Source organism: Tachysurus vachellii, chromosome 9 (genome assembly GCF_030014155.1).
Source record: "Tachysurus vachellii isolate PV-2020 chromosome 9, HZAU_Pvac_v1, whole genome shotgun sequence".
In the NCBI taxonomy this organism is placed as follows: Eukaryota; Metazoa; Chordata; class Actinopteri; order Siluriformes; family Bagridae; genus Tachysurus; species Tachysurus vachellii.
In genome coordinates, this window is record NC_083468.1 from 11,123,468 (window position 1) to 11,195,556 (window position 72,089).

General features: G+C 37.5%; 1 protein-coding gene across 2 annotated transcripts; it reads right to left on the reverse strand.

Annotated features, from left to right (window-relative positions):
* Window positions 1-19,614: 19,614 nt before the first annotated feature.
* cdon (cell adhesion associated, oncogene regulated) lies at window positions 19,615-56,357 on the reverse strand. Of its 2 annotated transcripts, none has more exons than XM_060877665.1 (19): window positions 55,944-56,357; window positions 41,056-41,201; window positions 40,524-40,802; window positions 35,792-35,938; window positions 35,551-35,694; window positions 35,145-35,435; window positions 34,726-34,995; window positions 30,836-31,125; window positions 30,353-30,527; window positions 29,011-29,133; window positions 28,287-28,490; window positions 27,268-27,449; window positions 25,810-25,915; window positions 24,730-24,852; window positions 22,839-23,030; window positions 22,252-22,547; window positions 21,902-21,981; window positions 21,032-21,282; window positions 19,615-20,273 (listed from the first exon to the last, which is right to left on the reverse strand). In XM_060877665.1, the coding sequence occupies exons 2-19, from the start codon at window positions 41,135-41,137 to the stop codon at window positions 20,125-20,127; spliced, it is 3,384 nt and encodes a 1,127-aa protein (XP_060733648.1). In that variant the 5' UTR covers window positions 41,138-41,201; window positions 55,944-56,357; the 3' UTR covers window positions 19,615-20,124. The 2 variants fall into 2 exon arrangements, with proteins under 2 accessions (XP_060733648.1, XP_060733649.1); XM_060877666.1 differs by lacking the exon at window positions 55,944-56,357 and adding an exon at window positions 42,019-42,366.
* Between the last annotated feature and the right edge of the window lie 15,732 nt (window positions 56,358-72,089).

The window sequence follows — 72,089 nt, forward strand, 5'->3', positions numbered from 1 at the left end:
CAGTATGCTCAAAGTATACAAGGAGAAAGTGTTGTGTGATGTGTGTTAGCATTAGCCAATACTTTGTTGCAAACTTAGTTGACACAAAAGTGTAAAATAACCTAATAATAATAATAATAATAATAATAATAATAATAATAATAATAATAATAATAATAATTTCAAGTCTGATTCACAATTGAATCACTGCATGGTTATTTAGTTGGTCAGTTGGTTTCCACTATATACAGGTTTTAGCTCAGAGTAGATAGTTAGACATGCTGCAAGATTTGTATTCATGCAGAAAATGAAAATCTTTCCTGGAAGCCGAGGATATAGTACATAAGGAAGCCCAGTAATTTGTTTGGTCCCTCAGCATTGACCAACTTAGGGAAGGAGTCTCGAGTTAGGATGTCCCTTGTACTGATGCTGCAGTAATACTATTGCAAGCACAGTTCACTTGGCTGGCAGATTTCCACCCTGATTCAGAATTTAACCTGACCTAAGAGCCATGGCATAACTGTAATAAAAACAAAAGGCCCCATTATTTCATCCTTTATTTGACTTCGTATGGAAAGGAATACTGGAATGTACTCCACTGGTAGAAGTGAACATAGTTTGGGTGGAGTGTGTAGAATTTTCACTACTTGGATTCCTTATATTTGGGTGAGTGAGAGAGAGAGTGAACAAACGACTGCATGTGATTTAGGCATTCGCTACCACAGAGCATGTTAGACTGATTCATTTAATATAAATATTGTAGAAATGATAGGTTGCATAATAAGCACTGCAAATGTGATATTGTATTCAGTTTCAGAATATTCGTGGAATATTGCACAGTGTGGTGCAAACAAGTGTGAATAATTTATGTTTGTGTGATTTGTAAATGAATCAGTGATGTCAGTTGCAAAGCACTGATTTTGAATGCTAATTTTGTTAGAGAAACTGCTAGTAAATATGTTCATTTTTAAAGTCAACATTTAAAACTAGAGCTACTACACTATATCTTGTTAAAAGAAACAAAAAGACCACTAAAAGTAAGCCATTTTGCCCTAAGAACAGTAAAGCAGTTCACCTTCCATTATAGGGATTCAGTAATCACAGTATTTATAGGCAAGAATAGGAATAAAAACATATTGAGGGTGCTACTGCCACATGATTGGCGGACTGAAAAACTGGATTGGATAACTCATAAAGTAAGTGTAAAGGTGTTTGTATTAGAGCTTAATGTGAGTGTAGGTCATTCATCAAAGAAGCCTCTAGAGAATTTTCCCCACATTGCAAGTCTAGCGTATCATATATACGTATATATATATATATATATATATATATATATATATATATATATATATATATATATATATATATATATGTGTGTGTGTGTGTGTGTGTAAGTGCATATATATATATATGCACATACACACTTAATAACTTAATTCATAATGATTAATACATTTACCTGTGTGTCAGAAAATGAGGTCTCATGCTTCTTTTTGGCTTATTTACTTGAAATGACTTCGATTTACTTGACAATGTTTTGATCACAACCTGGGCTTTTCAAGTAGAGACTGATGTTGATGATGAAAATGTACTGAAACAATTTTACAGGTCAATTCAGTCGTTGCGTGTATGTATTAAATATACTGTGAATGTACCGTATCTTCTGAATTAAGTCAGATTTCTGAAAAGTTTTCATTACATTAGGATACTGAGTATTCATGCCCAAAATATCCTAACAATCAAACAGTAGGGAGATTATAGATGTACATCTTAGACTTAGACTTGATTAGACAGTTTGACATATGCTATGATTTTGCCATGATTTTCCTGGGCAATTAATTTCTGTTTGTATACATTTGTTTATGAAATACTAGAAAACTCAGATTGAAAGATATTTGGACCCCGGGGACACTGTTGAGCAAGCTCCACGGTGCATGTGCAAAAGACCTTATATACAATGTCAGACGTACTTATTATGTAAATACTTATGTTTTCTTTCTGTACTAAGGTTGGAATCAGCTCAATATGAATTCTTTGAATTATGCATTATTATTATTATTTACATAACATGTTCATCCACTGCGTAAATTCTTTCTGACTGCAGAATACAAATAAACTATGTGGATGTTAATCTAGGCACTTTCTGTGTGTTCAAGGCCTTCTGGGAAGCTCCTATTTACAAGCAGGTGATTCGTAATTACGTTACCTGCCTTCAAATCACTTTGGTTGAAGAAAGAACATTCTCTTAATTAACTACAAAGATGAAGAACAAAGTCTGTGCTTCAGGTGTGTTTTGTTTTGTGTGTAAACTGTACATTTATATACACTTACTTGCTATCAGCTTCTGAGACCAGTAAATGCGAATAGATTCAGGAGACAGGAGAGCATGACTGTGGTGAGTACATACAGCTCTGTAAACCCTGTCAGGTTCATTTGGCCGATCATGTCGCTATGACATTCATAACCGATTCTTCTTGGTCATGTTGTGATGCTGTTGAAGTTCTGGCCACATGCACAATTAAGTATCCAGATTATTTCCACCTCACCTGGTGGTGTGTCTTTGATTAAGTTCTATTTGTTATATTTCATTTCATTTAATAAAAATGTTTTTGAGCACGTTTGGAGCTTTTCCCGTGTAACACATTTGCTGTACATCAATGGCTTTATATTAAGGTTGACATTTTTAGTCAAAGCAAATACATAAAACAATTTATTTAACTGCTTTATTCAATTTCTTGTCAACGGTACTGGGCGCTATCTACAGTAGATAATAATTGAATATTAGTTATATGCAATTTTACCAAAATAATATTTAATGCATCTAGACACACTGTAGTATTTTTCAGCAATATGATTTTTCTCTTATTTTATGTTTATGGTGTACATGTGAATAATCATTTTACTTTTAAACACTGTTTTTATTTTATTTTATTATCATTATTATTTTTTAAAAAATAGCCTGAGCTATACTCAATATTATTAGTGCTGTGTTCTTCTTTTGTTGCAGTTCTGTTAAGGCCAAATCTCCTTCAGCGAGAGAAAGTACTGCAGCCTGTTCCAAGGTGAGATGTTAGTTAGATAGCATTGTGTGTACCTGTGTTTACTTAAGTAAACCTTATTGTTTTTGAAAGTCATATAATAATACCTCTTGTAATGAAACTGAATTTATTACAAATTCTTTATAAAAAAAAAAAAAAGAATGTCTCTGTGAGCTGGATTATGTTATTGTCCCACTAGATGGCCCTAGCAATGTTTCAAAGCCTAAAGTTCTTCCAGGCTTTTAGAGTGACATGAACAGAAGCCTAAATAAGCTGTGAAAGAAGTTTAAACCAACAAAGCAATAACTCAGTGGCTGCCTTTAGATCATGCCATGAACCATGACTAGTTCATTATTTATGCAGGATTATGGAAGTTATATTAATATACAGTATTGCATACCGTGTAAATAATATTCATATAAAATACTTTACACTAATAATAACTGTTACATTCTATAAAATAAATCGAATTGTAGTGGAAATTTAATCACTGATTGCACTGATCATTCTGAGGACAGTGACTTTTTTGTAGGAATCTATGAATCACTCCAACATCATTTTGAGTTTCAGCTTTTATAAACTTGACCTACACACACATGTGGCATTATGCCCCATTTGAAACAATAACTGTCTCCAGCAGTCTGGATTGCATTACACTGCTCTCTGTCTGTCGCTGGCTTTTTTCCTTCTTTCTCTCTCCCTCTCTCTCCTGTCTTATCTGCTTTCTCTTTCAGATGGTCATATTCTTTTCATTAACCTACAGCATTCCCACAATGCAGTTCTGCCTGGCAAATCTTTCACAGTTAGGGGCATTGGCATGCATGTATGTATGCCTGCATTTGTCTCTTTTTGTGAAGCCAAATGTTTCCTTTTAGTCAAAAGATAAGCAGTTTTGATTTTGTAGATAAAACATCTAGAAATCTAATTTGCACACATCAGCATACATTTCTGGAATGTGCAATTCTTTTGCCTGTGTGTACATGTATGCTTACTAAGTATTAGTTGTTAGTTACCAGTAAAGGCAGACAGAAGAAGGGAGAGATACTGCGAAATGCTGTGCCTTATTCATGTGGGCAAACAGCCATGTTACATTTCTCTCTTCACCATGCGATGACAGCCATCCCCACAAACTATGAGGATGTACTTAGCCTTCAAGACAGGCTGAGGAGAAATACTATATTGTATGTGCATATTCAGTTGTCTGTACACACACACATACACACACATGCACACACATACACACATACACACACGCACACTATTCAAAGTTCCTACCCCCTTCTGCTTGTAGAATGCAGTCCCTGTAATTGATACCAGACTGGCTGTTTGAGTTGCCAAGAGCAAAACTATACAAGCTTACAGACATAGATTCTACCGCTTCCAGATGGGGGAGGCACACAGGAGTTAATTTTTTTAAACAATATTTTTGGTTTGTTTTTCTTTCCGAATAAAGAAGCAAATATCAAACAGCACAGTGCGTAAAGTCTTTTAAGGTGGAGAGAAAGAAGTAGAGCTTTGCTTAGAATGATGTTTACTCGTTTGTTTTTGTCTGTCGTGCTCATAATGGCTAAGAAAAACATTTTCTTTTGATGTCATTTCAATGACATCAATGTCATTTCGAAATTGTTTCTGTGTACACTGTAGTCTGATTCCCATTGAGGGTGAGAGCATTTGGTATGTGCCCTTTCAGTGGCTCTAATGAGCAGATTGATTAGATCCATTCAGTTTAAGAAGCTCTAAATGTCCAATTAAATGCAAACAACTGGGATAGGAACTTATAAGAGCTTAACCTTTGTTCGTATTCTCATGTAGTCAGTGTAGCATTTTTAATACTGTACAGACTGGCAGTCATACAATATGAGTTAAACATTACCTCATCGTGTTCATACGTAAAGACCCACAGACAATCAGCTTACTATCCAATCCTGCTTCACATGTCCATAAAGTGCTTAAGGAACTGCACAGTAACTCTTTTAAGAGACTGTTGGCCAACAGCAGGAAGCAGTCTTTTCCACTCTGCTCCACTCCCTCTGTTCTAACAACCACTAGAGACAGGCTCAAAGCACATAGCCAGGAACAGCAGCCCTATCATCTGCCTGTCTCATGCTGAGCTGGCCTTGATATGTCCAGAGTATGCAGCTGTCTGACCAGGATGGAGAATGGAGAAGGCTGGTGTGAGGATGTCTTTAAAGGTCTTTTCTTCAGATTTTTTTTCAGGTTGCAGCTGGAGTTCTACTTTTGTGTAATTGAGAGAAGCAAGACCGGATAATAAAGACTAATTAGGCATAGTTGAGAACTGGTTTTGAGGCTAACAAAAAACCAATAACTGAATGCTCTCATGGAACGATACAAGATTATGGGACTAATCTTTTCAAGAAATAAGAAAAAATCATAGACACCTTTCATTTGGAATAAGAGTGGACTCATGAAGCTCCTGTGGTTTTCTAAACATGGCTCCTGAGCAGGCCAGTGAGAGTGCAATAATGTGTAAAGAATCTGCCAAAGGTCAAGCGTGCTGTCTGGCCTTTCACCAAAACTTTACTGTTTGTTGTATCCTTCTGGTAGGAGATCCCAGTGTTGAGCCATCAGCTGTAAATTGAGTCATCTCATGGCTGAATGAAACATGTCACGTCCCCAACAGAAGGATATCCATTTCGGATACACTATTTTGGAAATGACCTGGTATGCGTAAGATCTTGTCATATAATGTGTATGAAGAGAGGCCTTTTTGTAGGTTTTTTTTAATATCCCCATTCCTTTAGTTTCTGTTTACATGGCATGGAAAAACAAAGAGTCCTGTCAGAAGCCACCTGCTCATGGAGCATTGTGGATAAGCACTTCCTTGGACTCAAACAGCTGAAGCAGATCTGTTAAGGGAATGGTCCTCAGGCAGTCTTTCCTTTCAAATGGTTGGGACAGGAGGTGAATTAAGATGAACAGGAAGACAGGGCTGAGGCAGCCGTGTCAGATTGTCATAGTTTCTACAAGCCCTCACTACTGCAGCTCCCCAATGGCCGGACAGAGGAGTCTGCACACAGTGCATAAACGCTCCACGCTACATTAGAGGCCAGAGCCTTTCCACATGTTGTTTGCAGAAGGCCTCAGTGGTGCTCACAGCCTTCTCCCCAGCTGCCTTTTTTAGGTCAGTTTGTCTACCCCCTTTTTCAGGCACACAGACACACACACACACACACACACACTCCTTCACAGTGGTTCCTCTGCAACCCTGGCAAACCCTTTCCAAGCTCTGGTATAAACACACTTGCACTCGTATCCTCATAATAATTAAAAAAATTGTAATAGTTCCTTATTATATGACATATAAATAGGGTGTATCCCACCAAAACTACAATTTATAATTTATAATTCTAAATGAACGACACATCTTTCTCTTTAATGATATATAATTAATTTAACTCAGTGTTATGGAACATCATTAAAACTAGTTGGTTCATGTTATTACACATAATGAGTGAGTGAGTCATGCAACTCAAACTAATCAAACCACTTACCACTATTAACAATCTATCTATCTATCTATCTATCTATCTATCTATCTATCTATCTATCTATCTATCTATCTATCTATCTATCTATCTATCTATCCATCTATCTATCTATCTATCCAAAAAAATCTGAGCAAATCTGATGTTATCACCCCTGTTAAAGGTGCATTTGGAAAGATTAGATTTATTTCTTCCCAAAGATTACATTTCTAATGGGTAAGTGGGTTCTACATTACACCCTACATTACACCTTACATATAGAGTGTATTTAAAATGACTGACATGAGCCCCAACAACACAAATAATTTTTTTTGAAGTCAGGTTTCCCAACCACGTAATACAATTTTGCCAGGACTACAGCTTAATCGGTTGGATTTGTTGTATTATATTGAATGCTGCCTTTGTATTCACTAACATCCCTACTACACATGAATCTCAGAGGTCACATTCGTGTTGTGCAGTCTCTCAACCATCATCTAAAGAGAATGGATCTGAGACTGTGCATGCATAGTCATAAGTGAGTATAAGTAAGAAATGCAACATTAAATATACAATCCCATTAAATAGCTGCACATTAAACACATACACATTCAAAAATACTGAGTATCTGTATGTTCACCTTTCACAAAAAGGAGAAAACAGTAATGAAAATTCACCCGTAACGAAACAAAGCGTGTGACAGACTAATTCACTCATTGATACATCACTTTCTTTTTTTAATAATGTCTCTCTTTTTTTAATTTATTATCTGTCTTATCATTGCCAGTGATTACCATGTATTTCACTTCATCCATTTTCTTCTGAACTGACAGTGCATATCACTTAAAATAATAAAAGCATGTTACTACATTATACTGTATGCAATATTGTAGGAATGGAGAATATGTGAGCCAGTACAACCGTCACGTTTGCCTTTCCTCCTATCAGAGCATTGCACATGTGCTGCCAAATCTGCCTTCTAAAGGGCATAACACCTGTAAGTTCTTACCCAGCACGTTGATAAGGCTCAAAGCATTCTCTGATCTTCCAGGCAGCCCCCCCACAGTCAGCTCTTTCCTGCCCTATCTCCCCTTGCTTGTCCAAACTCCTTAATATAACCCACTCCCACAACATTTTGTTTTTCAAACGACTCAGATTTTCCAGTCATCTCCTCCCTACCTCACTCCCTCCCTCCTTGGCCTATGGGTCTGCCAGAGCAGATGTGTCCAGGGCTTTGTGTAAGATTGTAGAGTTCTGCAGGGTTGAGACTGCTTTAACAAGGGATGTGCTTCACTAGTATGGAATTTGCTCAGCCAGCATACCCTGGTGCATCCTCCCACTAAATTACAAATCACCTCTTTTGAACCTGTGATTCTACACACACACTGTGGGATGTAGTGTCTGCTGTTCTTTAGGGGATTCGAAGAGTTCCCTATGGTTCCTTTCCTTAAAATTGTTTTTATTATAACGCTCTCCTTTGCTGCCTCACCGTTCCAGGGCTCTGCATTCCATCCTGAACTGAGGTTGTGTCTGGGCAGAGATACTGTGCATGTTCCTTTTGTGTCCACCTGGGACCTCCCTTCCAGTCCCAGCTCATGCCCAGTGTTCAAAGAACAGGCTCTGGATTCACAGTGATCCTGACCAGAACACAGTAATTGCGGAATATGAGTGAATTCTAAAAGTTCAAAACAAAGAAGTTAAAATTATTTAATAAAACACTAACAGTCGATGTTGTAATGCACAGAGGACCATATTTGATTCCATACTCAGCAAACTCCACAATAATGTACTGGTTCAAACACAGAGTTATCCTTCTTAAATTGTCAGTTTAATTAATGATTTAATATTCAAACTAGGACAGCACTGTGGTGCAGCATGTTCTCCCCTTTCTCATCAATAAGTTTCTCTTGTTAATGTTTACAATCATGTATGTTTAATACACTCAATTAAAGTGGTAGCTGAGTCTGGCCTTTGACTACTGCTTGAAAGGTTTTGAGTTCAATTCCTAGAACCACCAAAGTGACCCTGATGGACCCATCAGCAAGGCCTCAACTGCTCAGTTGCATAAATGAGAGAAATTGTTCTGGATAAGGGCATCTGCCAAATATTGTAAATGCAACTGCATACTAGTCACTGGTGTTCTGTATTATGTAGAATGTACTTAGTTTGGTGATGTTTCATGTAGCTCTTTGCTCTCTTTAGCACCATAGTCCTGGAGGAATGTTGTTTTATTTGACTGTGTAAAACACCAGTTATATAAGGGTGAAATGACAATAAAAGATTTTTGACTTGTTCTTCCTGGGTATGCATGGGTTTCCTTCGTGTTCTCTGGTTTCCTCTCTCCTCCCAAAACCTGCCATTTATTAGTCTCATTATGTAAAATTGTGAAAGGAGTGAAATGTGCATGGAATACAGATACTTGCACTGTGAGCCTGCATGAACCCCTCTTTAGCAGACCTGCACAGGTGGTGCTGTGGAGGATCCTCAGCTGTGAATCCTTAGCTGTCTACTGAGGATGAGCTTGAGATTGGGAGTGTTTTGGGATAATAAAGTGTTATGTAGATCAGGAAGCATGGCAGATAGGATGCAGTGCAAGTGTCTAGTGTAGTGCAGGGGTAGAATTTTATGAACTAGTCATAAGTGAATAAAATAATCAACAAATGAATGAATGAATATAAGAAACAACACAACATAACCACCTGACTGAGGCACAACCATTTCAGATATGCCACATATTGTCTGGCATGATGTAAAATATGAATAAAAGCTCATTCCAGTGTTTCTAGTCCTTTTAGTTTGGCCAGTTAGTTTGTTTTTAGTCTAATCACAGAACATACCCTATTTGGCTTTATCTGTTATATGGTCATGATCTCTGGGTCTCTGTACCACCGGCTTAACTGAAGTGACTGATTACGGAATGAACAATGAACATGGAATGAACACAAACAGATCTATGCATGTTAATACAGACAGTTTTTGCATTTCATATTTATAGCATTTCAAAAGATGTCCCTTAAAAACATTAATTAAAAATTTACATTTAAAGCATTTGATATGGTAGCCTAGTGGCTAAAGTGTTGGACTACTTATTGGAAGGTTGTGAGTTTGAAGTTGCTATTGCTGGGCCCCTAGGAAAGGCCCTCTGTGTATAAAATGAGATTATATGTTGCTCTGGATAAGGGCATCTGCCAAATGCTGGAAATGTAACGGGAAAAAAAAGCTTAGAAAAAATAAAAGACTAATAGCCTTTTAGGAAAAGATGAAAATGGTTCTTGTCTGCTCTAAAGAGTCAATATGAAGTAGATATAACAGGTTTTGATATCAAGTCTATCTTTTATTAATATAAAGTCTGTATCTAACCCTTAAAAAATTCTACAGCTAACTAAACATTAAAAATAGTAAACACATGAACCTACAAAATGTCTGACCAAATGAATGAAAATAAGAAGCACTTCATTATGGTGCCATCATATGGAGGAAGCATTTCACATGTGTGAGCAGATAGACACTAATCAGAAAGCTGTTACTGGGTAAAAACTAAGTAATAATAATAAAAATGACATGACATTATGAGCACCAGAGTGAGAGACATGGATATTAAAATGGAGTGATCTAACCCCACTCCATCACAGAACTCCGAATAATCTTACACTGTCAAATCAGAAATGGCTAGAATAAGAGCTAACAATGGGTTTGACGATAGGTGAACGGGATCTGAAAATCTGGCTGAGGGTAAAGTGACTTTAGCCAGCCCCTTCCATTCTGATATGTTTTATAGCTATTTTAGGAAGGAAATGGCAAAATGATATTTAGTAATTAGATGAGATTAGATTAGATTAATTAGATTAGATTCTTTGTCTGATGTTGAAAAGACATCCAGTTAGTATTGTAAACATATTTATTTGCATAAATAAAACTGATGATTTTCAACATTGTATACATCATTAGTATACTAATACATTTCTAAATTTTAAATGAGTACAATAAGCTTGTATTTATAACAAAATAAATACAATTCTACTCCAGTACCCTAAGATGGGTCTGTCTCACATGTTGGTCAGCTGTAACTCTCGAATGTTCCACTTCATTGTAGTGTTGCATTGCCTCTAAAAGCTCTTGGATGTGCTCCCTGTCCACTGCACCATTCTGTCCTTTCCACAGGGTCAAGCAACTAATTCAACTATATTACTAGATTATTTCAACTATATCTAGAATCATAGAAGAATGATGATTTGACAGTGTATGGATTATTGAAGAGAAAAAAGATAAGTTGCTTTTTAAGTAAATAGAAAATGCATTTATGAATTATACTATATAGGTTAGACTGACTTTAGAAATTGAATAGACATATTTTGAACTATAAAAAATCTAATAATGTTAACCTAATGTCCAAAATCTCTGAGAATGAAAGGAATATTATTAGCATGGTTAGGCTTATTTGCACTGAACTGATTAGGTAAAGTTACATAGCCTAGCATTACAGCCTGATGTTAGCTAAACTATTAGCCATTTTGGCTACTGTTTTACACAATGTAGTATTTTAAAAAATGTTAGCTAGCTTAATACAGTAGCTTTCTTAACTACTGGCTTATTCATTATAACATTTAGCCTAATATTAGCTGACTTTATAGTGCCACTATTTCTGGATGAAATATGATATAACCATTTTTTATTAGTTAATGATTTTCAAGAAACCCTCATTCAAAAAGAACAATACACGATAAGAAAAATTTATTAAACAACTACAACATACAATATACAAATCAGGGGTAATATACAAATATGAGGTAAAAGGATTTTATAGATTTCATCTGTCTCATGATGTTTCAGATCAGACAGTGTACTGTTGCTAACTGAAAAAGTTTTCCAGCTTCTTGTGTTTCACATGTGTTGTGTTGCAAACTAGCATTAAATGTCATTTTTTTAAGAACCATCACATCTCCATAACCAGGGCAATTATGATGTTCTTGTGCAATCTACTTGAACTCTGTGTCAATCTCACACAGAGCTGAACTAGTCATGGATGAATGAATGAATGAATAAATGAATGAATGAATGAATGAATGAATGAATGAATATAAGAAACAAGACAACATTAACAGATGACTGAAGCACAACCATTTCAGATGAGCCACATGTGGTCATAAGGTTGCTTTGTTCCGACATATGGTTATAGACACTAATCAGAAAGCTGTTACTAAATAAAAAGTAGTTAATAACAATAGAAACAACATGACATTACAAGCACCAGAGTTGTGGACATGGATAGTAAAATGGAATGATGGAACCCCTCCCCATCACCAAATGACTCCGAGTCATTTTATTTACAGTCAAACTAGCAATGGCTAGAATAGGAGCTAGCAATGGGTCTGTCAATAGGTGAACGGAATGCAATGGAAGCCATTTTTTAAGAACTATGCAATTGTATCTCCATAACTGAGGCAATTATGATGTTGATGTGCAAACTATTTGAACTCAATAGTTCTAGCCTATCTGTTCTGTACAATCTGTCAATTTCACACAGAGTGTGCACCATCATCACCTCTGTGAAGATCTATCGTACGATAAAATTCATACAAAAATCTGTGTCCAAACATTCTTGTCTTCTATTGAGTTAATAAGGGAGGCAGCATGTGGTTAAATGAATGTACACAGTGTTATCAGCCTAGGAACAGTACCCATGTATAATTAAAATGTGTTGTTCGTATTACATTGTGCTGTTTTAACTTTGAGATCAAATAAACAGTGTGGCAGCATGCAACATGTCTAAAATGATTGTACCTTTATCACCCAGTACTGCATTGTATTTATTAACTAATTACATTTCTGAGAAGGCCTCTAAGAAATATAGTTTCTGCGATATCTCTCTACATTTAACAGTATATACCCCTGAAGCACTACTAAGTAGTTCCATTTAAGTGTACTCTTAAGGCTGAAGAATTGTTGTACATTGCTCTTGTTCTAGTACTTAGGTAGGAGTAAATTTCCAGATTTCTAGAAACATTTTGCTATTTAAAATCTTTATATTTTCCAGACTAAACCCATTGATACACTTGACACCAAATAGACATTTTTGATAATTAATGATGATAAAAGTGACTGTTTATCAGTAAATAGGAATATCATCTTATTTTAACAGAACTTCCATCTGTGAATTGTTGGCCAGTAAATAAAAAATGTGTAGATAATGTGTAGATAATGTGGTTGCTAAAGTTTAATATCAGGTTTTTGACAGCCAGATGAAATTTCAGTAGGTTTTCCTGCTTTACCTTAATAATGAATGATAATCCTGACACTCTACACGTCGTCTCAGTGTTGGCAAAGCCAGAGGGTTGTGAGTTGACAGGCAAGGAGAGAAACTAGAGCTTACTAAGGCATTAATAAATTATAAAAGTGAGGCATAGGTTGGACCTTTTGTTTGGACCTGAGTGCAGCTGCAGGTGGTTCGGATGGTCTGGTAAACAGGCTGATTTTCAAGTATTCTCCAAGCATCTGTATGCAGATCTGCTATTACTATTTCCTGCGGCTTGTGGCACTATGGGGATTCACCTGGAAAGAGCTCTGTGTTTTTGCACACTGTTAGTTGTGACACAAGGTAAGGAACAAACTGTGATGTATTATAGTCTGTTTTATTATAGACTGAGTAAGATAAATTATATGTTCAGTGGCATGGCAACAGGAGAGCCTCAGATCTTCAGCTGGAACTGAGTGTGCTATCTTTATTCTATCTTTGGTGGCCAGAGAACGCTCCGTTTAGTTGTGATAAATTTCTAAGGAAAGCAATTCTTTCATTTTACTTGTGAGTAAGTACACATTAAAAACATCAGTGATTAGCTCTTAAAAGGAACTAGGTAATGATAATTATGCTTAAATAGTTTCAACATTTCATTTAAGCAGATCTTTGATCTCAGTTAGCTGACATCAAACATGGCAATCTCAACTGCAGAATATTTCTAAATTTAGAAGATAGCACTTTGATTTCCAGGCTACTGACAAACATTCAACCTGTCTTTCCTTCTCTATACACATGTGATGCACATGAAAATGGATGTTGCTCATTAGGCCTGGAGATCCCTGACCCTGCGCACATCGAGTACATCAGACAACAAGCAAGGACTGCGATCAACAGCACCGTGTCCCTGCAATGTGGCTCCTCCATGCCAACTCTCTTTATCTGGGTGTTTTCAAAAACAGACACTGATAACAATGAGGCCATTGCCTACAACTATGGCCTTGGTCCCAAGACCCTTCCACTGGCTGACACTCTAGGTAACCCCTTCCTGGCTTCCAACACATCTAGCCTTTTAATAATGAGGCTAAAGGCTGAGGCAGAAGGAACTTACTTATGCCAGGCTCTTTATGACACAGATAAAGGGCCAAGAGTTACGTTTTACTATACTCATTTGAACCTTCAAGGTCAGCAAAACACAGCCAAGGGGTCATCAAGTGTGTGAGGATTCTGCCTATAAAGTGTGAAAAGAACATTATCAACATGTAATTTATTCATCATATGAATCTCTTTATCTACAATGTAACACTAATGAATGTTAATAAAATATGACATTTGTTTCCTCATTTCAACATTGCTTCCACTTCATTTATTAATAGATATATGCTTTGCTCAGAATGTACAGGTTGTCCCCAAAGTGTCCATACATAGGGGGAATGAACACTTTTTAGCCAAATGTATTTTTATTTACAAAACCTCCTGTACATGATTGCCATTTCTTTGTAAACACACTCAGGGTTCTCTCACCCATTAACTCAATTCAATTCAATTCACATTTATTTGTATAGCGCTTTTAACAATGGACATTGTCTCAAAGCAGCTTTACAGAACATAAGAAACAGAACACATTAAATTTTTATATTATACACATATTAATATAATGCAAAAATTAATATTAGACTTATATTCAAATGTGTTTGCATTTATCCCCAATGAGAAAGCCTGAGGTGACTGAGGTGACTGTGGCAAGGAAAAACTCCCTTAGATGGAAGAGAACGAAACCTTTTCATCTACTGTATGAAGAACCAGACTCAAAAGGGAACCAACCCTCGTTTGGGTGACACTGGAGGGTGTGACTGTAAATATACAGTCTGACAATTGTGTATTGATGAGGAGGTTGTTGAAAGGAATTAGCATAGGTGATGTTCATAATATTAGTAAACACTAGATGATAATGTGCATTTGATCAGATGTACTAGAGCTTTATTGGAAGTATTATGTGTAAGCCTGTGTAAAAGATAGATGGTTAGATAATTTGAGCTAAATCATTTAGAACCTTGTACGTAAGTAACATAAGTTTGTAATCAATTCTAAACTTAACAGGTAGCCAGTGTATAGATCATAAAATTGGGGTTATATGATCATACAGTATTTTCTCGACTTTCGGAGCTGGACTCTAGCAGCTGCATTTTGGACTAATAGTAGCCTATTTATTGAAGATACAGGACAACCACCTAGTAATGCATTACAATAGTCTGGAGATCATGAATGCATGAACTAGCTGCTCAGCACCAGATACAGATAGAATAATTCTTAGCTTTGCAATACTTCTACTTAAAGCTTGTCCCTGAATACCTGTGCAATTTTGTAAGCAATCTAGGAGAATGTTGTGACCTTTAGTGTCGAATGCAGCACTAAGATCAAGTAGAACTAATAGTGACATTCAGTCTTGATCCGAAGCTAAGAACAAGTCATTTGTAACTTTATCAAGTGCAGTTTCTGTGTTATGATGTGGCCTGAAACCTGACTGAAACTTTTCAAAGATATTGTAGTAATATGTATAAAGATACTGTAGTATTAAGGTTATATAGCTTTTTCTGGGCTACTGGTTAGAAGGGTTACTCACCCTGTAAACTGATGTGTGAAGAAAATATTATATACTGAACTGAACTTGTATTTTTGACAACAAAGGCTTTTAGCTTTCTCTTGTAATTATTTATTTACAGATGCAACAGTTTGTTATGCAGAGGAGTTAGAAACTGATGTAATTCCAGTTAGTGATATCAGTGAAGCACTGGCAAACAGATCCAAAATATAAAGCAAATCATGACACAAGCAAGAGGTCAGATGGTCTACAGTGGAGTGTTGTGAAGAGGATTGTGATGACCATGTTTGTAGTCTGCGGGGTGTTCTGGGAAGTGGAGCATTTGTGTGATGTAATTACACTATGAAAATAGTAACACATGCAATAAGTGATATTTTGAGCCATCATATTTATACTGGGTATCTGGTGCTTTTACTGGTATGCAATCTGTGTTTGTTTCCAAAATATTCTGATTGTGTACATGACAAAAAAAAAATTGGTCGAAGTGATTTTGAAACTTGACAAACTCCATGATTCTGAAAGTGTGGTGCTTGGACCTTCTTCACTATTGGTATACTATTTTCCACCTATTTCAGACATGTGAAAGGTTTTATAGCTCGGTAAGGAAATGATAAACTGTTAGCATGGTGCTATGGAATTTAAATTTGAGTCCATCATTCATTCTTTGATGTTCTGCTAGATGTTCATTCTTGGATTGCTTAAAGACAGCAAATACTAAGAAGTTTGCACTCAAGCCTTCATTTTTGAGCTGCAAATACCTTCAGTTTGGTACAAGGAAACTTAATATTCCTGTGAGTAGTGGAGTAATCTATAATCACACTCAAGGTTCATCTCAAGGTTTCTTTCTCCTGTTGTCTCTGGGAGATTTTCCTTACCACTGTTGCTTCAGGCTTGTTTACTTGTTCACAAATTTACATATCCAGTTTCCAGTTTTTATTGTTAAAAATGCTATACAAATAAAATTGAGTTTCTTGAGTAGAATTGAACACTGGGCATGAGGTGGTAATGATAATTACACCTTGAGTGGGACATCAGATTATGCATAATGCATCCATTCATATATACAGACAAAAATAATGTAGCCAATCCCGCATGTTTTGGGAAGGTGGGAGGAAGACTGTGAACTTGGTGGAAACAGGAAGAACATACTTTCTCTAAACGATAAACAATAAATTTTATTTTATGGTAGGGTAAATTTTTATTCTTTAATCCAATTCAGCACGTTTTTTGATTCTTTAGAATGAATGGAGCACATTATACGTTAACAATGCTACATACTCATCCTTGTGATATTTGCATGACGTAACAGCTGGCTAGTTAAAACTCCCCAGAAGCTTTTCATCATTGCTCTAATTATGATTTCTAAATCTGACAAAAGTGAAAGAATGTCAGAGCTTCCCAGTTACACTTGCTATGTTCAAACAATCCTTATTTTTGTAAAATCTTCTATGGAAAACACATTTATTCAATTATATAGTGCATGCTTATCAAGTAAAAAAAAAAGACTCCATTAGTATTTGTCTACTGCTTCTGGCTCTCATATAGAGGGCTAAAGCTGTGGATTTTCTTTTGGCTGTAGAAAGTAATAGAGTTCTGGAGCAGGGCCATGACTGAGAGGATACATGTGGTAGAATGGCTTCTTGCAGATAAACAGTTTAAAAAGCTGAGTCGAATCAGGCTGTGCCCAGAGACTATATTAGAATGGTGTTATAGAGCTTGCAAAAGAATGGAACAACAGGACAGGGTGCTAACAGGTTCTGTCAAAAAGTAGGAAAAGAATTTGGGGGACCAACAATAGGTACACTTGTTCCCACAATGCCCTTAATAAGAGTTTGAAGCTCAAGCCAGGAGAGAGTTAAACAGAGTTGAGAGACTGGTAGAGGAAGGGAAGCAAAAAATACATCTTATTGAAACACATAAGCTTATAATCTGTGGCAGCTGGTGGTGGTTTTAGATCCCAGGGCTAAAATTCAATATAGATCAGTAGCATAAAAATTTAAATAGTGGTTGACCAATACAATATCTTCCCATGTCTCATTGATACTACTACTACTACTACTACTACTACTACTAATAATAATAATAATAATAATAATAATAACAAAAATATACACCGAGGCAGAAAGGGAGCTGCATTACTGATTTTTCTTTCTTTTTTTTTTTTGCTAGATTTGAAAAGGTTCTTGACTATGCACCAGTGTCTTCATAACATGTTTCCTCTGGATAAAATACTGCAAACATGAAAAGAACTATTAATATTAATTCAATTAATAATCACACCTACACATTTGGCTCTATAGCATGAGAATTGTGTTTTCATTTGACCATGTGTCCTTAGACTATACATTTTTAGTTTTAGTTAACCAGTGCATTTTCAGGGAAAAAACATGACAGAATAAATAATTCATTTTGTTTATGTTCAATATATCTACAACTGCATCAGTGGTACGACTACTGACTGAAATGGGTCAGAACATATTAGCCAAAATGGAGATCCAGTCAAGGGGACGTGCCACTTTGGATTATCATCTGACTCGACTGTCACCAAAAGGCTGCAGTCTACTGTTTACTCATTACTGTTAGCCTACAGCATATTATTCTGTGTGCTTTTCTTTTGACCACAGTAGTGCTGTATTACTAGCCCCAGTAACAAAAACAAACAAAAACTATTAAACAGTAGCAATCTTCTTTAAAACACAAATAAGACGAAGTGGGCACAAAAAAAAAAAAGTCCTGATTCTTTATCCTGTTTTTACAAGTGGTAACCCTGCTAGCCCATTGACATGAACCATCCCTGCTTAGAATTAATCAAAACCAACAACTTGAGCATCCTGTTTGCATCCCATCTTTGTTCTTCTCTCATACACTATCATAATTAATTCTTCATTGGTCTTCCTTCCTTGATGTCTATTGTTTTGATTCCTGCATTTGTCCAGACATTAATCTCATGAGAGGAGATTCTTTAAGCAAATAATGATCTCTCACCAGAAGACTAAAATGATTGTTTTATGATTCATTAGTTGATTTGATCTGTATACAAGGAGAAGACAATGACACAAACATGAAGCTTATGTATAAACATCTGTAAAAGCACATTTGTTTTCAGATGTTCTACTGTAAACTAGAGAAAAGGGGAGTCAATGTGAAAAATGCTTTGAAGTAATGTTATGATCTGACCGCCTGTTTAGATCCTGGCTACCGTTCCTCAACAGAAGCCTGAATGACTCTTCAGTCCAGACAGTTTAACCTCAAGTCAGAATCTTGCAACAGAAAAAGCATGAAACCACCACAGAGTGGCTTGGCATGAATTACATATGACCACAAAGTAGCAGATTCATGTGAACTACCTCAAGCTTTCTCTCTCTCCAACCAAATATAGTAGAATGAAGTGATCATGAGATGTACAGGAGTTCTAAATTTCCCAAGAAAGTTATTGCATGTGTGGTGTAAATGCTTGGACCTGGGACACTGTACATCAGCTGGCCATTGCCACTCATACAAACTTGTACTAAGCTTATTATTTGGCCTTAAAACCATCACTACTGAAGCCCTTATTAAATATTTTACCAAACTTTTTAATTTTCACACCAACAATATTCCAGTTTGCTAAACCTAGTAAGTGTTGACTAATGTTCAGTGTCTTGTCTGTTCAGCTCTTATGTCAGCACACATTACCGGAATGGAAGTGAAGCAGTTCACATACTGACAATTAATACTCCAAAGTTTCCCCCTAAAACTATGATAGAATAAAACAAACACAAACAAACAAACAAATAAATAACTGTGCAATATAAGTATGGGTCTGTATTCATAGTTGAATACTTGCATATTCTTATTCTCTAAAGAGCTTCTAACCATCCAGACCACATCTTAAACTTATAGATAGTATCTCCAATCACACAAAATAGTAGTTAGTTTGCCACAATGGGCCCAAAAGGTCAAAAGGACATCCAGGCACTCCATTGGTTTGAAAAGAACAAAGGACTAGTAGAACTGAGAGGAGGGGGTATTTTGTAAATGAAGCATTCAGGAAGTCTTAGACGTGATCAATCAACATGGTTGTTGCTGACAAGTAAGAGACAGGTAAACTGCTTAAAAACAAAGAAGGCCTGAAAGATGATGTCCTGTTATGCTGGACATCATCTATCAGACATTCTTTGTTTTTAAGCTGTTTACCTGCCTCGTACTTACTTAGATTTTTCTCAGCTATGAATCGGAGGAAACTTACCTCACTCCTCCAAGATAACTGAAAAGAAAGACGCACACAAAGTAGCAGGATACACTATCTACCGTATCTTCTTTATATTATTACACAACTTTACACATACAATGGCTGTACTCCACACTGTGGAATGTGTGGAAAACTAAAAACAACAACAAAAAGTATTTCATCCAAAATGCATAAATAATATAAAAGACTAACTTTTTTTCTTAAAACAGATACATTCATATGAAAGAATATTTTACTAATACAAAAAATAAATAAGCCATCTAAAGAGTTTTTCTTTCTTTCTTTCTTTTTTTTTTTTTTAAAGTCCTTTGCACAGATGGAAAAGAGACATAGCACTTCCAAAGTCCATTCTTCTGTGCTTACCCCCTCCCCCATTCCTCCCTCATTCACATCCAGCACAGTGTCCTTCAGGTAAAGCCTGAGCATTTCAGCGCTGGCTGTTTCTTTTTCTCTGAATACATTTTTCACGTTTCTTCATTGTCTGCTGTTCTTGTGTAAGTATATGCATGATTGTGTGTGTGTTTTTGTGTGTTGATTGTTTTTGTGTGTTTGTCAGTTCAGATCTCCTGTGTTGTAGGGTGGATCAGGTCTCCATTTAGACTTGCAGTGGAGATCCAAACGTTTTTTTCTTTGCAGTCCAAATCAGATAGGTCCAGTCTCTCCAAGTGCATCAGTGGCTCGCCTGAGTTCAGACACTGTAGTGAATCTGTATGAACACCATATGAAGATACACAGCAGACACAGGAAGACAAAGAGAAGTTAATTAGTATTTGTATAGTAATACAGAACATAAAATAAATTGTACTGTAGCAATTTACACTGTTAAATAGTTACTTTATGTCAAGGGCAACAATCTGATTGAGCACCTTTATGTGATTATATGACCAATATATGGCCAAATGTATGTAGACATGTGACCATCACACCCAAATATATGGGCCTTTTCTCAACAATGTATACTGTAGGTTGCACACAATCATATAGAATGTCTTTGTTTGATGCAAGCTTTACAATTTTCCTTCACTGCAACTAAGGAACTAAGCTCCAGCATGACAATGCCCCTGTGCACAAAGCGAGCTCCCTGCCATCCTGGTCTGCCAATGTTGTACTGAAAGAACTTAAAAGAGCCCAGACTTCAACACCAAAGAATAGCTTTGGAATGAACTGGAATACAGACTGTGTGCTATACCTCATCACCTTACATATGTGAATGAGTCCAAATGCTTTTGTGGCTGAAATAAACCCAAATCCCCACAGCCATTATCCAAATCTATTGGAAAGCCTTCCCAGAAGAGTGCGGGTTATTATTAAAACATATTGGTATGATGGTCATGTTTAAACAGATTTTTAGCCATATAATGCAGTTCAAAATAGGCAGAATAGGTAACGATTAGTTAATATGTTGAAATGGAAAAAAAAAAAACTAAATAAAAATAAAACACTAATGTTGGGCTTCTGGCTCACCTCCGCTGTTGATGCCTGGCACTTCTTGTACAGTTCCACTTTTTAAATTCTGGGATGAGTCCAAGTTTACCTGCATCTGCTCTCTGATAACATCCACCGCCTCGCAAATCCCCTGGGGTGCTGAGTTGTCATTACTATGGCACAGGAGTGAGCCATGGTTCAGTGGGACCATCTCGAGACCATCAAGCTGGCAAGGTACCATGTGGTGCTTTATGCCACCTGAGAAATTGCCATTGGCTTTTGTGTAACACCTGATCAGAAACAGAGATGCATATGAATTATTTTTTTCTTTTTTCCAGGTTGTTAAAATGTCAGGGCCAAAGCAAATAGACTTATACTCCAAGGATTTTTTAAATATGTACTGTAAAAATAATTTCCTCAATTAAATCAGCTTCCACTGGACACAGCTCCTGTATGTATATTATCAAATACAAGAACTGTTTATTTATGCTGAGTGATAAATCTGTATCCACATTCTTTGTTATACACACACACTTGTACAAGCACGTGTCTAAACCCAAAATTATAAATATACCCATAGAAACACACCAATTGGAAATAAACAAAATCACACATGCACACACGGCAAACTCTGAATGACTTCTGCTCTTATCAGTTCCATTCACTCCAGCGCTCCCCACTGACTTGTGGGAAGTTGAGAAATAAACAGTGCTGTCATTAAGAGAGTTGCATGGCTGCACTCTGAATAAACTGTTAGTGCTACACACACTAGAAGAGATAAACAAACTACACTGATGGACGTATGCCATATTGGTGTCTGTATGTCTGGACACAGAAAGAACTCTTGAGACCCTGATGACTGGCATGTAGACAGAATGAACACTTTCTCTGTAGTTGCTTTTCTCTCACCTGTTGTTGTTACAGAAGTTCTGGCAGTTCATGCAGTCAGAAGAATCCGTCTGGGGTACAGATGTGTACATGTTTCCTCGCTGCCACAGAAATACAATTAATTAGATACCTTCACACGTATGTTACGGTACAAGGTATTGCATGGAATAAAACTGACTGTAGTTCAACTTATTTATATTCATGAAGTAATCACTAAAGGTCAAACAATGGGCATCTTTTAGCCATACCTATAAACTTTGTAGCTGAACCTTTACAAATCTCCGATAAATAGTTCAGTTTACATAAACCCATATATTGGGTACATACAAGCCTAAATAATTTGCACATCCAAACAGGATGTATTTACTCACACTGTGCATATGGTGAGGGTGTGTATGCTCAAAGTCCATGGTGCTGTGTGGAAGAGGTGTGTCATGTGTGTGGGAATGTCCCAGACTGTAGAGAGGGCCTGAACCATTTAATAGTGTTAGACCATTAGGGATTTTATGGTGGAGGTGATGGCAACCCTGTGGCATGACGGACCCACTGTTCCCGTAGCTACCATGCAAGCTGCCGTTGAGTTGGCTGGAGCCAGATAAGGTTGTGTACTCCATAATGTGTCCGTTCATCTCAGCAGACTGGTACAGGTAACCAGGAGGGTTGTACTCTAAAGAGTGAGAGAAATGAGTGTGTGTGAGAGAGAGAGAGAAAGAGAGAGAGAAATATATTTTACTAAGTGTTGTCCCAAGAAATGGAACATATGAATATTCATGCACGGAAGAACACATTAATGTTTGCCAGCCTATTTCAGTAAATGGGGTATGTGGGCTACTAATTTTACATGCACAGCCCAAAGTATTTACTCTGTTACTCAACCCCATTCAGAGCTTTACAGTACCAGTTAGCGCAGAGGAAAACATGGCAGTGGATCACTCCACAGGCATGGAATAGGACTCACTGTGCATGCTGTGCTGCTGGCGGTTTCTCCAAAGGCACATGATGATGAAGATGAGCAAGATGAGCACCATGACACCCAAAATACAGCCCACAATCAGGTACAATACGCCACCTGCTGAGGAGGTTGAACTGGGTGGGTACACGGCTGGTGGAGTGAAGGGCCGCTGACTGGGAATACCTGGAGGCTGACGTGCTGTATAGATCGAAACATAGAGAGAAAGAAAGAAGGAAGAATGGTAAATCATTATTCGATCCTTTAAGCAATATGGAGGATGGCACAAAGTAATCATGAGTGGAAATTCTCAAGCAATTTTTTAAAGGAAAATATATTGTTTTCTGGGTTTTAATAATCTGCTGAAAGCCAAGCGCAATCCTCTTTACAAGCCCACTTTTTAATTGCATTACAGCAGCTTCCCTAACTAAATAACTGAAAACTTGATTTGCTGCTGAAGTGTTATATGGCAGCCAGTCTGATTGTTTGAAAATGTTATTAGCAAAATACAACTTTCTGTATATACTCCATGAAGACATTCACTTCAGCAGTGTTATGGTTTGTATAACTAAATTAGGAATGGGATTCTGTGCTACATCATGCTATTTTCAAAAGCTAACCCTTTCTTACCACTAACACTAGTTTTCTCAGCTCCAGACCTTTGGATACACTGATTTGCTTCAACCAATCCACTCATTATTAAGCCTTTGCTACAAGAATGCTACAAGCCCTGAGTTATAGCAAGCTAACAGTGGCAATAAAACTTGCTAAAGCACTCAGTTATGCTTTAAGTGAAGATTTAGACACCTGCCATACATTGGTTGGGTGCTTAACAAATTGCTTTGACAAATATCTTACAGCTAAGAAATATACACTTAGTGCTTAATAGTTAGAGCTTATTCTAACTTATATAGCTGCTAGTGTTTAATGGAAAAAGAGATAAACAGTGGCCATTAGACTAAGAAGACTCAAATTAATGGCTAGCTGATGAAGTGAATGGCTAGGACAATCCATTCATATAAAATGCTTTCTAATATTAACGAAATGAAAAATGCCAGGTGATGTTTTCTAACTAGTCCATTTTTTTAGTGAAGCTCTGCACAATGTAGCCTCGGTTTCTGATCTTGGCTGACAGGAGAATGAAAGTTTTCTGCTACTTAAGGTTCAGCGTGCTGTGCGTTCCGTGATTGTAAAGAGTGCTTATTTGAGATACCACAGTTTTCCGGTGAGCTAGATGCAGTCCACTGATCTCTATTATTCCACCTCTGTTAAATACTCTGTTAATACTATAGAGATTGTTTTACAAGAAAATCACAGGAGATCAGCAAAATCGACTACCATAAATATGACATTATCCACGTTCAAATGTCTGATGTGAACAGCAACTGAGGCTCTTGACCTGTATCTGTATGATGCGGCTGCCACACGAATAACTGGATAAATTGCGTGTATGTGCAGGTGTACAGTCGTTCCTGTTAAACAATGATATTGTTAATATACTGTGTATGTTTACTCCATGGATTTCTTCATATCTTCACAGATATTCTTCCAGTCACACTTCTTGTGACTATAAAATGTAAGATGAAAGGAAACAAACAAGCATTTACTAAACAGAACTATGCAGCAAGCTTCTTACAGGTTCAAAGCGTTGTGCTAATAACAGGTCACTGTGTGCACAGAGTCTTGTTTTGATTACCCCAGGCCTGTATTAATAACAGTCATTAGATCATGACGTAAAGGCGATGAAGCACAATATGTCCCATTGTCTCTGACTCTAATAAACCATTGGCTGTGTTCAGGTGTGTAATTACAGCAGTGGCTTTTATAACCTCCTGTAGTTTGTTTGTATAGTATTCACATATCAGTATAACTTCAGTCAGTCTCTCTGTCTCTCTCTCACCTTTAGTTTCACAAATCATCACGTTGCTGTATTCGCTTTCTCCAGCATCGTTATAGCATTGCATCTTGATGTCGTATGACGTCTCGGGTTGAAGCTGACCAATCATGTGCCAGCGCTTGATGCCTATAGGAGTGTGAAATGACAGGGGCAATGTTACTGTGAAATAATTCCATGGACCAGTCTTGCTTAAGTGTGTGTCGTTCATTATAAACCACAAGTTCTCTCCTTCTGTTTTCCTCTCTCTCACCATTTCCATTCTTTCTTTCTCTCCCCTTTCTTCCTACATCCCATGATGCTTCAGACACATGCTTTATTACAGACACATTCCTTATAAGGGAACTTAATGTTTGCTCTGGCTGGGCTTCAGTACACACGCTGCACTGTGCACACACTCTGATCTTACAGATGAGTATGTACACTCACTCTGAGTCAGTTCCTTAATCAAAGATTGTGGGACAGCGTTTTATGAGCATGCAGCCAAAAACTTTGAATAGGAACTTATGCAGACACACACACGATATACACCAGCACAAAAATTAAGAAGCAAGAAAAGCTGTTGAAGCTTGTGCCTTTTGAGGATTACTTATCTGACTATGGTATGCATGTATTTTTGCCAGCTTGTCAGTTAAAAAACAAAAAACAACCCTCAAACAGTATTTTATTGTAATACAAAAAAAGGTGCGGAGGTTTAAGGATCACGGTTAACATTCCCCCAGCTGTGTAAGCCCTCTCTCACCGTTTTGAGTGTAGGGTTTCAGTTTGGGCCCATTAGAGAGGCAGCCATTTATTTAAAACATTTTTAGCCAGGCTCATTACGCCATCCTGAACGTCAATCACCAGACATATAACAGAATATCTAATACCCCGACACAAACAGACAAAATATCCATGGCAACAAAAAGCGCTCCCAATTTAGCACAGATATACATGGAGCACCGTACAGCCTGCAAGTTGAAAGAACTCAAAATGTAATCATCCACACAGAGCATAAATCAGCATGAAGAGCGGACTAGCTGATGCATTGGATAACCAACCGAAAATAAAAGAAAACGACTAGCATGATACATGAATCTTTCCTACCTTCTATTACATCTTTTTTATAATCACCATCATTGTCACTGTCTGTCGGTCGATAGTAGATGTAGAAGCCCTGGATGGGGGTGTTGTTGTTACTGGAAGTGGTGTACTGTAAAAGAGAACCAGAAAGATAAGTACAGAAATATCTAAAATGAAGAAATACCTGGAATCATTCTGTCAAACACAGTAAACCTGAAGCACCTTATATTCACAGGGTAACCCACAAAGTATCAAACCGCATTCTCTCTCTAACTAAATAAAGGCAACGGGTTTTTTTTTTTAAATGTTTTTTTTTGTTTGTTTAAATGTCTGAAGTGAATTCTGTGGTTAACACAAGCTAATTTTCAATTTTATTCTATGACTTAAAATACATCAGTATTATATCATTCATGTTTTCTTTTACATTTGTTTAATATTTTACTTGAAAAAGACAGTTGCTAACAAGTATCTAAATGGGATTGCAGAGGTTGTTTGGGACATTTAAACGTCATCACACCGAACAGTTAAACTCATCTATAACAGCCACAATGTATTTATACTCGTGCTCTTGCTAACTTTAACTTTCCAACTCAAACCTTCTGAACCTTTATCTGAACCTTCATCTGAACCTTCATGCAGATTCACACACAAAAAGAGCAGTGGATCTTTATCAACAAACATATTTTAAATACAGTTTGAAAGAGTTGTCAGAAACTCAGTGGTGGTAACGCTGAAGTCATCTGACCATGGGGAAGTTTATAGCTTCAACTTATATAGAGTTATAGCTTTTAACCATTTGCTTCTGCTGATTGTATTTAGACTTTAAAACAAATAAAAGATATGTCTGTTTGTAAAGATGATTTTGATGAAGAAAATTGTGTAAATATCATAAATTTGTTTTGGTCATGGAATTAAATTTTTCCTAATAATACAAAAGCCCAATGGAAATTCCTAGGATTGTGGGTAATAAGAAAATTTATTATTTGCCAAAATTTAAAAAAAAAAAAAAAAAAAATCTGTTCTTACAAGTTTTCTTTAACACAAGCATGGACGTGTTTGAGCAGTCAGGATTTCTTTTTTTCATCTCTTGTGATGTTAATTCAGGACTAGGACATGATACAGAGGGTCAGCTATAATGTTGCATAATATTCTATGTATGTGATAAAAAAAACGAGCATTTGTTTCTGTTGCCCACTGACAAAATAAAATGTAAAACTGATAGGAGTAGCCAAATGGTTCTCCTGTAGTGAGCATACATTTACGGTCATTCTAATAAAATCACAATGGGCAGGTTTTGTTAGCTTTCTGTGCCAAGCCTTGCCAGGTGGAAAAACAGTAGAGCTGCTACTATAGTGATGCTTCAAAGAAACATGTACACCACATTAATTTCTGTACACACAAATAAGAGGGATAAACCTGACAAAAACAAATATAATAAATATAAATGTATATTCTTTGTGTCCATGCCGCTGCACTACTCACAGTCCATCGCACCATGATCTGTGTGTCACTGACAGCATCAGTAGAAGAAATGTGAGGGCCAGCTACGGGACGGTTGGACACAGTTGAACTCGTCGTCGCCACTTGGTATGGCCTGGAGGTGGCGCTGTGGGGACTCTCCCCATAGTTGTTTATGGCAATGACACGGAAACGGTACGTGGAACCTGTGGATGCAACAGTGAAAACATTTAACACATCTACATCGGATTAAGTGCTATTCATCAGTACATCATCAGAATCGTGCAGCAAATGCTAGTGGTTTTGAGTGTGAAGTCTATGGACCTGCAGGGGCCCCTGAAAAACACAGCCATAGTTATAGCAGTGGAAATCCCAACCTACCATTATCAAACATATTATATTAATTTTCAAGTTTGGATAGTTATTAGACTGCTCCCATGAACATAATGGGTTTAATCTCCCTTGAATATATAAGAGTTGTCTGCCAAATGACATCAACGTAAGTGTAATCTAAAGATCAAAAAACTTAAAAACAAGTACATTGAAAAATAATGTCAACTCAGACTCAATACTGTATGTTCTGTTGATGGAAAGAGGAATAAAAGCTATTTGGCTTTAAAAAAACAGACAAAATATTATTCTACCCATTTAAATAACATTCATAAGGAGAATCTGCTGAGGTTTGGGTTCCTGGCTACAAATGGTTTGAGACTCCTGGTGTGTGTTGTATACCCATATGATTAAAGAAAAGCACACTGTTAAAACCTAGAAAAATGTTTGACATCTATAAGCTTGTAGCTGTGGTTTTTTTTTATTCTTTTCAAGACTTTTCTTCGTTTCAGTGCTTGACGAAAAAAAAAAAACGAAAGCAAGATTATTTTTCCTGTCAAATTAAATGTTGTAGTCACGTTGTGGTGAATCTGGAGTCTATCCAATATCCTTTTTCGGTCTCGGTGATAATAATACATCCTTGCATGAAACATTCTAGGCTGCAGTAACGTATTTTAGGGTTAGATTTTAGATGCAGGCAAAAGTTACTTGACCTCCTTCTAAGTTGCGCACTTCCACAGACAGCTTGAGAGGTGAGATGTTATCATCAGCTACTAGCCAATCCACATTACGGCCCTTCCTGAACTCTACACGGAAAGCTGTGATCGGAGAACCACCATTGGCCCGCGGGATCCATGTGACGTAAACCGAATTCTCTGATGCCATTGAGATGGTTGGCCGATCTGGGGCCTCAGGAACTGCAAGACAAAACAAACGAAGTAAACCTGAAACCATAAACACAAGTATTCTAGTTTCTTGACTGAACATGAAAAATGGCCATGTTTCCTGTGAAGTGGAAACTGTTCACCATCCATCTTGTTAAAAGGACTGAATACACACAGAGACAAAAAGAGCAGCTAAAGAAAAAATAAACAGAAACACACACAACATAGACAATCCACATGCCAGTGTGGAGCATGTACTTACTGAACGGGCTCTGGGCCATAGACAAATAGAGGCAAATAGAAAGAGAAAGCCAAAAGAGTGGGTTAGTTAACAGAAGAAAAAATAAGACTTTTATTCATTAATGTCAAATCAAAGAAACATACTCTTACTCACACAGACACACAAATCCACATGCATGCCTACACATTATATAAACTAATTATAACATGCACTCTTACCTAGTGAAACCTAGTTACAATCACAGTATATTAATTGTTTCATTGCACTCTGTCGGATGAAACATTTGTCATTGTTTTCATCATAACACGTTACCTCTGTCAGGGATGACCACTCCATAGTGTGTGTTGCTGGTTTTCTTTTCGTCTTCAGGGGGTTTCTCAGGTAAAGACACAAATGGGGCCTTAGAGGGATTCTTATTGGAGGATGAGCTCTTCTCTAAAAATGACAGAGAAGATAATGTAAGAAAGGGAAAAGAGAAGGAAGGAGAGAGGGCACAGGGAAAAAAAGTAGAGAGAATTGCCGGGAAGAGATCTGCAGTGATTTATAGCTGTGTTATTCCCTCTGTGAACAGCGGCTTCACTGTGGCAGTGCAGTGTGGAGGTCTGTATGCCTCATTTAGCCTTACTGACCTGCCATGCGTTTCTGCACGCAGTTGCATGTTCTCAAATGGAAGTGACCCGACTCTAATAAACTCCGTTCTGTGTGTCTAGCTGTATTAAACGGGGCTGTTCAATTGTAACGTACATGTAGGTTTATGTTAATACATGCTATTATATGATCTCCCACTTATCCCAATTTAAGATTGGTTTAATGGGCTCATGTATATGCAGTATGCATGCATTTTATGTTAGGCTGTACAACAGGAAATGCTGAAATAACAATACAATAGTTTATATAAAGCTTAAGGGGCGGGTTGCCAGGTCTCCGAGCCAAATATCTCCATACAGCTCTATATAGCTGAGACCTGCACTTTGGGAAGCATATTTCTGCTTGCTTTTTAAAATAACCTCATTTCATTCATATAAACACATTGTAAACAAGGTGCATTTTTCTACTTCGTTAAACAATCCTTTGCCATCGTTATAAAAAAAGTAATTTTTCTTAGAAAATCACATGGTTATTAGAACGAAATGTCGTTCGAAAGATCCCATTTTGACTTACAACACAATTGTTTCTGTGGCATGTAAAGTTTTCTGTACTTTTTACAATGTAACAAACCCAAAACCTAAAGTAAACCAATAAAATCTGATATGTTTTAACATTAAAAGAGCATATCATAATTAATTTTTTGTAAATTTATGAGTACGGTTCAGCCCTGGACTGAATAAATATGCAGGTTTGTTTAGTTAACCTTTAAATATATGTCAATTATTTTAATATTAACTACAGGTATAGTATATATAACTTTTAAATGAAGTTTGACAGGTTAATAAATGCAGTAAATACATGTAATTGAGGGAAACTTAACCTCAGCTGATAGGTATATGATTGGGTAGTGGACCATTGTCAGCACAGCAGTGACACTCTCTTATATGATGAATTCAATAACTCAGCATCACTGCTGTGTTTGAAATAGTCCACCAAAATCCAACCAGACAACAGCTGTGACAAAGTAAGTCAGTGGATGAAATAAATGGCTAAGTGTAATCCTTACCCTTTCCTGTTCGAAAGGTAAGCATGGCAGGCTGGCCCTCACCAGCACTGCTTCGTGCTACCATCAGGACCTCATACAGACTGGATGGCTCCAGGTCTGAAAGGGGGAGGCTCCTTTCACTACCTGGAACTCGTACTGTGTGCCAACTGCCCACCACGTTGCCCATCTCATCCACCTATAAAATCATGCAAACACAAAAAAAGTTTGGTTATAAATCAACATGCATGACCAGATATCACATACAGTGGAACTCACAATTCAATAGCATAATAAACAGATATGCTGATGATGCTGTATTTATGTCTCTATTTGTCATATAAAGTACAGCATATTTTTTTTGTATACAGTATTATTGCATCCTTTGCATTGACTTCACAGAACAGGCAGGATCTTGAATGGTTAACGCTTCATTATAAACCACTAATATGCAAATAAATATGGCTTCCAAAGTGCAGGTCCATATAAAGTGAAGATCTGCATCACCTTGCGATATTTAACAAAGTAGGCGTTGATTGGTCTTCCCCAGTCTCGCCCTGGGCGCCACTCTAGTTCATATGCGTTGGGTCTGTGGGTTTGTGGTGGACTAATAATGATTGGAGCCTCTGGAGTGGGTTCATCACTGGCCCTCTCTTGGAATGAACCTTTGGCATCACGATTGGCAAGAACATCCTCAGAAGGCAGGAACAGCCCCTCACCTTCATCATTCTGAACTGGATGGGCAGTTGGTTGTGTGGCCATAGTAGCAGCAATGGTGGTGGAAAAGGACTGAGGTTCTGTAAAAACAGTTGTTGCATAGCTTTAGATAAATAAGCAGATTTTTTTTTATTTGTGTTGAATATCTAATGCTATCTGAGAACAGTAGTCCTTTTATTAACCCTTTAAACATGTTCATCATTTTTGACCAATTTTCTCAGACAAAGAGCAAACACCATTTTCAAAGGTTTTCCTTCATATGCTGTACTTAAACTAGAGCTTTAATAGTAAATTGAACTAATAGTTTTGAGCACAGGGTTGAGGACAATAGTCTCTATATGTTGCTTCCAAATCTGTAATCTTCAGAGCACAACTAGAAATCTTTAGTGCAGCCAGAGACCATACTGGAAACTTTAACACCAATATGGAGCTGCTTCAATCAACACTGTAAAACTCAGTGGCCAGGACTTAAACAGCACTGCACAATGATGCTTTGTTTGTTATTTCTTATTTAAATGAGAATTATCTGCGGCCAAAGGGATCCACCTGGGAAAACCAAAAGCTGGAAACATTAATACAGTACAGCTTATACAGACTCGTCAGCTGAAAGATGCAACGTAATGAAGAACAGCGATGTCTTGAAACAGTGTGTGATTGTGTCTTGCAGTTCTGTCTCTTTCTATTGTTCTGTATCTACAAGAGGAACAGAGAAGACATCTGAATCCGGGTGAGTAAAAAGCAGCATTCAGAGATGTTATTGTACACAGCTGACGGTGAAGAGCTGGATTAAGCCATGATATCTCTACATCTCTTATCTGTCCTGCTTCTGGGTTCATGGCACTGGTTTACTTTGCAAAACAAACAGCTTTAGATCTGGTAACTGTAGAGCAGTTGGGCCAAAACAAGTGCACTTGCAATCCACCTCCTACCACCAGGAAGGAAAAATGACGGCTGGAAAATGAAGTCATAGATTTTTTTTCATAGATTGCAGAACATAAATGTATTCACTTCCTTCAACTCAGATGTCCTGTGAAACTTTCTGTCTCTATTTTATATCTAACCTGCTATAAGTAAGCAAGCAAGCTAACTATGTTTCATAGCAATAATGTCATTCTCAAATCAAGAAATTGTCGTTTGTAGTTTACAGCAATAGCCATCGAATAGGATTTCCAGTTTTTGGGTGTGTGTCGGGTGTGTGATATCTTCGCTACAACTGCAAATCTAACCTGCATACTTTTAGTGCAATTGCATTACAATGAGTGTATGACGTCCAAAGAAAATGGCAACTTAATACACCCAGATGAAAGGCTGATCTGCCCTGTTATGTGTACGAGAGCTTCACAAACATGCATAATTGGCTGGTATTGCTCTGATTAATATTTAAGATGGTAATGCCATTCCTTACTGAGAGCACTGTCAATTTTGCCCTGCATGGCTGTGGCAATGTCGGAATTCAAAATTGCAATCACTTGATGTTAAACACTTTGCTGAAATAAGAAAACCCTCTATATGAGAACAGCTTATTCAAATTTTTTACATTATTAATACATTTTAAAATCACTTTTCTGTCTTTTGGACATTAAGATTGGATTTTAAGCAATTTTATATAAAATATGGCCAAGTGTCTGATACATAAAAGCATATTATTATTATTATTATTATTATTATTACTACTACTACTACTAACATAAGTAATGTATTTCTTTTTCAGAATTTAAAATGTTTTATTCATTAATACATATTTTCTGTAATGGAAATACTACAAATAAAATAAAATTTTCATTCCTTTTGGGATAGTGAGATCCTTTCAGGACATGAGTGAAGCAGAGAGTGAAGCAGAGAGTGAAGCAGAGCAAGTTTCAGGGCCAAATCTTTACTTCATCTACTTTCTGCTATGGATATAGCCAAATATGAATATGTTATTTTAAATTATGCATGCATTTATCACTCTGACTCAGATCTTTTTTTATATCAGTTAATTGGAGAATGTTGGGTGTTCTGTAAACATTACCACTGGCAGCCTGTCATGATACCTGGCAGCAAAAGAAAAAGCGGGAGTAAGAAAGTAAGGGAGTGGAGAGAGAGTGAGAGAGTGAGTGAGTGAGTGAGTGAGTGAGAGTGAGAGAGAGAGAGAGAGAGAGAGAGAGAGAAAGAGAGAGAAACCAGTGTGTACAGATGAACAGATTTGTAAATCACTTCTGCTCGCCCACAATCAGTAAAAGCCTTGACTATGCTTATCAGAGGCCTCACAGATGTACTGAATAAAAAATTGGCTGGCCTTTGAGAAGGAGTGAGTTGCAGTTTGGTCAGCAGAGTTATAGCAGAGGACATGCTGACCTCTGTCATTACAGGACTGACCAAAGCTCATTATACACACCAAGTCTTGCAAACAAATGCAAAAATTATATTTCATATTTCATTCAATGTATTTTATCCATCATGTTCAGTTCAGGGTCCCTTGTTTAATCCTCATCTCTGTTTAGTATCTGTGAAAAGTTTCCTGATATCCACATAGCTTTCCAACAGGCTCTCCAGGTTTCTTCACAAAACACACGTAGGTAGATGTACTGGCTGTGACACTGTCTAAACGAGTATACATGGAGCCTTAAAAACTGGACTGTATATTCCACACTCACACCCAGTGTTCCAAATAACTCTTGAACAACTACAACCTTGGCCAGAATAAAGCAGTTATTAAAGAAAGATGACTGTATGAATGTTCTGTTCACTGCACAACATCTCAGTGATGCAGGTTATTATATATGACAAATACAATTTGAATTTATCTGTGAATCCTGAATCAATACAAGTCTAAATGTTATTTTGAACTACTCAATTTTTGACACATGTTCTAGCTCTAAAACTATTTTTGGTGTTGTTCCAGTTTCAGTGAAAAAAAACTGAGCAATTTAAAATAAATCAATCAATAAATAAAAGCTGAACATATAAGCTAGCCGATGAACTATTAGTTTAAGGCACATTTTTGGGGTTACCATGATGGATCTACCAGAAAAGTGACCCTGCAATATTTTTCCATAATACACTCCTCCAGTATCTGAGATGAGCAACTTTACATAAACAATCATGAGTTTAAGCTGACCTGCATTTTATCAAAACCATATTCTCTCTGTCATGCAAGCCAGGAAAAAAAAAACATTTGGAACTGACCCCAGCTGTCTTTTTTTCTAATATAAAGCTTGCGTACAGTATCTCTGCCTTTATCAATCATGCTCAGAAATTCAGAGCAATGATAAACAGAATTGGAGCAGAATGGGGGAGGCTTTTGCTTGTGTGTGTATATGTGTGTGTGCATAGGTGTGTGTTAATAAGTAGAAGTCCAGTTTTGTGCAAGGTTGACAGCTGGGTGGTCTGCTTCTCATCATAACCTTGTGCAGTTACTCCTTACATTCCGCTGTTCGAGAGCTTATCCACGACAGTACACACAAAGCTCACTCTCATGGCTCTGGTGCTGCCCGCCAAAGACCTCTCTGCTCCTGCAACCCTCCCCCAGCACTGCAGCAGCCAAAAAGCCTGTCTGCGTCCCATAATCCTCCTTCCAACTCTTCGACAGAGCCTGGCATACTCCCACGCCCCTCAAACACTAATCTCGTAGATCCCTTAGGTTATACGAGATGAGACTTTACGCTTTTTTATGCTGATCAAAAATTAAACCTTCTTACCCAATTGAATGTTAAGTCTGGCAGCCGATTGTGCACAGCCAATCCTATTGTCTAGGACACACTGGTACATGCCCTGGTCCTGGGCAGTGACAGAGGAAATATGCAGGGTGGAGTTTGAAATCTGTAGTCGTGGTGAGGATAAAACTGGAGAAGAGTTGAAGAGCCAGGTGATGTTAGGAACAGGATTTCCAGAGGTGGCACAATTGAATTGCACAAATGAACCAGATTTCACAGTCTGGTCACTCAGACCTCTTATTATAACAGGAGGTCCTGTGGGAGAAAAAGAAAAAACAGTGATATTATTTTAGCTTGTTTCTATCAATGTAAGACCACAGTGTATGTGGTCATTAACCTACACATTAACCTATATTTTGATCACCTGATTGACTGAGTTTAATTCTCCACATGACTGAACTCACCAAGCACATCTACAGTATAGTTGGCACTGGCCACAACACCTTCCTCTGCTTGAACAAAGCAAGTGTAATTTCCTCCGTCACTTATCTGAACATCATTCAGCACCAGATTACTATGCAGAAGTCTCAGTCTGGGAGCAAGAGGCAGCTCTTGGCCATCCTTCATCCATTTAACAACAGGAGAGGGATTTCCTGATACTACACATTCCAGAACCAAGGACATGGACTGTTCCACTGCCAAGCTGACAGAGTTGACTGGATATACTATCCCCACAGGGGAAGGACCATCTGAATCTGTGAAAAGGAGACAGCTGAGCTAAATGCAATCCGTACACATCAAAACAATCTTATTTGTGTTTTCTTCTAAGTGTCTTTGCCATGACTAATTTTTTTTTTAAACTCAGCTTACTTTTCACTAAGAGCTTAGTGCCATAGGGCTCAACCTTGACCTCTCTGGTAACAGGATTATAAGCTCCACATTTATACATGCCCTGATGCTCTGTAGAAACAGAGACTATATGAAGGTTTCCAGAAGGAATGATTAAATATTCATCTGAAACAGAAAAAAACACTGGTTAAGAAAACATATTAGAGTGTCAATATTATAATTTTCTATTCCTGTTATGTGCTTCTGGAACATTGTGGTATACCTGTAGACTCCTCCAGCCATTTTCCCCGTATTCTGTAACGTGGCAAAGCTGGGGGATTACTCCGAGGTAGTTGGCACTCAATAACAGCAGTGTTCCCTTCTTTTTCTACTAAAGACCGCCGCTGGGTCTGTCCAAACTCTTTAATATCTAAATATACAGTGAAACACAAGAAAAAATACAATTATAATGATATAAAATTAGTACAAATCTACAACCACCTATTCACTGCACCACAACTGAAGTGTGAAATGGAGTTTGGGCAACTGATAACAGTCACTTCCCGACAGCAGCTCACACCACTACAGAGGAAACCTCCCGGCTAATAAAGGATACAGCTAAAGAGGCATGAACTTTAAAAAAAAAGCTTTAACTTCCTTCCCTTAGTAGCCCTTGATTTTCAGTGTTAGTCCAGTGTTAGCAGCCCAGATATAGCCTTTTGTTTTGGTAATATTTTTGTTTTAATTCTAAAGAACATGCATGATAGAGTGTTAGTTATGGATGCAAAGAATTGTGGCATATTTAATATTGATTCCATTGTGCAGAGGTGTGTTTTACAGTGGACATAAAAAGTGTACACACCCCTGTTTAAATTGCAGGTTCTTGTAAAACATTAAACAGAGATAATCGTGTCAGATCAGAAAAACAAATAAAAATGATTTAGGAAAAAAAGAAAAAAGTGTACCTGGCTGGGTGCATGTACCTGTGCTCAGAATCAACTTCAAACTAATGTTTAAAGGTAATTAGCATATACTTGTCATCAGTGAAGTGATTCTGCTCAGCTCAGTTCAGATCAGATCAGCTCAACTCCACCATCATTTCTTTGAAGTGATTCTGATGAACCCCAAATAAAGATCTTTTTTATGGATTCTCCAGATCATCACATAAAAAGAGCTTACAGTGCATGCGGAGGATCTGATTCTTGAACAGAGGAGTGGTACAAAAGAAATTCTAAGTAATTAAAATGTACCGTGGTGCACTGTGAAGGCATTTTCAAGTGGAGAAAATGGGGCATCACAATGAAATTAGCAAGAACAGGCTGTCCCTCTAAAAATGACAAAAGGACAAGGTGAAGACTAATCACAGACGTTGCCCAGAGACCTATGGCAGCATCAGTGGAGCCTGACTAGTCCTGGTCACTTCCTGCATGTTACAACAATCTCTCATATTCATCACATTTCTTGGCTATAGGATAGGGTGGCTAGTTCCAGCTTAAATAGCCCCAAACCATGTGCCAAAATGTGTCAAGTTCTGTAGAACCTTTTGCACATAAATCTAGATGTTTGTTACAACATGGAAACAGTTTATAGCCCAAAATTCACCATAAGGACAGTAAAGCGTGGTGGTAACATCATGCTATGGAGCTGCTTCTCTTCAGCTAGAACTGGGGGTCTTAATCAAGATAGAGAGAATCATGGATTTCTCCAAATACCTAACCTAACTATTTTGGCACAAAATCTAAGAATTCTGTTAGACAGGTGAAGATGAAGAAAAATTTCACCTCATATCATGATGACGACCCAAAGCACAAATCCAAATCACCAAAAGGAATGCCTTCTGAAGATCACCATTTGGAATCAGAATCAATATCTAAATCCTACTGAAAACATGTGGAGTGACATGAACAGGCCTGTGTACAAAAAACTCCCTCGCAAATCTGAACCATTTTTAGCAAAAATGGAATAAAATCGGCTGAATCGTGATGGAAGTTGGTAGACTTCAACTTAAAAAGCCCCATATACCTATATTATAGTAAATTTGTGTGCAAAACATTTGTGGAAACTGAACAGAAATTTCCCGATTTACAAGAGATTTATAAAAAGTTTCAAGATTTTTTCTCTTTCTTTCACGTGTGCTGGTAGATTAATTACTGTAAGTTACCAGTGACAAAAGACTTTCTCAGATGTAGATGTATATTAGATTCACATTCATACTAATAAATGTATACTTAACAGTGCAACGATATCTAAAACTTTTAATAACTAGAGACAAATTACTGAAAAACTGAACTTGACACAAGTAAAATAAGTTAAAATAAAATGCTCTAACATGGAAATAGAGTGGAAAAAAAGGATCTACTCTGTACCCAGCTAATCCTGGACACTGGATACATCACATAGCAAAAATACACCCTTTCACTCTATGCTATAACTCTGGTTTCTTTACACGGGTAACTGTTTGACTAAGCATAAAAATCGTATGTATAATAATAATAATAACTGGATGAAAATTCATACTGCAGATGAACAATGAACTGAAGCATACTTTAATACCAACCTAAGAGCTTTTTTTTTTTTTAGGTAAAAACATGAAATGTTCTGCAATGGCCATGTCAACTGCCCACTGGGGGAGGAAGCAGCAAGGAAAAAGACAAGCATCTGGTGATGTCTATGGGTTTCAGACTTCAATCAGTGACAGCAGTATCAAAGATTGAGGGCATATTCATTTAATTTAATATATATTGTGAAGGTAGCTAAAATTACAAAAAAAAATGTAAAAAGAGATTTAATAAGGCAATAAGCGAACAATCAGTTCTCGCAGACAGGAGTGTTTAATGCACAGGGGAAAAAAACTTAAGTAACACTGACAAGAGCCAAAATGTAATAGCTAGAAGAATGGTTATCAGCATGTCTGTAATGGAAAGGCTGGTGGTTCTGCCAACAACATTGGTGAATAAAGTGATCCAAAGAGGAACAAAGAACAAAAATTTCAACAGGTTGTTGGGTGTTCTAAATGTGCATGGGTCAACAAGGGTTATCCTGTCAGGTTCAAACCAACAGAAGGGCTGCTGCTGCACAAATGCATACATACAATCAGAATTTTTTTTTACAACACAAGGTGTCCCCTACTCTGCTGCTTATAGGGCTGCACAGCCCCAGAGCAGAGAGTGCTAACACCTGTCCATCATTAAAAGAATGTTGATCGCCAGCTAGGTGCGTTGCTTACCTGCTCTGGGCAATGTTCTTCTAGGAAACCCTTGACCCATGTATTCATAATGATGTTGATTTGATGGATGCTATCTACCTACACATCTACATGGAAATGATGGCAGTGGACTCTTTAGGTAAGAGAATGCGCTCTGCCACTCTTGACACTTTGATCAGTATTGGTTTGAGAAACTTAACAAACCATTCAAGATATTGCCCTGATTTCTAAATTCCCCAGATCTCAATCTGATCCAGCATCTGGGGGATGTGCTGGAACAGCAAGGTTTTACAAGGATCTGTTGCTACGTCTTGATGCCAGATAATACTGGGCACCTTTAGAAGTCTTGTACAGTCTAAACCTTGCCAGTTAGGTGCTGTATTTGGCAACATGAAGAGGACCAACAGCATATTTTGGCAGGTAGACATAAAATTTTGGCTCATTGGTGTGTATATACAATATATAAAGATTTACAAGATATCTTTTAAAAAAACCAAGCATCATTATTTCTTAGCTTGTACAAAATAACAAGGCAGAACTAAAGCATGTGTGGCTGAGTGATATAGGGTATAGAATTGATTAGTGATCAAACAGTGATATACATACAGATCTTATTTTCAGATACTCAATGGCCGAAAGCTTTCAACCATTGGCTATGAGATATATTTGGTGTGTTTTATCATAGTCATAGTATGTGTAAGTCATCACGTATTGCAAAGGCATGGTAGCCGATACCAGGAAGAGTTAAGCTTTATGGTTTAAATTGTTTCACGTGTTTCTGCTGATGACCTTGGTGTGTTGCACAGCATAGACTTTGTTCATCTCAGGCATTGTATTAACTGTACCTAAGGTCATTATAAAATCAAATAAAAATTGATATAAACTACAAGTGCATGTACTCTGTGGTAAACAGCAGAGATAATTGTATACTTGAATTCTTGTATAGAGATGTATCCATGATAAACATCACCTTTAAATATAACAGCTTTATCTGTTTGGCAAGCAAAGACAAGGAAAAGATGCAACAGGGAAAGATGTTTGCTAGTTCTGCTTTGAAATCAGTCAGGTTAAAATGTTTAAAGGAAACATGTTATTTAATTTGTCAATCTGCAGACACTGTATATTTTCATTTAAAGGTGCCCTTCCACACAAAATCGTTTTTACTTGGATTTTTTGATATGTGTTAGGTCCATATGCGTTTGTGTTGTGTCGTGAATTTGAAAACGAACGGCTACCTCCCCGGTCAGTTCTAGCCACTTAAAAGAAATAAGGGGAGAAATCAGGTCAGTTGGAAGAGCTGCTCAGTGTGACGTAGTAATGATTGAGCTCATTACTATTCATGAGCTCTCCTAGAGACCGTGCCCCCAGAATTCGTGTAGCTCAGTGAGTTTCCTGTACAGCAAAGATGGCTGAACGTCAACGGGCTTGTGAAGAAGCCATTCTGCCGCAATTCAAGGTGATTGTAAACAAATTTCCTCTAGCCTAGGCTACTTATTGTGCTGGGTGAATGAATAGTCATGCTCTCATATCCTAGCGGTTAGCCAATCGGAGCCAAGCAGCATAGCTCATTTGAATATTCATGAGAACTGGCGCAAATCGAGCTGAGTCTTCCTGCAGGCTTTCTATACCACACTAGAATGGCTTGAAACAAGGTAACCAAGGCATTATTTCCACAAAAAATGTCCAAGTCCAACTTCAGACATTACCACAAAAGTAATGAAATACGTGTGGCAGGGCACCTTTAAGAATAATTTCAGTAATTTGTCCATCCCTGTGGGGGTATCGGAGTTGGAGTGGCCTGCATGCATACCTGCGATGGTTACCCGTGCCCACTGGCTAGTGATGGAACCTGTGTCTGAGTGTGCCAAACACTGGTAAGTGCCGGTGTTTTGTGGCTGAAGAGAGAGCACAGAGATTCTGTCAGGTTGAACCTCCACCCCAGGTATCGACCCCGGCTCTAGGGCACGACCCTGGAACAACCAGGAGACTGTGGCTGAGGTGGGATGAACCAAACAGTGCAGGTGAACAGTGCTACCCTGCTTCTGGACCACAGAGGCTGGTTGTGTGTGGAATAAGAGAGATAATGCAACTACGGAGAAGAGAGGGAAAGAAAGAACAACAGACATGATAGATCAGCAAATTATATAGCAACGAGAACATATCAGCAATTTCACCATTTCATTCATAACAAAGCAAACCCTGAACCTGTAATTAAATGCTTTGATATAAACATGGACTGAGATAGGAAGGGGACATGTGAACAACCAAGTGTGGCTATCGAGGAGAACACTAAATATTGTGCTACCTGCTGTGTGTGTGTGTGTGTGTGTATGTACACTTACAAGGGCAGTTGAAAAGAAGGGTCTGGCAAATGCACAGTACAATCGACAGAACCTTTAGGCCTCTTAGGCCTCTGTCTTCCATGCTGCTGCTTTACCTCAGGACACTAATCAGGCGTCTCACACACACACACCGTCCACATGCACACCTGCAGTAAAAAAGGGAAGAAAAAAAAAAGTTATGTATCTTCACGTTTTATACTGTAACAGAAGTCCTAATTTTCAACTATACTACTTTATTTATTAACCACAAACACACTGTTCACACCAGAAAGACCAGAAATGTTACCACCTCATTTTAATTCACATTTCACTGCCCCACCATGACACAATATTAAAGTGTTTGTGTGTGTGATCATACATAAAAAAACAGAATTCATAAAAAACAGAACTCCTGTTTAGATAAAACACTATTTATATTTATTCTGCAATTCATATGCAGAAAACACAGACTTCTTAATCTCAAGAGTAAAGAGTAATACTTAAGGCTACACTATTAATCCCCAACAACACTCCCAATACGCATTGTGACACATCCTCCTATGCATTCCTTCATCTTGGCTAACCTTCCCCCCATGAGAAATCTCTTACTTGTGACTCCCACTGAGAGACTCTACATTCACACTCTGGAATTCTCACTTAGTCTCTTCTCTAGCCCTTTTGTTTCATACACTTACTGTCTCCCTTTACTAACACCCTTTCTGTGTTTCTCTCTGTCACTCTCGGCCTGGGATCTATGCCATCATCCACTCTTAATATCACTCTCCACTCACAGTGTGTTGCTTCCTTACAGGCTCACTGTAGCCTGAAGAACAGACATGGGGTGCTGGCTCATGCTCTCACACACTCACACAGACACACATTAACACACTGATGCAGAGAACCCAAACAGACAGATAAGAAAAGAAGTGGAAGGAACGTAATGAGAGGCATTCCTCCTTCCTTTTGAACCAGCAGAGACCCTACCCCCAATCCAGGCTCCACCTTCTGTGTCAGGCCCAAGCTAATCTGAGGGCCCTTTGATCATCCTCTCCTGGTTTGTAAGTGTGGTTTGACTAGGGTGCTGAGGACAATAGCCTTCCAGCTGAGACTTTCACAGTGTGGATGCCATGGAGCTAGAAACAGCGCAGGTTGCTCAGCTCGGACAAATTAAAGCGGCGACATGCAATTCCCTGTGAAAGTATTGTAATAGCAAATACAATTGATGTGCCATTGCTATACACTAGATACAGTCAGGTTACGATTAAACAATAAATAAATTAAAGATTAAATTTTCAACTCCCATTTCCTCATATTTACATTATTGCATGTGATCAAAAATATTGAACACACCATTTTGATTGTTAAAAGCCAACTGGCATGCACCTTAAGTGTTAAAAGGATAAACTTACATGAAAACCACAAAGTTGTCTATTGCATAAAAGCAAACCATTTTGAAGCTGAGGAAAAAAGTACAAGCACAGTTAATACAACAATTTAGAACATCCTGGGGAAAAAAAAGAAATCACACATGTCAGTGTGAATGTATCGCTGTCTGAAGTCTTTGAGAGCAGTGAAAATCAGAAGGCCAGATTGGAATTAAAAAATAGAGGGATAAGCACACATACTGACCTGCAGACATCTCATAAACAGATCCAGAAAATATCCTATAACATTAAAAGCCTTGTTCCTGTGTACTCTGCATACATTCTTGCCACAATTGCATGTTTTACCAATCACAAAACACCCACAAGAGGTTTGATCTACTTCTAAATTTTAAAAAAAGAGATCCAAAAAAGCATTTTTAGTGAACTCCAACTATGGGAAAGTCAAACAATTGCAGTGATGTCTAAATACACACTTCAGCAACAGAAGGAAGCAAACAGGAAACTGTATAAACTGATAAAAGTTTTTATCCTCTTGTTTGTGCTAACGCTAACTCAGAGGTTTAAAAGGTCACCAGAAAGAGAAGCTTCAGTGGGTGTCTGTTAACCTGCCCCATGAGGTCTGGAAAAATGAATTGGGTAAGAAGGAGCGTGTAACAAACAATATCATCCTCTCACCAATGAGACCTGTTAAACAAGCCAGCTGCACACACTGGAACACAGGTAGGTGATGATAATATCAGCAAAATAATTTGCAATAAATAGGCAAATTGTGTTAGTTCTCATACAAAATGTTTTAAAACTCACATAAGCCTCTGTCATATGAATCTAAGGGCAGAATTTCTGTTCTGCTGCATGTCCTGACAAGCTTTAAACGTTGCCCCTATGCCATCAGTGGAATCTGCTCCTTACCTCCAGAATAATCATATATAATTTCAATAATAACAAAAGCCTGTCATTTAAAACCCAGGTCAAAACCATGCAATTTGACATCTCACATGGGTGTGAATGCAGAACAGAAAAAATATGCCATTTTACGGTGGACTGATGCCACTTTTGTGTGCACTGGATACATAGTGAGGGGTGGGTGCAGAAGCTAGTGCCTCTTGCTATCTCTTCTGGCAATCTGGCGAGACGAGGAAACACAGAGGCATCATTCCTGCCTCTTATCTCACTGTCTTTCTACTGACATCCGCCTGTAGGCAGTGGGCTCAGGGTAGGCTGATGCTGCACAGGATATCTGGTGTCATTCTTCATAGATAGAGAGGAAAAGAGAGAGGGAAAGCAAGAGGAGGTGGATGCTGGTAGGAAAGGAGCACTGTCTAGAGCCTTAACACATGGGGATCAGGGGAAGAGAGAGAGAGAAAAAGATAGAGAGTGTGTGTATGTTATGGGGGTCTGATACATGCCCATTCTCATATTCCAGGGCGTGATGACAATCTTACAACCATCAAAAAGAGGCTATTAGGTCTGAAGTTACAAAAGTGCAAAAAAGATGTAACAACAGCTAGATATGGCTAAGGATATAGTACCATACAAATATTGCATGTTTTGCCACACCTGATCTTTAGTACATAACAAAACCAACTTCTGTCTGTTGGTAGCATTCCACAACTAGATAAAGTATAATTAAGCCAAAATTAAAGGCCTAAAGTGTCCTTGTAAGAGACTGGCGGATGGCTGGATGATTTAAGAGAGCAATGTTAAGAATTCAAAGCATGTTTGTTTCAGCTAGTGGTTTATTTGTACAGCATTTAATAATGGACATTGTTGCAACGCGGTTTTACAGGAATATATAAATTCAGGATATAAATAATATATTTTAATTAAAATGTATCCCTAATGACCAAGCCGGAGCCGACGGTTGCAAGAAAAATCTACCCGAGAAGATATGAGGAAGGAAATCTTGTGACTTAAAAGGGAACCTCATCTGAGTTACATAAAAACGTGTAATTATATTTAAAAAAAAATCATGTCTACATGGTCAAAAATGCAATTGTGTAACCAGGAGATTCATTTTATTAAAACATGAAGTCTAGCTGTTCACTGACGGACACATGAATGCAAAAATTACTGTTGCACTGATTGTCTTCATGGTTTCTAAGTGGTACTATACACAGTGACTAAACCAGACCTTACGATATACTGTAAGCTCTCTTGATGTCACAGATAATGTCACTGCTCTAATGCATGTAAAGTAGCTTGAATGGGAAGGTTGTGGTCACTTTTTTCTGTTTTGTTTTTATTGTTGTTTTAACTATATATGTATTATACCATCTAGTCATTAAATCATTCATCCAGATACATTGTCATCTATTATCAATAGATAATAGCTAAAATATCAGAACCATTATCTTAGCACATTTATTTTACAAGACAAATTGTAAGTGTTAAAGAGAATGTGCTAAAAGAAATAAATAAAAGGAAAACCTTACTAAAGACTGAATTAAGATAAGATGCATGCTATATCTAGACAGCATGGCAAGCGGTCAAAATTAATCCTACTCCCTGTTAGATACACACACCAGAGCTGTTGACTCTGTTGCGCTTATGCATGCTAAAACTATAGCTTCTTAGTTTAAAATTTAAAGTTTAAAGTTTCATGTGACCTCCAATTTATGGATTTTGTAGGTATTTTTAGGTAAAATTATTTTTTGTTTGAAAGTATGCTTAAGGTGAAATGACTACAGCTCAATCTGGTGATAAATAATGGTAAAGGTTTATTGCATTAGCCATCAAAAAGTGCTAACGTTTTAATGTTTAGCATAAACACACACAGACACTCTAGCTTGAGCCTCTTCTGGATTGAATTAGCTATGGTGCTTTTTTGGTAATGGACAAATTCACATGGCTGGAGTTTTAAGCAAATCAAGTATAATCTGTTAGTGAGTTTAGACTTTCTTTCTACACATTTTCCTTGTTGTATTTGTGGTGTTGACACATCACAGAAAACATCTATTAGCTTCTGACTGGTGTCTCTGAACTGCTGTAAAATGGTGAGTGGATCTCTGAACTGGCAGCATATGCATTTGGGTTTAGAAGAATAATCATTTCAATCTCTGTGCCTCTCATGCTTCCTTCTTTTTTAGATTCTTATGTACAATGTATACTTGCCCTAAAAAAATCTCAGAATAAACCATCAATGGCTGCATTCAGATAATACAAGCTATACATTAATGATATTATGACACTATGGCACTTCTTGATGAAATTCATGGACATTATGTCCTTAAGCGATATTCACTACTTTTGTTCATTACGATGTATCTAATTACTGTTCATTACTTTTAACGGACTATCAAGACTGCCTTTAATACAAGGGCCTTGTAACAGCATTAGCAAATTTTTTTTGGAATATGTGGAATAACTGGAACATTTCGTGCTCATAATAAAGAACCATGTCTGTTTTTAGTGCTGTGATGAAGTTGGAGGCACTTTTATTATTGAAATGTGCATCCACACATCCCAGACAAATGCATCTACTGACGAGTGAATGTAACGACACTACTGATGAGTGAACGTGTCTCTAATTTCAGCCTAATTATAGAAGACTAAAAAGCACTTCCTTAAGACACATTTAAAAAATGTAATCTCTAAATCACAGAATAAATGTCATAAATGTACAAATGTGTATATCTTTATCTATAACTATTTAGCTTTTTTGTAAGCTTAAAAATATACTGAAACTAAAATTATACTGGAAAAAAACTGATACGATGAGCTGATAAGATAAACTCTGTTGCAGTGAGATTTTCTGGAGTGAAAGGTCCTACCAGGGTGACACGAGAAAGATAAACATTGGAATAGGCTTCTGGGAGTGAGTGGCATATACAGACACCTGCATCTCTATGAAGAAGAAGAGCAGCACAACAGAGATGTATTGGCTAAACATGGACAAAGGAAAACAGCAGAAAGCATCAGATTCCACAGGGCACAACAGGCAGAGTTGGTAAAAACAAGAGTGATAAATGTAAAATGTAAAATCATTTGCCTGTAAGAAAGACAGCAAGCAAGAACAAAAGAAAGGTAAAGAAATAAGCAAGAAGTTAAGAGTTGTCGCGGTCTGATCTGACATGCTGAAGATGTCCCTCATTCTATCCTCTGAACCTGTCTACACTCGTCCTCCCAGCTGCTGACAGAGAAGCTGCTACACACACATTCCTCACAGAAAGCAAAGAAGCTCAAGAAGGCGCTGCAAAAGAAAATGAAAAACTAAATGCTCACTAAAAACAAAACTATTGCTCTCATTACAAAACGACTACAATAAAACGAACATAAAACCAGTAGAGGGAGAGAGAGAAATGGCCGACGGGGAAGGACAGAGCAATAAGAGGATTAATCAAGATGTAAGCACTTGCCAAACCTCATCTCATTTCCCCTGTTAATACCTGACAGACAACTGATGTCGTGTGAGCTACACTTTCAGTGTACTGATGGTGTAACTTACTGAGTTAATATAAAATCAGGAGAGTGAGAGAGAGAGAGAGAGAGAGAGAGAGTGAGCGAGCGAGCGAAGGACAGGCAGTAGGCTTGTTGAGGCACCACCAGAAGCCTCAACAAGCCTATAATTGGCTACTATTGGTTGAAGTTTTGGGGAATGAAGGTAGCCTTAGGCCATGCATAGGATGCTAATAAATGGAAATGTGGGGCCTCTGCTGAGTAGCCGCTCTTTAGTTAAAGACTGCAGACAGACTTAAAAATGAAGAATAAAAAGTATTATGAAATGTATGAAATATATTTGAAATATATGAAATATTTTCCAAGTAGAATTCTACGAAAAAGAAAATAGGAGTAAGGGGTTTTAGCCAGCTGGATAAGAATGACAGTTGTCTATGGAGCAAAGTGCTAATCGTTAGAGAGTGTGAGGGTGGGTGATGTGTGCAAGTGGTTGCAATTGACCTTTTGCTACATTTAACTAATGATCATAATAAATTAATTAATTAAAAAAAAGGTATAAATTCTCAACCTCAGTTTGGGTAAAACAAAAGTTTTTAAAAATACCCCCTCAACTCTGAATTCCTATGTGAAATGTGTGGACTGTCCCCTTAATCCTGAGATCAGCAGGTGACAAATAATGGCAAAGCATGAACATGTCATGGCTGGGTGCACACAGGAAAGTGCAGAGCTGCTCAGTTCTGCTGCCCTCATACTCTCTATTAATGATACTGCAAGCTATATATAAACTTTATATAGTAAAAAGCTATTCTTCCCCGACTTATTTAAGTAGTTTATATAAGTATTTATTGGGATCAAAGAGAAAGTCTGAAAAGTCCTGACAGAGTCTGAAACGGTATTTAAAATGGTGCAGGTGATCCAAGGCTCAGTGTGTAAAGCATGAAGATAGATGATGCTAGATCTCTAGAGAAAAAAGCTTAAAGTGGCCCTTAGACATAGAGGTTAACATTCAACAAAGCAGTGTTTACCAAGTACAAACACATTGCTTTGCCATTCCAGAGCTTTCCAGCCCTGATCCATCCTCCCCCGCTTTCCTATCCTCTAGTACCAATGCAGAGATCTGAAAGACATTAGTAACTCCTGCTTTATCTTGCTTTCTTACACAGGCACAACTGAGACGGCTACAACGCAAAGACAGCTATGTCCACTGTACTGTGAGAGCCACTAACCAGCCCTCTAGCCAAGTTCACATCCCCCTGGAGTACTGGGGTTTCATAAGAGAGGTAATTTGGATAGCAATGAGGAATGTGGGAGACAGCAAAAAAAAAAAAAAAAAAAAGGCTGTGGGAGCCCAGATGGGCCAAGAAAGACTAGACTAAGGTTGACAATGTCAAATGAATCTGATTCATAGTTCATAAGTAATGGAAGAACAAATGTGTGCGAGTGTTTGCTTGTTGGAGTTGCCAGGGAGAGTCTGATTACTCACATTCCACAGGCTATGAGAGCAGCTAGCCAGATTATATACATATAAATGTATATGATGTATGTATGATTTATTTTACTTTCTCAATATCCTTCTCTTTTAAAACATCAATCCACCGTTCATTTATCCAGCCAAGCCTGTTCCATTATTGAATATTACACTGATTGTTGACTATGATAGGACAGCAGTCAAGTTGATTAAAAGTTGGCCCCAGCCCAAGGCTTTCCATTCAACCTCCATGTCCCAGCTCTCTTTCTCTCTCTCACTCCAGGCCCCAGCTCTTCCCAATCTTCCTGGACTCCATCACCTCTTTTGTCACTATGGTAACCGAGCCGACCATACAGCCACACAACAGGCTCTGCTCAGTCTCCCACCGATAGGTCCCTGGCCCTCGACCAAAAACACTCCCAGGATACAGACATATATTAAAATCTGTGCCTTGAAACATGTGGAAAGCAAAAACAAGTTGACAATGAGTCTTCAAACAGATCATTCCAAAGGCTAGCAATGCTCACACTCAGGTAACTGTTAATTATCAGTTGGGGGTGGGGGGAGACACGACACACACTCATACTGGATAGCCAAACAGTTACCACAGAATGCCAGAAAGTAAAATTAGAAAGCAGAGAACCATAATGCTATAAAAAGATGATTAAAATAACGCTGTTGGTAAGGTTATGTTTGTCAAAGTCCAAGAGGAGGAAAAATGAAACTATGAAACAAAAAGAAGCTATGCTAAACAGATTAAGAAGTCCAAATTGCTCTCCATCAGAACACACTAAAAATCATGCCTGAGCAGGGGACTCATTTCACTCAGGCTGTCAAAATGTTTATCTGTCTAATCTTATGACTCACTGGAAGAATAAAGGTCTTGCCTTTCTGCCAAAAGATCGTCAAACAAATTGGGCAGTGTGATTTTTCGATCCCCATGGTCATTAACTTGTAAGTGCATTCTGGATTCACTGGAGTAGTACTGGAGGTGTGGGCAGATTTAATATAGTTTTGTGATGCTGATGTTCTTCACTGGTTTCCAAATACCAGTCACTGAGATTGAGTAATTTACCCCATCTTATGTTACATATGCACTGAAAGCCAAAAGTGTTTGAAAGCGAAACTTAATAACCTTGAAAATTGGTTATAGCCTAAATGGGTGAGAGAGAAGTAGCTCATTATTAGAACAGTGGGCATGGTTACGTATAGGAAAAAGAGAATAAAAAAAAATCTCCCAAATAGGAAGTTGTCACAGAGATCTGCAAAATGGCTATCCATACTATATTCACTAGTGTAACTGACAGCAACCTGACTGACAATTCTTAGTTGAACCCAGATATAGAAAAAACTACAGGATTAAATAAAATGGTTGTTTTGGCGTCAAAGTGCCCAGTCATCCTTCCACTGTTTCCTGAGACACTAATGAGGCTAAGAACAATCTAATGCTGCATTCATATTAACCCAGGATGGGAAAGTTGGAACTCTAAGTTACATACCTCTCAAACTACAAAGGGGCTAAAAACAAGAATGCCTCCATGAAAGCCTGTTAGCTACAAGCTAGCCAGATAAACTTAGAGAAGTGTATGGTCTATATGGTTTATAGATTTAACCAAAACAGTCAGAGCTACAGCTATTGTGTCCGTAGCTGTAACTACCACAGTCTCACTTAAAAGTAGGGAAGAACCTTTTTGGTAAGCACCCATTTTGATATAATATCATCTGCTCGACTCAAGGTTAACAACATCTTTAACTTTAACAATAGTATTTCCATGTGAAATATCAAGTTACACTTGCAAAGATTCTCATGGAATATATATTTTATGTTTTTGTGTCCTGTAACCATTAAGAATACAAAATGAACATAATTCAATCAGAGATAGCATCAGGCCTGTAAATTTCTGGATTGTGTTCCAGCATGTCCTTTTGGCTTTTAATAAAATGATACTGCTATGGATCCTCAAAGATAGGAAACAATCCTCTATGGTCTAACATCCTGGTTTTGGAAGCCATTATATACCTATGGCATACTAGTTATAGCACAACAGAAGAGACAGGCAAAGTTTTACGTTGATCTGTTAATTCTTACATTCTTCTTTACAACTTAACGGGGGGCTTAAACCTGGATACTTCCTTTTTGGATACTGTAAAATTCGGGGCTGGTCACCAAAGAAATTATTTTGGGAATTGGCTCTTAATTAAGATTAACCTTTTAACAATCATTGCTAAATTGCATTCAGAAACAGCAGCGTTCTCTAAAGTACTCACAGACATTTACATTTCTGGCATTTTGCAGACACTCTTATCCAGAGTGACTTACATTTATTACAATTTATACAACTGAGCTTGGTGGACCTGGGATACAAACCCATGACCTTCCGATCAGTAGCTCAACACCTTAACCACTGATTTAGCCACACCCCACCCCCCAACAGACACACTTATTAGTGACTCACTTGCTCAGTATTACAGAAGCGTGATAATAAAATATCTTTGTTTTGCACATTAATGTGACTGACACAAGTACTAAGTATCAGATTTAAAAAAGGGTGGGAAGGCAAAACTCTAGCACCACTGTAATCTTGCAGCATGCTACTCAGTCTAGACCACAAGCTGAATGTTAGGGGCTTTCCCTGTGCATCTAGGACTGTGTAGCTGAAAAAAAATACAACACCTGATCATTTCCAGTAGACTGTGTACAGATGAGGTGAGCAGAGGGCTCAAATCACTCATTCTTGTGTTATATAACCAACTTCAAAAATACAGAGGAACTCTGTATTCTAAACAACAGAGAAATTCTAGCTTAAACCTCCCATGCTGCAATACATATTTCTATAACACTGTTTATAGGGAGTACAATTTTTGCTCGACTACATATACACATATGCACATGTTTGATGAAACATGAATTGTGCTGCTCTCATTGTTGAACATGATGATTGTCTCAGTTAATTCTTCTACAGAAAGGAGAATGAAACTTATAACCTCAAATAAATAGCTTAACCACACACTGATTTAGCAGTTCAAACTCATTTTTATCCTTTCCAGGCCAGATACGGGATTAGCAAACTTCATAACTTCCGTATTGCAATGATGTCTGAGCCAAGGAGTTCCAAAATAAACTTAGGCCGCGCCGTCTCGCTCTTTCTCTGGTGGACACACCCGGTCTGCCTCTCATCATTACACCACAACATACTTATCATTCAGTTTCACTATGCACTTCTTCATCCAAACATAGTCCTCAAAACCATCCTCTGAACTAGTGCAATGCGGTCATCACCATACCCCTCTTGTCTGACAGACCCTAGCACACTGAGTCCTTTACATTGAAATACACACAACACAAGTGAAGGCATAGGGAGCAAAAATGTCCAATGTGAGTGCACTACACAAGCGCACAATCAAATTGGCCACATAACATACCTCCCCAGCAGCCACATGTGGTTAGCATTAGCCAGAACACTCTAATCGGCCAAACATTATTCTAGCCCTTGTAATGGCACGGCAGTGTTTAGAATCAGGCTGTATGATAAGCTCTGGTATGCTAATGATTTGCTAATGATTATACTTGAAGCCACTGATGGATGCTGCCTTTGAAATCACAGGATGTAACACAGTTATCTGATTAATGGTACCAGGTTTAGTAACCCTACTTAGAAAAAACAAAAAAAAAACACTCCTTTCAAGTTTGGTTCATCAAACCAACCAATATATCAAAACCAATATATCAAAACCAATATTTGTATTATGAACAGCAGATCATGTACATGGTACAGCAATTATTTAGAACTGCCTGGTGCCTTTTTTCCCCAGGCATCCATCTATGTGCATCTTCAAACACTTGATTAATCACAACCTCATTCCTCTGAATGTTTTGGTCCATATACAGCCCCTATGAAAGGAAAGTCACAAGGGAACACTAGTGTGATAGGGGTGCCATTAGTCTACAGTGGCAGAAACAAAATAAACAAAGACCAGTCCAGAGTTGTTAGAGTTCAATAAAACAGTATCTATTTCACCTGTTTACATGTCTAGAAAATGATCAAAGGAAATGAAATAACAGAGGATTTCTGTCGTTTTTTTTAAAGGAAATCAAGAAAAAGAAAGCACTATATAATAGAATAGACACAAAACGAGTATCCACCTATCAGCCTCTTATCGGTTTACTTTACATAGCTGCTGCCTACTTACTTACTACAATTATGGCATAGACTTTGTTCACAGATTTATTTCAGCTTTAGTTCACTACATTTATCATCAAATTTATCAGAATTTCCAGAGGGACAATATTTGATTAGCCCTTTAAACAGCCTGGAGTTTTCAAAAATCGAAGTAATGATTTTTAGAAGCTTTTGATTGGCCAATTGTCATAATTAGGCATTAACTAGGAGTGCACCTGTGGCTATTAAAGAGTCTGCCCATATCATTTTGCCCTTGATACCATGGGAAAATCCAACTTTGCCAAAAAAAAAAAAAAAAAAATCTGTGGACCTCCAAAAGTCTTGTTCCTCCTTAGAAGCAATTTCCAAAACAACTGAAGGTACCAAATGCATCTGTGCAAACAACTGTATAGAAATCCATAAAACCTTGGACCACACAGAAACTACATCATTCAGGAAAGGGGAACAAATTACAAAAGTTTGAAGTCTGAATGATCAATTCCCAAAACAACAAAGAAACTAATGTACACTTACCATTCACAGACTTTTTAATTGCCATAGCCTGAAAAGCTATTATGAAATAAAGAAGCTCCTGACTCCATGTTTAACAAAACTAACAGAAAATTAATTGATAGCCATAATGATTTGTACTATGTATGCATCAAAGTATGTATGGATTAAGTTCTCAGAGTGCTTCTCTGAGAGGCAAGTTATCCCGTTCACACCTATACTTAGCAATAACCTGTGCATGCATCCAGGATGCATGTTAACAGCAGAGGTGAATGGGGCCTAAGCTCCAAACTCAGCCCAAACCTGCTCCAGCAAGATAAAGCCCCGTGTACAAAGCAATCTTCGGAAAGATATGGTTTGCTAAAGGTTGATGTGGAAGAACTACAGTGGCCTGCACAGAGCCCTGACCTAAACCCCACTGAAAATCTTCAAGATGAACTGGAGCACAAACTGCGTACCAAACCTTTTCACCATGACCTCACTACTGTTCTTGTGCCTGAAAGGGAAATTCCCAGATCTATGTTCCAAAATCTTCCCAAAAGAGTAGAGACTGTTACAGCAGCAAAGAAGAAACCAACTTCAAAATGGGTTGCTTAACAAGCACACAGGTACGATGGTCAGGTGTCACCACAGTCTTTGTCATACAGCATACAAGGAATCACGAGGAAGGAAATCTATGAAGACTTAACAAGAAATCTAAAACTTATTCACAATGGGGTCTTTCAGCAGGACACTGATCCTAACCATTATCTACACAGTGGTAACAGAAGGTTTAAAATCAACAGAGTGAAAGTAATGGAGCGGCCATCACATAGCCATGTATGTAAACTTTTGGCCTAAACAGTATTTATATCATATGTTTTTATACAATTATGTTTTCTTGAAAATTCAAGTTTTTTAGTCTGTTTTGATTTACAAAAAACCCACAGCTAAACATTTACCAGTCCATCTTCCACTGGACTTCCATCTTTTATTCTGTAATGCAAGTCTGTCAAAAAGGTGCTCTAAAAGACATTTTACATGTTCCAATATTTCCAAAAGACAGTTTAAAAAATATTTCGCTTTTTACATTTTAAACCAATGTTCTTATGTATTTAAGAAAATGAAGCTGTGATTCATAGACTCATCAAGTACAAACACAGTTTACCGCCATCATTCACACTTATTCCATTATCTCCAGTAAAATAAACAATTCAACTTATTTACAATTAAATGCTACAATTTTAGAGAGCTCCAATTTTAATTTGTCAAAGGATTCCACAGCAATAGTGCATTCTACTATGTTTTAGCCATCAACAACATTGTGTGTACTTTTCACACATAAAGAAAAAGTAAGAGAAACAAAAAACGTTTTAGAACATGAGCATAGTCTAACTTTTTGTCTTTTCTACTAATTTATAACTTTCTGCTTTTAACCATTTACTAAATCGTAATGGTTTAAATGGAACAAGTGCAATACCACAATTGTGGATTATTCCATAATACAATTAATTAAAACAAAACACATATTACCTATATATCTTCCCTCATATACATTTATAGCTTTAACCCCATGGCTTTGGAAAATTATATTGTGTTGGTAAAAGAGCAAAAAAAAAAAGAAAAGGATCTCACATTCTCTCTGTCTATAAAGGAAGCATAGGGGGTTTTGTGCAGCAGTGATGTTTTCTTAACCTTTCTGATCAGACAAAAGCCACTCACATGCCACATGTAGGCATCTATTTACATGTCTTTGGGAGAGTTGTGTCAAAAGCAGTTCTGTTGAAGAAATCTTACAGCACCATCACTGTCTAATTCCATGAATCAACCATGCAAAATATTTAATGTTCAACTAATACTTATATATTAGAAGTTGTCCTAAATATCTGCGTATATATTTGGTGTAAAAACGGTTTTTCACTGATAAAGCATCATCAGTTTGCTGAGCGTGTTAACTAGTCAAAAGACTAAAGTCAATATGTTTGAGTGCATGCTCGTCAAGATGCAGTAACAACGCAAAGTTGTCGTGTTCAGAGACGAGAACAGGTACATCAGCCTATATTCCTTGTTAATGAATTACATCATATATTTTTTCTCTCCAGTTTCCTTTTTTTTCTGAATTTATTGTTCAGAAAAAAATGAAAAAATAAATACTGTCCCCTGAATATATCAAAAATGTTCTATCTTTTTAATGAATTATGGTTTGTTTTTCTTTCATGTCTTATCTCAAATATTCCTTACTTTCACCATCACTGACATGGTAGAACAATCACTGATTGTGACTTACAGCAAAGAAAATCTGTTTTATTATTGTAAACAAAATCTTCCAAAGGCTCGTATCCTTTATTTTGATATCAGTTCCCCCAGGTGCCTTCTCATTACTTTCATCTTCCGTTTAAATTCAGATTATTGTTTCTTCAGGGAAAAAAAAAATAATAATAATTTTTCTGAAGTAAACACATATTCTGTTTCAAGACTGGCCCAGTGACCAGATCTTTAACAACATCACTGTCACTAGCCAGATCTGGAAAAAAAAATGAATAATAATAACATAATTCAGCAATATATATATATATATATATATATATATATATATATATATATATATATATATATATATATATATATACACACTAATTAAAAAAAATCCTAAATAATGAAAGCATACACATGATTGTAGTAGGCTGTTTTAAATCTCCCTGTACAAAAAACACTGTCAGCTAATAGTTTATTCATGGGTTGCATTTATAGACATGTTAAACAAAACAAAACAAAACAATAACTTCTAAAAATTCATATTTCCATGCGCTCGCGCTCATGGCGCCTCCTTTCCTACTAATGTTAACTCTGTTTAGCTCTTAATATGATCTAAAATACACACTCTAGTCTGCTCTGAAACGCTGTATTCGCTAAATAGTCTAAAAACAGTTCATTCTCACAGTGCAGTGTGTGTGTGTTAAAGCCATGCAACCTGAGCAACCTTTCCTGCGCGTTTCTCCCAGAAACTCTTACCTTCTGATGGAGGGAAAACGAAGACAATCGGACACTTTAGCAGCAAAAAACATTATTAAACCAGCAAATCCGCACCGGTCCCTCCATTAGACACGACGTACGAGGCAACGGAGGTAATGTTTTTTTGATAAAAAGCGTCTGAACAGCAGCGTTCTAGTTTCTCTCCCCCTGTCGCTGAAGGTAAGAATGTCTGAGTTGATATGCAGCGTAGCTCCTGAGTACAAAGTCACCCAGGCGAAGTGAAGCACACAAACACAACTCGGGTGAAGTTGATCTTACGCAGCGCGCACTACACGGACCGCTCTCTACTTTTTATGCTGCTTTCTCTCTCGCATTGCAACTGATTTTTTTTCCCTCTCCGCACACATACACACACACGCACACACACGCACACACACACATCCTCCAGGCGAGGATCGAATTGCTCAGCAAATCATGGCAGTGAAGGCGCAGGCTGGTCGTCAAACCAGGAATGTTCCAACCCCACAAGCCCACAACAGGGCAGTGCCTGGGTAGAAAAAGGAGGGGGTTCCTTACAGACACTGGTTTAGAGAACTTCCAGCAGCACAGAGTATTACAGGGCTCTCAGATCCCCACTTACACCGAGCAAGAAAAAATTCCACCACAAGAGCATGTGTTTTTTTTAATGGACTCTCCTTAATATACCTTGTTGTCTTTTTGTGGTCCAGAATCATAACCAAGTGCACTTTCACTAACTGAACATGCAACAAAGTGATGAGTTACACACTATTACAGTGTGCACTGTGTAGCTGTGATGATGGCATGACGTTCCAAAGTTTACGATCGAAACTATCATTCGTTAGTTTGTATTGTCAGTTACTATAATGCTAGAGAGATTACAAATAAAGCTGTTGTGAGGCTTAGATAATGCTGCATCACATTGCTGAGAGCAAAGGGCACTTGTGTATCATGAGTGAGTAAAATCAATGTGTTATTAGTGGCTGACGTTGTTTTGTTTTTGTTTTAGAACCTTTCTCATACCTGTACTGTCACCTTTTAAGGAAACTAAGTGTATACACACACACACACACACACACACACACACATACACACACACGGTACTATGGTATGCTTTGCTAAAATGGCTAAGATGGTGAAAAATGTGTACACACATTCTTGCACTGAGTAAACCCATTCTACTTGCATATACTTATAAAAGCTTCCAAAATGCTGTACCAACCTTTCTGAATGTGAGCATGAGAAAATATACTCAGTGGCATCCCAGTTCAGGTGGAGAGCAGTGTTCATGAAGCATGAAGGTGATGTATGTTTATACAGCACGTGGAAAGATTACTAACATCATTGAATTAGTTACTAATTGCATTGCTGAATTATTCTCTATTAAAAACTCACTTTTAATATTAATTCATGTCCTGTGTGTTTATTTGACCATAACAGTGTCTGAAAGAAGGCAATATAAAAAAGCTTGTGAATATGATTCAGTACAAGCTGTATTTGTACAACTAATGGTCACAGGTTGCTTTTGGCTTTAGAATTGCTGGTTGAATTGCCATCTTATTCAGTGACTGGAATCATTTCCTCTACAGTAGGGGTGTGTGTTTGAGTTTATATGTGTGTGAGTTTATGTTTACAAGTCTTGCTGGAACTTCTTGGCTGGTTAGGCCTTGGTGAAACAATCACCTGTTGTATGCTTGGCCACATATAAACAGCAGATGTGTCCTTGCATCTATGCAGACCAGGACAGCAGGTGCTCTGTGCCATCTGAGAGCTGAAAAATGATTCACTTTCTCCTCAGTCTGATTTTACTAATCTAGTAAACCCTGACACAAGAGAGGCAGAAAAAGTAAAGAGAGAGAGACCTGGTTGTGTTTATCATTATTATTATTATAAAAGTGTATTTTTTTTATTTCATTTTTGTGTTGAAAGTGTAGACTGAAGCATTATTGAATGCTTATTATTTATTGATTATTAAAGCATTATTGGTATGATGAGTGGTTGTGGACCTGGGATTTGTGATCATTCATCTGATGTCAGGAAAGGAAGCCTGACACGCAATCAGAATTCCAGTTCATCCCAAAGGGTGTTTTGTGAGGTTGAGGTCAGAGCTGTGTACAGGACACTTGATTTTTTTCACCAAGGGTTGGGGTTCCATTCCCGCCTCCACCTTGTGTGTGTGTGGAGTTTGCATGTTCTCCCTGTGCCTCAGGGGTTTCCTCCGGGTACTCCGGTTTCCTCCCCTGTCCAAAGACATGCATGGTAGGTTGATTGGCATCTCTGGGAAATTGTCCGTAGTGTATGATTGCGTGAGTGAATGAGAGTGTACTGTATGTGCCCTGCGATGGGTTGGCACTCCGTCCAGGGTGTATCCTGCCTTGATGCCCGATGACGCCTGAGATAGGCACAGGCTCCCCGTGACCCGAGGTAGTTCGGATAAGCGGTAGAAAATGAGTGAAAGAGAGTGTTTGAAGTGTGGCTCAAGAAGTGACTCAACATTTCAAATATTGAGGGAAAATTCATTCCACCCCTTAGGTGCCAGCTCAAAAAAGAGTTTCGAAGCAGATTTGGCCAACTTGGATTTCACAAAGGAGAATTCTTAATAAGCATACAAAGACATTGTATTACAAACATTGCGGGTACAATTTGGGGAAAACCCACATATTTGTAGTGGTCAGGTGTCCACAAGCTTTTTGGACATAGAGTGCATGTATGTAGGACAAGACAGAAGAGTAAGTGTGTGTTTTGTAGAAGGTTTATGGAACAGATTTACAAATGTATTTATGTGCTTTAAACTTTGTGGCAACAGTTTGTAGAAGACCCACAGATGGGTGTACATATATGTTTGGACAAATATTGTAGCTTTAAAACTACATCTGATAATAGATTTTAAAAAATGCAGCAGTCTGGCAATGTACATAGATCTCTGTAGTTGGTTCAGATTCTTGCTACCTAAAATAAAATTATTACATACATACACACATACATACATACATACATACATACATAATACATTATTAAAGTTATTACATACATACACATGCATACATACATGCATACAAACATACATACACACATTTCACATTTTTAAGCCTTCGGAATATCTGAAAAAATTAAGAAAGCCTAATGAAGCAGTTCAGAAGTCTCTTTTCAAATCTGAACTGCCCAGACATTTGGGACACAAATTTCAGCAGTTAGTAAACAGGGATTCAACTGAAGGTTTAATGAAATAAACACATCTGAAGAAATCACTGCTCAATATGTTTCGATGTATTCATTAAACTACATTTCCTACAGTTACTTTGTAAAGTAAGGTTACCTTTTAAATGCTTGTGCTTAATCTCAAATCAAATTAACTTCTTTCTCACTGCAACAGAATTTGAGCAAACCAAGTCACAATGTGGACAATATCTAGAAAAAAGTGATTGTTTGAAAATCTTGGTTGTTAAATTTAGAAACTTATAACAATAATGAGTCAGTGGTCTGAGAAATAATTTCCAATTTACCCAAAGAACTGAATAAGAAGATACATTTCTAATGCTATTGCTCAAAAACTGCATATGAGTAGCTTTACTATCATTTTAATGGCTAAAAACAATAAAGATACTGTATATCAATCATGGAATAATAATCTATGACAATGTCTTCGTGTTGTGATTAGGTGCTGATGGATTAGACTTTACAAATCATAAAACATGTTTTTAAAGCCAGTCATATGCAGTTTTTAGTAATAAATGTTTTTTTAATTGTTTGCCATTCATTGGTAAAACTACACATTATCTTATGTAATGGTTTGCTTTTTAATTCATTGGAAATGGGAGCCAGACTTGCACTGGCTCCTGCAGTGGGACCATGTTAATGAAAAAGGAGGAACTCTTTGAAAGAAGGAGTTCATGACAAAACCCTGGGTAGGGGACATGAGGGCAATTGTACACATTCACATCTAAAAAGCCAGAAAGTGAGCAGACCATAGTGAGAAGGGGCCTACACTGTGCATAAAAGAAAGGAGTCAGGACCAGAGGTGAGACCAGCGCAGTTGGGGTTCCAGATGCCATAACCATGCTAAGAACTGAAGCATTGGCACTTTGCACTCACCCAGAGCTTAGTTCTTTCTTTCTTTCTTTCTTTCTTTCTTTCTTTCTTTCTTTCTTTCTCTGAACAAGTAACTCTGACAGGAAATATCGAATAGCATCACATACTCGTGCTATCAATATACCCAATATATCTTAACCTTTTTACAAAAATAAACATTTAAGAATCATCATCCACGTTCCATCTATAAAGTCACCACCTGTCAGAAGCTAAAGCTGTCAGTATTGTTTATTGTACAGGTAGTGCCAGCTGAGGCTTTAAGAGCTGCAAAGTGAGCTAAGGCAGAACTTCTACTGTCAACAAGTCCAATGATACCCTGGTCCTCCCCACCACAGGAAGGTCATTTCAGATAGTAGAAATGCCATCAGTACTAAAGGTTGCAGTAGGTTAGGCTCACGGGTCAGGGTTCAAGGTTTTGCTCAATCAAACCATGAGGGAGGGAGTGTTTGGCATAAGAATGTCCATGTGTTCAGAGCTGCTTCATCACTTTTTCATTTGTTATCTGTCACTAGTGGACACATGACAAATGAAAAACTATCTGACATTCATATGGCACTAGCACATAATGTTATTTGATAAAAGAAAAAGAAAAAAGGTTAAACTCTCTGTGGATTTATTTTTAACCTTCAGTTGTCAGACACAAAGCCATCTCTCTCTCTCTCTCTCTCTCTCTCTCTCTTTCTTCATCTTTCTCATCATCTCTTTTATATTTTATGTCATAAATTAACCATTATCTTAAATGGTTGATGGCTTTAAATTTCAATTGTTTTTACCTCAATTGTCAGGCATGAAATCAGAGAACAATGCTGAAAAAAACGTTTTTAAATTTTGATATCCAAACAATTATTTTAATACTGGTATTTCACTTTATATTAAATTGTAAGGCAAGTTGTTCATGGTGATGTTTTAGCACAGTGGTAAAGAAATATTCTCAAGATACTATGTGACTAATGTTCCATATATCACTCGGCTAAGACGTGTGTGTGTGTGTGTGTGTGTGTACAAGAGCTAGAGAGATTTGAGACATCACCTCCCCATCTGGTTTGTGCATCACTAAGACTAGATAACATTATCCATCCTGGTCTCTCTGGGAATTTCATCAGTATGTAACATCTTACTTATTCACACATATACTGTGCACTGTTGGGGTACTCTCTTTCTCACATACACAAACCCACACAGATGCAAACGTTGGTTGAATATTCCCATTAAATGTATGTTATTAAATATAATACAATACAGTACCTACACCTAATCCTAACTTTACCCAGTTGTTGTATGTTTATCTATTATATAATTATTTATGAATTAATTTTTTAATATAATAATTTAAGATTGTATTGTCTTTATTATAATATATTCTTATAAAACTGTCACATATTTATAAAGGCATAAAAAGCATGGTGTAGCTGAAAAACTGGACAGAACATTCAGCATTATTTTTACTCTTGAATATATTTCTATACAAGTACAATAACTGGCACTTAATTATAAAATTTGATTGATCCATTCACACTTATTATAGAACAAAAGTAGAGTTTGGAATGTAACAAAGTTAAACATGGTTAGCTTTCCTGGTGTGACTTTGGGGGCATGTCTAAAGCACAGAGCTTTCCTTGTAGCTCTCTGTAGCCCAAAATGTGTGTTTGAACCCTATGAAGGCTATCTGAATGCATAGATGGTGTGTGTTTGTGTGTTCACCGTATTAGTCACATGTTTGTGTTATTAGCACCAGTGTTTGGGACACATATTTGGTGCATTTAACACACTCACTGGCCATCAGTGTTGTAACTTACATAGTGCTTACATATACCAGATCTAGTGGAATCCTCAGCTCTTTTTGACTGCAGGAACTAGTACTCTACAGTCTCTCCAGGATTTTTGAGATTTTGTGATTACAGTTAATGCAAATTCAGTCAAACGCTGCAACTTTTGGAGAAACTCGCAGTTTTTAAACATGACTGTAGATTTTCCACAGATTTGCATGTGTGTCATCACAAAGCATTCTTCAATTCACATGCGCCAAACATGACTACACAAAAAGTGATGAAATAAATTTTATAGATGAAATAAAATGGTCTGTGCTTTCAATTTAACCAATTCGTCCAAAAAATAAATAAAAAAAGCACTATTCAACGTTTTTTCACATCACAAAAATCTCAACAAATCCTATGTGGACTGACTTTAGCATACTAATGTACTTATAAGAAGTGTACATGTTTTAAAAACCCCAAGCCTCTTCTAATTTAGTTTCACCTCATGTAATTTAAGCAGAATATTATGAGGAATAGCCTAATTTATTATGTTGGATATGTTATTCAATATGCCTGTGTTGAATGTAGAAAAAAACTCTTATCTGAAATATGGAACAAATAAACATTTTTGAAGAATATATTTTTCACATACCTGTATAGTAGAAATACAAATAAATATAGGACTTCTGGCCTCTCTACAGTTTTAACAAACCATTCTCTTAATGTTAATACTCTGGTAAATCTACTCTGTTAATTTTATGGGCAATAGAATAGATATTGCCCGTAGGCAGAAAAACATAGACAAGCAGAGTGTGTGTGTGTGTGTGTATGAGAGAGAGACTAATACTCAGTTTCACAGTGCTACAAGTAAGTCATGCATTCCTAGTTCTAATTAAGCCAGTAATCCCCAGCTGCCCTCATACCCCCAAGCACAGGAAACAAATGCCTCTGTTTCTGCTCATCTTTCGGTGTGGGATGATACTGTTCAGCTCATCACACATAAATGCAATACATTATCTAGTCTACACATAAATTATTTTACCTCACAGACAATTTAGTGCTTCAAATGTAATGGGTAGATAGGAGGAAAAGTCATTAGTTACCTGCTACTGTGTCTTGAATGGACAACAAGCCATGAATGGTTCTTGGCTGGAACCAATAAATCGGAACTATCTACATGAATTTGGTGGTTGTCACTCTCGGACACATGAATGGAAGTAGAAAATGAGGTTGCTAAGAAGGATTGCAACACCCCCACCCACACAATATAAGCTCTCACTTACAGCAACCTCAGTACTGGATTGTGGATGTCATAGAAACATGATGCAGGAGGCAAGTGTTCAAGATGGCCATCACCCTGAATGAAGCACATTCCTCAGCTGTGGGGTGTCTTGTGTATGTATGTGTTGGTAAAGATTGGAGGCTGAGCAAGTATTTACTCCAAAGATGAGACTAAATAAATAGTAACTGCTGCTGTTTTAAGACCTTCCTGTCACTAGGCACAGCACTCTATAAAAGCAGCAGTTAAACACAGTTATTTTCCTATAGGGTTCCTTGGCCTTGGATTCACCCTGCCAGACCTCTGTATTCATGGTTCAACCCAGGGCACTGGACTTTCAAACTGATGGTGTTTCCTCAAAACTGTAATGACATTCTATTTTAATGTACTCTAAATGATAATCCCATTACATATTGCATTTGTGGTAACCTATAATATTACCTATAATATTACCTTTTAAATGTGAACAATGGCATATGCAAGTCCTCATATACACATCACACAGAACAGAGGACATGTCTTTTTTGGGACTTAAAAAATGCATCCGGACGTTTCAGAATCTCCTAAAATGTCCAGGATTCTGCTTTTGCTTTCTACAGTCGTCATTCATTGTATGTGTTTGCATTACTTTTACCTTTCTATTTAGGCCATGCTTTCTTGCACACCACCAACCATGGCAACAGCCTAGATAGTGTCAAAGGTGATAGATGTCATAGATGTTAAATAAAGGTGCTAATGACCTAGAAGCTCAAAAAAGCTCAGCAAAACACAAAATTGCAGATAAAGGAGAGATTTTTACATTTACATTTACATTTACAGCATTTGGCAGACGCCCTTATCCAGAGTGACGTACATAATTGCTTAAATCTCTAACATTGAATACATTAATGCTGGCTCACTAAGTTACATACTTAAGATACCATGAGTTTAAAACATTTGTTCAAAGTTACAATGAAAAAGTGTCAAAGGTGTTTTTTTTTTTTTTTTTTTAAATGCAAAAGATAAGGAAAGAAGTGCTATTTGAAGTGTTTCCTGAATAAGTAGGTCTTCAACCGCCGCTTGAAAATAGCCAGTGACTCAGCTGTCCGGACCTCTAGGGGAAGTTCATTCCACCACCTTGGTGCCAGTATAGAGAAGAGTCTTGTAGTATACTTGCCTCTTACCCTGAGAGATGGTAGGGCTTTGAGGTAAGAGGGAGCTGGTCCATTTTTGGCTTTTTAGGCCAGCATCAGTGTTTTGAATCTGATGCGTGCAGCTACCGGAAGCCAGTGGAGGGATCGCAGCAGCAGGGTGGTATGCGAGAACTTTGGCAGGTTGAAAACAAGCCGGGCAGCTGCATTTTGGATCATCAGCAGTGCATTGCAGTAATCCAGTCTAGAAATGACAAGAGACTGAACAAGTACCTGAGCAGCCTGTGTGGACAAAAATGGCCGAATCCTTCTAATGTTGTAGAGAAGAAACCGACATGAGCGAGTCACATTAGCAACATGAGAGGAAAAGGACAGTTGATTGTCCATGGTTACCCCAAGGTTAAGGATGGATGACAGTTTGGCTGATCTAGCAGCATGTAGTTTCTCAGAGACATCCAAAAGGGCTATCTCTGTGGAATGAGCTGCTTTAAAGCCAGACTGGGTGGGATCTTGGAGGTTGTTCTGTGAGAGATAGACAGACACTTGATTATAGACAATGCGTTCAAGAATTTTTGAAAGAAACGAAAAGAGTGATACCGGTCTGTAGTTACTGATGTCTGATGGATCCAGAGTGGGTTTCTTTAGGATGGGAATAACCCTTGCTCTCTTGAAAGTAGTTGGTACCTGACCAGATGCTATGGCTCTATTGACGATAGTGGAAATGAAGGGCAGAAGGTCTTGCGAGATGGTCTGGAGCATAGTGGAAGGGAGTGGATCCAATGGGCAGGTGGTAGGATTGCAAGACTGGATGAGCTGTAAAATCTCTTCTGCTGCTACAGTTGAGAAATGTGACAACAAAGGTGTAGGGGAATCCATACTCTGAGATATAAGTGCAGTCGGGGCTGAAGTGAAGGTCCGGCAGATTTCCTCAATCTTCTCCTGGTAGAAAGAAGCAAAGTCTTCTGCAGTCAGGGAGGATGAAGAAGGTGGAGTCGGAGGGTTGAGCAGAGAAGAGATGATGTTGTGGATTGTGTGAGACCAGGTAAAACAGATGATGCTGTTACTGCTGCAGTGGGTTTTTTTTGCATTCCACAACACAAAGCATCACAATAGCTATAGATTTTTGTCTGAAATAATGTATTTTTTTCTTTTAAATGGCAACTGATTTTTTATTTTACTTTAACCTATGGCCTTGTCATGTAAAAGGTGTTTAATGATAAACAATTATTCCAAAATGAATGTTATTATTATATTGTTGAGGGCCAAAAGTTAAATGGAAAGGATGTTATTACTTTATGTATTAAACATCAGTAACATATTTACACCCCCTAACCCCATCCCGATCCTTCCACCCAGTATTAGTGTCTGTCTGCCTCCTGCCCACACTGTCCTCTTTTTTGAAAACTGAAATATGGTCACCCTAACTATGGGATTTTTAAGAGATTATGTAACACACACATCTGGTCCAAAGAAAGGGAGACCATCAACAATTATCCTGTTCTACCTTTTAGATGAAGTCGTGAAGTTGGCACCAAGCATTCTGACTGCAGCCCACTACCAACAGGTAAACAAAAATATCTGCATGGTTAAAAAGGTCACTCACAGGTTTCATAAACTGTTGCTAAATCATGTTTCCCACCTGTCTTTCATACTTAGGTCTACTGCTAATGTTTGTGTCTCTCATAGCCTACAGCCACTACTCGTTCATTCATTCATTCATTCATTGTTTTAAAAAAATACTTTTATAAGGATTTATCTATGCATATTAGCAACTGTTATTTATGAATTCTTGTAATGGAGATAATCATGAGGGTAAAATAATTCTATATTCTTTAGCAAATCCCTTGTTTCTTTGCATTTAAAATGGATAAATTGCCTTATTTAGCACTACAAGTCCATGACCAGTGCTTCTTTAGCAAGATCAGTCTGCACTCATAGGCTAAGTTTTTGCCAAACTTTTGAAGCCTGACAAATCCATCTCTTGTTTTGATTGACTCACGCACACACACACACACACACACACACACACACACACACACACACACACACACACACACACACACACACACACACACACACACACTTTCTCTCTTATTTTGTATCCTGCATACAGACAGGGAAAAGCCATTACATGCTTGCTTGGCAGCACTATATATCACTGGATAGCCTCTATTAAACCACTGTATTGCATGCTAGATGATATTGTGTATATGTGAGTATGTGCAGCTCCACTACATTTGGGTCAATATGTATTTGGACAATAACAAAAGTTATTTTTTTTGGTCATTTTTCCTCTGTACACCATCATAGTAGATTTGAAATGAAGCAATCAAGATGTGATTGTAGTGTAGTCTACAATCACAAACCAGAAATATATTAACAGTTTAGGAATTACAGCCATTTTCTTACATAGTCCACTCATTTTTACAGGCTCAAAATAAATTCAACAAATTGACATAATTGTAAGGATTTTTTCAATTCATTCATTCATTTTCTACCGCTTATCCGAACTACCTCGGGTCACGGGGCGCCTGTGCCTATCTCAGGCGTCATCGGGCATTAAGGCAGGATACACCCTGGACGGAGTGCCAACCCATCGCAGGGCACACACACTCTCATTCACTCACACAATCAAACTCTACGGACAATTTCCCAGAGATGCCAATCAACCTACCATGCATGTCTTTGGACCGGGGGAGGAAACCGGAGTACCTGGAGGTGGGAAACTCCACACACACAAGGCAGAGGTGGGAATCGAACCCCCAACCCTGGAGGTGTGAGGCGAACGTGCTAAACACTAAGCCACCGTGCCCCCAGATTTTTTTAATATTTAGGTGCAAATCCCTTGCAGCCAATGACTACCTGAAGTCTGGAATACAGACACAATTAAATGCTGAGTTTCCTCCCTTGAGATGTTTTCCCAGACTTTTACTGTTGTTGCCTTCAGTTGCTGCCAGATGCACATTCAACACTATGTAATTTGATGGGAAATAATGAGGAAACAGACCATGCTCTGCCATTAAACTCCTTATCTGTCAGTTGTCCAATTACTTTTGAGCCTGTGAAATTTGAGGGAATATATAAAAATGGCTGTTATTGCCATATTTTGGTTAAATGTCTTAAATTAAAGCTGACATCTTGATTGTTTGATTTATCTATTTATCTATTAGCTATCTATCTATATTATCTATTTATCTATTTGATTTATCTATTGCATATCTATTGTGGTGGTGAACAGAGGCAACATATGAAAATTGTATATACTGAACTGAATGTATATAGCCAAAATAGGAGGCCACGTGATGAATCACACCTATATGTACTTATTGAACATATGTACTATTATACAGTATATTAATCCCTTTGTTGTTACAATAAGTTCCTGAAAGGGATGGCATTTCATTATATTTTAGCGTGTGGCTGTGAGGCTTTGTGCTATTATGAGGTCAGGCACACAGTCAGCATAGGACACTCAAGTTCTACCACTCCATCTTTGACAAACCATGTCTACATGGACCTTGCTTTTTGCATGGAGCATTGTCATGCTGGAACATGTTTGGGCCACTCAGTTCCAGTAAAGGAGGATTCCTAATGCTACAGCATCACACAAAGGTGTCCACAATATTTTGACAATATTGTATATGTATGCAGGCCTAGATAGAGGAGTATATGAGTGCTTGAGTATGTTTTATATGACATATGATATAGAAGGTTTGGGTTGCCCTCCTGCTGGCACAGGTTCGTAGATAAGAATCAGAAAATGATATCTTCTTAATAATTTGTTTCTCACTCATCTATCTATAATGGTCTTCCTCCTCGATGTCTCAATCTCTCAACATACCACAGTGAGCATTTCTATCAACTGGTAAACAGGCCATCAGAACAGTTCCTGCTGCAGTTTGGGCCCCATTTTCTGCGCTTGTTCTGTAACCATAAATTGCTGTTCCCTGGGGACAGCCCATGAGACAGGCATCCTGAGAGAAGAGAGATGAAACTGTCTGGAGCAGCTCCTGTTTCATACTTGCCTTGCTGGACAAAAGTCACTACAAAAGCAGCCTTGCATCTTAGTTCATTTACTGAAACTCAGTTTTCATTTCTGAAACATAATGAATACTATATTATTTTGACTTTCTTTAATACTTTAATTTGACTTTCATGATAAGTGATACATTTTTATATGTTAATTCTAAATGAGTAATGTTTATCATAAACCATAAATCTTCATACTTGATAGATAGTACAGATAGTTTCATCTGATAAATACCAAAAATTCCCTTGAAATAAGCTTTTAATGAATGAAAGTGGTAAATATTAATATATAAAAGTGAATCATTCATACTTCTAAATTGTATATATATATATATATATATATATATATATATATATATATATATATATATATATATATATATATATATATATATATAGGTTGTTATCAAATATCCATTATGTTTTGTTGAAACATAACTTATCAAACTTATTCTCTATAATATTAATAACACATTAAAACATAATTTACTGTTATTCCTAGGAGATACATTGAACAAATGACTTTTAGAATGTTCAAATCTGATAGTTTTAGTACGGTTTTACCATGAAAGCTTATGAAAGAGTCAAAGCTCAATAATTGAAATGTCATGGCTTAAGCGTGGTTAAATATGTATACAGTCTACACCATCAGTCATAACATTAAATACATAGACAGGTGAAGTTAATAACGGTGGTTATCCAATACAGTGGTAACTGTCAAGGGGTGTGATATACTAGGCAGCAAGTGAACAGTCAGTTCTCAAAAGTGATTTGTTGGAAGTAGGAAAAATGGAATAGTGTAAGGATCTGAGTGAGCGGGGTCAAATTGTGATAGCTAGATGACTGACTCAAAACTGTAAAAAATCTTCAAAAATGATTTGAGGAACATGACAAAAAGTTCACGGAGTTCACCTGGCCTCCAAATTCCCCAGATCTCAATCAGATCGAGCATCTGTGGGATTTGCTGGTCAGATGTGCTGCTTACATCTTGGTGCCAGATATCACAAGACACCTTGCCTTGTGGAGTCAAAGCCTTGATTTGAGTGACACACAATATTAGGCAGGTGGTTTTATTGTTTTGGATTATTGGTGTGTATTATAAATAGGGCATTTATGTGCACATTATATATAATACCATAAGAAATTTTTGAGCAAATGAGCCATTTGGCTGAGAAAGAAAGAAGTGGTACAGTAGTTTTTTTTTATAGGTCATTTGTATGATTGTCTAATAGATATGTATTGAGGCTGGAGAGGGGACAGATTAATGGTACTGCCAGGTACAGACAAAGGACATGGATTATTCTAAACAGTCTAAGCCAAAAAGTTAAACATACCCATTGTAAAATGGGAATCTGACACACATATAGGGAATGGAGCTTACATCATGTTTTCAAACTTAATATTAAGTCACATTTAACCTGAATAGCGGTTGCCTAGCGAAACAAAAGAAAGCATAAAACAAGTTTTTCAGCTATGACATTCATGGTAATGTCATTTAAAGACATAGAGGAAGCATTGAGTGTCTGGATTCACATACTCAGCAATAGGAGGAAAAAAATAAACAAATAAAGCATATTGTTATGACTATGTCCATGGCAGCCCTAGGGGCTCATGAGAAGACCTACCTCTTCCTAAACTACTTAGACTATCACTAGGCAAACAAAAGAAGAACTTGTCCTTGTGTTTTTCCTGCTATATTATCTCCCAACAGAGTTTTAAACAGATGGTATGCTTAGTATTTGACCTATTAAATCAGTATTGATGTATTCATTGACAAAAGACGTCTGCCAAATGGCGTAAATGTCAATATAAAGGCTGTAGTGGAACTATTATACTTTATCTCTTCTTGCTATAGTACAGACAACTATTACGTAATTCACAAAAAAATTGCACCTTTTTTTTATGTATTGTTAAAGATTAAACTCAAAGTTTAAAACAAATGCCAACACACCTTAATTATTGAAACACTTGTTTACTCTGAAAGCACCTGGACCGAATTCATGTGTGCTGGTCATATGAGATCTAAATACAATAAACATATAAGCTATACACAACACTGAAATGTTTGGCTCATGCCTCATGGTAAGAGTGTTTTATAAGCAGGGGTGTAGAGGATAATGTTTGCATATGACTAAGGACACAATTGATATCCCTCACTGGCATTTGAGCTCAAACTGCGTGACAGTTAAAACAGACCTTGCCGATCATCCACAGCCATAAAAACCTTCAACTTCTCCCAATTCATCTTCATCCCAAGTCACATGGTTCAGCTCTGAGCACTCATAAATAACTAGAAGTGAACCACAACACTAACACTTAACCTTCAGGAAGCAGACCAGAGCATGTTTAAACCACGAGGAAGTTCTTTTTTTTTTGCTTTGAGTTTTACCATTTTAGGTAAATGTCAATAGCTGATTATTTTGATACACAATATTTACTAATATGTATTCATTTCAATTTCTAATTTATACTGATAAAGAAATACATTTCTACTCCAAAACAAGCTCCTCATTATCACAAAATAGTTGCAACATATGCAAAAAATTAGCTTGCCATAATCCTTCTCTCTCATAATCTACAGTCCCTCTCTCTCACACCACAGCCGTTCTGGGCTATGATGATTCTGCCCCATTGCTCCACTTGGAGTGGAGAGTTCACATCCCAGTAAAACCCAGCTGTGCATGATTCGGCTCGTGTATTCAGTGCAGGCCATGATGATCTGCCCTGGGTGTATTGCAGTACACTGTAGAGAAGCGGCATCAGGCATTCCAAAGTGCACTGCCCTGAGCCTCTTATCCCAGCCTGGTAGTCAGTAAATCAAATTAAATCTATGTAAGAAACAGAAAAAGAGAAACACTAAGTTGCGATGACTAATAAGAGTCTAATGTCTCATATTATCTGATTACTGGCACCTTAAAATTGAGACTCAGACCTAAAAATAAAATAAACTTTAAACAACATCAAACTACCTCTTTCTGAAGTACGTAGACTACCATTAGAGTAACAAAACAAAACAAAAAACTTGTGTGGGTTTCTTGTTATACTTCCTCCCAGTTGAGTATTAGACAGATTAAACCTATTAACATAATTAACCTGTATCGATGTATTCATTGACCGAAGAATTTTACGTCATTTGGCAAATTTAAAATACTCATTTTTAAATAGACTTTTGTATTTCTATAGCTGGATTCCTGTGTGCTGGTCATATGAGATTTAAATAGAACAAAAACATAAACACTTGGCAAGAAAAATAGGTGCAGAATTAAAAAAAAATACCAGATACCCATGTACAAAATAATAACCGCAAACATACATAAACATATATATTAGTGACAGTGTATTTTTTCCCTGGATACTTTGTGTAAATCCAAGCAATTTCCAACTTTATGATCCCATTAGCATCTGTCAAACTGTTGTATGCAAATATAAAAATATTCTGACTAAACCAACACTATATCATACAGGTTTTAGGCACAAATGAACTCTCAGTGAAAAAATTAATCATACTCTGACTCAAAAGACAACAAAGGACCTGGTGACAGAACTGAAAGTACCAAAGTATATACATCCACCATTAAATGTGTTTGACATCATGCCCTGAAAGTTTGTTGTGCCAGGTAGAAAACCTCACTCCAATATTGACATGAAATGACTTTTGCAGCCTTTTGCAGGAGTGTTCTCTGGTTAGATAAATCACAGAATGAACTTTTGGCTATAATAATTGGTGCTATGTATGAAGTGAAAAAGGGTGAGGATTTTTAATCTGTAAAACACCATCCCACCTATGAAGCATGGTGGTGGCAGCATCATGTTTTTTGTGTGTTTTGTTTTGTTCTTCTTTGCTGTAAAAGGGACTGGTGCACTTTATAAAATAGAGAACATAATG

What these genes read in the sequence shown, in the direction of transcription:
- cdon (XM_060877665.1), bottom strand. Translation starts at nt 41,137, where the DNA reads ATGGAAGACAGAGGCCTAAGAGGCCTAAAGGTTCTGTCGATTGTACTG. An exon ending in ACTTTGTTAAATATCGCAAG is followed by an intron (nt 30,528 to 30,835) that starts GTGATGCAGATC and finishes ATGATTTTATAG; the next exon opens with GTGGATGAGATGGGCAACGT. An exon ending in CCAGCAGCACAGCATGCACA is followed by an intron (nt 22,548 to 22,838) that starts GTGAGTCCTATT and finishes CTCACTCTTTAG; the next exon opens with AGTACAACCCTCCTGGTTAC.